Source organism: Diuraphis noxia, unplaced genomic scaffold (assembly GCF_037042655.1).
Source record: "Diuraphis noxia isolate RWA-SAM2 unplaced genomic scaffold, SU_Dnox_SAM2 contig0004, whole genome shotgun sequence".
Taxonomy (NCBI): Eukaryota; Metazoa; Arthropoda; class Insecta; order Hemiptera; family Aphididae; genus Diuraphis; species Diuraphis noxia.
The window spans coordinates 55714453-55786541 of NW_028301714.1; the positions used below are offsets into that span (position 1 = coordinate 55714453).

General features: G+C 28.2%; 7 protein-coding genes across 10 annotated transcripts; 3 read left to right on the forward strand and 4 right to left on the reverse strand.

The window, feature by feature from the left end:
• Positions 1 to 2272: 2272 nt before the first annotated feature.
• Spf30 (survival of motor neuron-related-splicing factor 30) lies at positions 2273 to 7111 on the reverse strand. Of its 2 annotated transcripts, XM_015514703.2 has the most exons (8): positions 6457 to 7109; positions 5050 to 5102; positions 4840 to 4981; positions 4713 to 4765; positions 4437 to 4563; positions 4090 to 4342; positions 3903 to 4029; positions 2273 to 2969 (listed from the first exon to the last, which is right to left on the reverse strand). In XM_015514703.2, the coding sequence occupies exons 5-8, from the start codon at positions 4519 to 4521 to the stop codon at positions 2832 to 2834; spliced, it is 603 nt and encodes a 200-aa protein (XP_015370189.1). In that variant the 5' UTR covers positions 4522 to 4563; positions 4713 to 4765; positions 4840 to 4981; positions 5050 to 5102; positions 6457 to 7109; the 3' UTR covers positions 2273 to 2831. The 2 variants fall into 2 exon arrangements, with proteins under 2 accessions (XP_015370189.1, XP_015370187.1); XM_015514701.2 differs by lacking the exons at positions 4713 to 4765; positions 4840 to 4981; positions 5050 to 5102 and having other exon boundaries at positions 6457 to 7111.
• A 3063-nt stretch (positions 7112 to 10174) lies between these two features.
• Positions 10175 to 11898, reverse strand: l(1)G0004 (RNA-binding protein pno1). Its single transcript, XM_015514679.2, has 2 exons — positions 11166 to 11898; positions 10175 to 10541 (listed from the first exon to the last, which is right to left on the reverse strand). Exons 1-2 carry the CDS (start codon positions 11511 to 11513, stop codon positions 10281 to 10283), a joined length of 609 nt encoding a protein of 202 aa, XP_015370165.1. The 5' UTR covers positions 11514 to 11898; the 3' UTR covers positions 10175 to 10280.
• A 3487-nt stretch (positions 11899 to 15385) lies between these two features.
• LOC107166151 (zinc finger-containing ubiquitin peptidase 1-like) lies at positions 15386 to 26385 on the forward strand. The gene is made up of 7 exons (XM_015514700.2): positions 15386 to 16269; positions 16360 to 16480; positions 18439 to 18729; positions 23338 to 23722; positions 23975 to 24105; positions 24186 to 24397; positions 26126 to 26385. The coding sequence occupies exons 1-7, from the start codon at positions 15898 to 15900 to the stop codon at positions 26159 to 26161; spliced, it is 1548 nt and encodes a 515-aa protein (XP_015370186.2). The 5' UTR covers positions 15386 to 15897; the 3' UTR covers positions 26162 to 26385.
• A 70-nt stretch (positions 26386 to 26455) lies between these two features.
• Positions 26456 to 28927, reverse strand: Cox17 (Cytochrome c oxidase copper chaperone COX17). Its single transcript, XM_015514686.2, has 3 exons — positions 28600 to 28927; positions 28309 to 28521; positions 26456 to 26654 (listed from the first exon to the last, which is right to left on the reverse strand). The coding sequence occupies exons 2-3, from the start codon at positions 28428 to 28430 to the stop codon at positions 26570 to 26572; spliced, it is 207 nt and encodes a 68-aa protein (XP_015370172.1). The 5' UTR covers positions 28431 to 28521; positions 28600 to 28927; the 3' UTR covers positions 26456 to 26569.
• A 1492-nt stretch (positions 28928 to 30419) lies between these two features.
• SF1 (splicing factor 1) lies at positions 30420 to 35643 on the reverse strand. 2 transcript variants are annotated; one of them, XM_015514706.2, is made up of 9 exons: positions 35374 to 35643; positions 35149 to 35292; positions 34945 to 35079; positions 33433 to 33508; positions 32595 to 32747; positions 32422 to 32528; positions 32188 to 32354; positions 31970 to 32128; positions 30420 to 31475 (listed from the first exon to the last, which is right to left on the reverse strand). In XM_015514706.2, the coding sequence occupies exons 2-9, from the start codon at positions 35237 to 35239 to the stop codon at positions 30735 to 30737; spliced, it is 1629 nt and encodes a 542-aa protein (XP_015370192.1). In that variant the 5' UTR covers positions 35240 to 35292; positions 35374 to 35643; the 3' UTR covers positions 30420 to 30734. The 2 variants fall into 2 exon arrangements, with proteins under 2 accessions (XP_015370192.1, XP_015370191.1); XM_015514705.2 differs by having other exon boundaries at positions 35149 to 35295.
• A 117-nt stretch (positions 35644 to 35760) lies between these two features.
• On the forward strand, positions 35761 to 37391 carry U3-55K (U3 small nuclear riboprotein factor 55K). The gene has a single exon (XM_015514685.2). It carries the CDS (start codon positions 35957 to 35959, stop codon positions 37328 to 37330), a length of 1374 nt encoding a protein of 457 aa, XP_015370171.1. The 5' UTR covers positions 35761 to 35956; the 3' UTR covers positions 37331 to 37391.
• A 441-nt stretch (positions 37392 to 37832) lies between these two features.
• BckdhB (Branched chain keto acid dehydrogenase E1 subunit beta) lies at positions 37833 to 48017 on the forward strand. Of its 2 annotated transcripts, none has more exons than XM_089225996.1 (10): positions 37833 to 39204; positions 39308 to 39475; positions 44708 to 44870; positions 45017 to 45217; positions 45294 to 45371; positions 46336 to 46538; positions 46615 to 46770; positions 47246 to 47563; positions 47629 to 47715; positions 47771 to 48017. In XM_089225996.1, exons 4-10 carry the CDS (start codon positions 45094 to 45096, stop codon positions 47909 to 47911), a joined length of 1107 nt encoding a protein of 368 aa, XP_089082122.1. In that variant the 5' UTR covers positions 37833 to 39204; positions 39308 to 39475; positions 44708 to 44870; positions 45017 to 45093; the 3' UTR covers positions 47912 to 48017. The 2 variants fall into 2 exon arrangements, with proteins under 2 accessions (XP_089082122.1, XP_089082121.1); XM_089225995.1 differs by having other exon boundaries at positions 37835 to 39204; positions 44708 to 44937.
• Positions 48018 to 72089: the final 24072 nt, after the last annotated feature.

A 72089-nucleotide genomic window follows, 5' to 3' on the forward strand; every position in this document is an offset into this window, starting at 1 on the left:
TCGTGTCTCCGAAGGGACAGTCAAACCAGGACGTAAGGTTCATGCGATTTCCGAGTTTCCGCGTCCTAATGATGCGCATGAAGTTCGCCGATTCTTAGGCTTGGCCGGTTACTTCAGAAGATTTATAGTGAAGTACGCGCAAATTGCGGCCCCGCTCACGCAGTTGACCGGCAAGGATGTACCATTCGATTGGTCACAGGAACAGGAGGATGCCTTCGTTATGTTGCGCGAAATCCTATGTAGTGAGCCGGTGGTTAGCATGTACAACCCCAACGCCGCCGTTACACAAATTCATATTGACGCCAGCTCCAGAGGTTTATCAGGCATACTGTTACAGGGGGACACGCAATCGAATTTAAAAATGGTATACGCCGTAAGTAAAAAGACGACCGGGCCGGAATCTAATTATCATTCTAGCCGCCTCGAGTTATATGCAATAATATGGACGCTCAACCGCCTACGACCGTTCCTACTGGGAATACGATTCACTGTCGTGACGGACTGTCAGGCGCTTACGTATTTGAACGTGAATAAAACCACCAAACCGCAGATCGCGCATTGGTTTGAGGTATTTCAGGAATTTGACTTAGACATAAAGTACCGACCCGGATCGCGCATGGCGCACGTTGATGCGCTTAGTAGAGCTCCCAACGATGTTGGAACCGCCAATACGTCTGTCGAAGCCGAACTCTCCGACCGCTTAGAAGTTTTCATCGCACTTACGATCGCGGATCGGGTACGATTTATGCAGCAAGCGGACGAACAAACTCGTAAGGTGATCAAACTGTTGGAGACGTCTGACGAGCGCTCTAAAGGCGAGGAAACTGAGGTGAGCCATTACGAGCTAAACGACGGATTGCTGTACCGCTTATATCGAGGCAGACCGCTGCTGGTCGTACCGAAGTCGATGCGGAAAGGCATCGTCATTGCGGCACACGATTATGGTGGACACTTCTCCGTCGACCGAACGATCGCCCGTATAACGAGGGACTACTGGTTCTCGTGTATGAAAAGGTATGTACGGCAACACGTCAGAATGTGTCTTGATTGCTTAACGCATCAGAGACCAGCTGGCAAGCAAGCGGGATTACTTCACCCTACGCCACCGGGGCGACGACCGTTCCAAATAATCCACATGGACCACTTGGGACCATGTGGATTATTTGGAACGGTCGTCGCCCCGGTGGCGTAGGGTGAAGTAATCCCACTTCTGAAATGAAAGCTACTAGGTTACAATTTAAAAAAAAGAAAACAAGATAGTTAAATAATTAGAACAAACAGCAAGCATTAACATTTACATCAGAATTTCGAGAATATATATTTCATACAAATAAATAATTAACGAACGGCAGTATACGCGCAAGGAGCATGACGTCGCGTCCGGCGTCGCGGTTAAACAGAATACAATACAGAACGAGCAACGGCCGCGAGGGCGACTCGGTCGGCCGCGGGCCAGTGTTACCACCCTTGCCGCTAACAAAAAATATTTATTTATTATAAGTGTATTACTAATTTATTGATGTTCATGAAAAAAAAATACTAAAAACTGATATTTAAATAAATTGTATTATTGAAAACTAAAATATGGCGCGTAACTGGTTGGCATTTGAGATATTATTGAACTGAAAAAATAATTAAATAAATATATTTTCAATATTTTTGAAATACTAAACAATTAATTCATTTTTTTAGAAAATATTAAGAATGCAAAAATCAATTAAGATCGACGAAATATGAATTTTAAATTTTTAAACTAAACATTTTAATGCTCGGAATTCTAGCTTGATCTGCTATGATTTGAGAGCATATAAAACAATATGCAACTCCAAACCCTAATGATAATAATCAATTTAATTGATTAAGATGTCAACACAAAATTTGTTTCTCTTAGACTAACAAGCATCATAGATACAACACTTACACCCAAAATTATTTTTTATGATTTTTGAGTAAATCAGTTACTTTTAGGAACTAATCAGTTATTATAAAAATCATAGATGATAATATTTTTGAGAGTATGAGATATTGATTCTATTGTTTATTATTATTTGACTTTCAAAATAATAAAAACAAAAAAATTTTAATTTAAATGATGTTGAATTTATCTTGTAAAAATATTTTGACAAATCGATGTGATATCTTAAAAATGTGTTCATTATCATCTTTGTATTGGGTGATTTTACCACAGAATATTCTGTGATTTTACTCTACTTAAAACATGATTCTGTGTGAATGTTTTGTCTATGTTGTACCAATGAGAAAAAACAAACAATAGTATTGTATTAATATATTAAATATAATTGTACACTTTTTTTTTTTATTTCAATTAATATTGTTAGAACCTCAATGACTGAATAATTGGCTCAATATAACTTGCAATAAAATTTAAAATAATACGTTCCATACATATTTATATGTAAATAAATTATGTAATAAAATATAAAATTAATATTAACTTGAATAATATTCAACAATGTTTACTCAATTTTTACATTGTGTGTCACTTTATTTTTGTGATTTAAATATCGGCTTCATTTTCTGAACAAATATTTTATGTTTTTCATCACTAGTTCGATTTAAAATAATGGTTTACAACTATGGAACTATATAATACATATTAAATATTTCTATTAAATGATATTTTTATAAAATTAAATAAGTACTAACTTTAATTTAATTACATATAAATATTTTATATTTATGAAAAAAATATACATTAAAACATTAATTGTGAGAAAAAAAAATTACAATTAATAAAGGTAAACAAGCATGTTGATATGATAGCTTTAATTTTTTTTACAAAATTTAAACACAACACATTGGGTGCAGTTTTATTTTTTTCTTTTCTCAGCTGTTGGAAATTCAGTCATACCTTTACCACCTAAGCCACAGGTGCCAATGCCAACTCGCCCATTAACATTATCAGGACTGGCAAATATGCTTTTTTTTGGTATACCTTTTTTCACACCCTAAACAAATTCAAATATAAAATGTATTAATGCAAAAGTATACTAAATAATATCACATTATTTTTCACTACAAAGTAAAAATATAAAAAGAATTAGATTTAGAAAAGAATTTAAAATATTGGATAACCCATCTTCTATTATACTTATAATAAGATCATCTATACATACTATACAATAATAATAATGATGATAAAATCAAATTAATAGTTTCTTTGATTGTTAAAAATTGTGATATAATTATATTATTAACTTTTATACGACAATTGAAAAGTAAAATATAGGCCTTTGAGACTAAGAAATAAAATTAGAAAATATAATTAATAATCATTATTTTATTAAAATTTGGGCAGTAATATATATTATTAAACAACATGATTATATGATATACATATCATAGTAGTTAATGAAATGTGGTATTTAGTAATCGAGTTGTTTAATTTTTAGAATTGTAAAAAAAATAATACGGTTAATCTATTTTACCTGTAATAGTACATAATTAATTTACTAGACTTACATCACTAATTGTAAATGTATAGATATTATATAAATGATTTGAGACTATAAATTTCACAATAATGTAAAACATTAAGCAACTGGATTAAAATTATTTCGATTAATTCGAAATAAAAGAAAATACAAATTTTTTCTAATAAAAACATATTATCGATAGACTTAACTATAAAAATATACTACCTATATCAATAAAATTGTTTGATTTTAAATGCAACCCCATGACAGGCGTTCACACTTAAGCAGTTCAGCCAAGTAAGCGGTTGTGGCTGAAAAATCAACCACTATGTATGGCCTACTGCTGAATATTTTCATAAAAAAAACTGCTTATTTTAAGGTTATATGAACAGAGTTTATAAACAATTTGATTAAGATTTGGGTAAATTTATTCTATCTATAAACCGAAATTATAGTTTATCTTACTTTAGTAGCAAATGCTAGCCATTTATTTTTTTCTACTTCACGTTCCTCTTCTAATTGTTTAAACCTCTGCTGTTTAGCAAGTTTTCTTTTTTTCTGATATTCTTTATATTTGGCTACTGGTTGTTTTCTATTAACATAAAAAAATAGTTTTAAAATTCAAAAAATAAAAAAATTTAAAAGATTTTACTTGTGCTTCATTTCATTAGGATGAGTCCTAGGTAAATCTTTAATATAATCTAATGTAGTTACTGCAGCAGCTTTTTGTCCGTCTATTAAAACTGCCACTGCTTCTCCATCAATAGTCTCAATAGTACCTTCGTAGAATTTACCATCATCTGCTAGTTGTGCTAAACATCTGTCTCCTGATTTCCATTCACCTTTCGTCTTTGCAACAGACGGCAGTATATCAGGTTGATATGTTGATTCTTTTTTTGTTTGCACTAAGATAAGTACAAAGTAGGTTAACAATTTAATTATTTCATCATTCAGTATTATTATCTCATTAATGTATAATGTATATTATACTGAACATACCAACTTCTTTTTTTGGCTGAGTTTGTGTTCTTACTAGTTCAGCTGTTAATTCAATAACTTCTTCTAAATCAGTTTTTAATTTCATAAGTTCAGGGTCATCAGGACTATTTGTCAATGCAGCTTCTACCTATAAGCAGAATAAAATATAAGCAAATATTAAATTCACGTAAGCATTTTCCCCAAATTTAACAAATTAGAGCCTATAATAAAAGTGTATTGATACAATATATTATATACTATGGTAAATTTACCATAGCTTTGCCAGACAAACCTTACCGGTGCGTATAAACGATTACATCCGGATGTAGAATGTTCAACATGACTGAATCCTAAAAATTCCGACAATTTTTTAAAATTTTTTTTCTAAAATCTCAACCAGGAGTACTTTTAATTAAATACAGACCATGGTTGTTTGTTTTTACAGAAACCAAACAGTTGGTGAATAAACATCAGCTACAACTGTTCCAACTGCAGCTGTTGCCAGGCGAATTGGGTATAATGCAGGTAAAGCAAATCTGAAGACTTTTATGAACAGCAAATTTTCTCTACAATTTTATAAACCGGGAGAAGTTATAAATTATATTTTAATTAGTTGTTTGCCTAATTGTAATACCTTAATACTTTGGATGATGCCGATGATGCTAATAATGTTTCCCATTGCTGCATCTATTTATTATTAAAAAAAAATACATTTATGGTGAAGGATTTTCACTATAAAATGTTTCTATTTATTTAAATTATAACTGAAAAATAGTGTTCTTTTTAAAAGTTGAACTCCAATGTGTAAGACTTTTTATTCTAAAATATAAGTAAATAATTACTTACATTTTTTTTAATTAGACACTAAGTAATATGGGATAGAATATGGTCAAGGATTAAAAAAAAAAGTAGAAAACAGAATGTTCAATTTAAATTTGTTGATTAAAACAATAATTTGAAGTAGGTAAATGGGCGACATTTAAAAAATTATAGTATTACCTTCATAATATGCTATAATCCCCTATATAATCTAAACAAATACCTAACCTAAAGGCATTTAACTAAAACATTTTATTCTTAATTTATATTTCCAAAGTTAAAAATTATTTTTTGGTTACATTAATACAAATTATTTTACTAGCTCAAAATCATCATATTATACTGAATTAAAGTTTGAAAAAAATTTAAAAATATAAACCTAAGTAACCTACTGATAATCATATATGTATGTTAAAATAATTATTTATTTTTAAAACCTATGGTTAATATTATAAAATATTCACAAAAATAAGACTTACAGAGTATAGTCTTATAGTCTTTCAAGCCTTATTAAGTCTTTTTCTTACCTAAGAAATATTAAATAACATACTTAAATTATGTTAACATTTAAGAGGACGTTATACTCGCATAAGTTGTCTCCATTGTGCGTAACATTACAAATTTTATGCTCAGCAGGACACTTTTAACTCCGTTAGATTAAAAACTAGAGTGAATTGACCTCTAATAAAATTTAAGGGTAAGGTTATTATTAAGACAATCTCATGAAATTTTTATTATATTCTAAATTTAAAGCGAGTTATAAGTATTTTAAAATTGTAAATTGTTTGTAGGTACATCTTATTTTTTATTTAGCCATGGGATAGATTAAGTCAGATTTATAGCTACTTTTTTGTCGTATTGTGTATAAAAGTTTAGTTCGGCTTAAATAGAAATTTCAACGATAATTAAGGTTAGTGGATTATACAACAATTATAACAGTTAAACAGAATACAATTAAAGGAGGCACTTGATACATAGATGTGAACCCAGCTCAAAATCAAATAGACTTTGATTCTAACATATTATGGATGTTTTGTTAATCAATATTCAATGCAATCTGTGAAATAAGTGCACATATCCAGATGGATTTTTATTTAATAAACGTATTATAACAAGACATTCATAATACGTACATCGAATAACAATATCATAGATTTTGGTTATTATTTTATACAATCTGTAATAAGATTGTAGCGACATGCTTATAGTTAGAAGTAATTACCTGCTGCAGTTGCAATTTGTAATTGATTAGCTCATCCGCCATTGATAGCAGTCGTGTAGCAAATTTGTTTGTGATTTATTATACAAACAATGACGTTGTAGCTGGCAAACCCGTACGTTTTGGCAGATGTCTTTTGGGATATATAAGTATATTATAAATGAATCTGTGCGTAATATGTTTAGCAATACAAACCGTGACTTAGGCGTTTGATTTTGATTTATTACCACTAGCGAGTGTTAAAATAAAAATATTGTTATTGGTTACTGTTGTAGAACGTTAATCGTGATTAAACGTTTTCTGATTACAAGTAGGTAGTCTGATGCGACGGCGGCGGAGTAGAAAATAAAATAATAAATAATAGTCTTCGCCCTTCGGTACTTGAGGAGACGGAATATACCGTCAACTGCTAAGTGTTAGTCACGAGTCACGACTTCCAATTCCAACCACTAACCAGACAAAATACACTGATACAGACGGTGTACGGACAACGGAACCATGTACGGAACTACGGAGGGCCGTATAAACTCAATAATTCTCATACAATAACAATAACTTACTGTTGATGACTATTTTAGTGATTACTGATTATACAATATGAACACGTCAAGTCCTATTCTTCTATATCATAGATAAATTGTATATTATTGTATTATTATTATTATTATTATTATTGTATTATATATTGAAGTAAAAAAAAGAATGCTCAATAGAAGATCAATATTCACTATCATTACGCATTAATCCAACATGACGTCACGTTCCCGCCAAATATCTTATATCAAATTTCAAATATTATGTTTGTCACGAATTAAAATTTATAATAGTAATTTATTTATAACATTTATGTTTAATGCTATAACATAGATCTTATAATAATGATTAAAATTGTATTCACCATAGATCATAGAGCTATAAAAGATGTTTTTAATTATGTCTATGGACTATGGTGTTTTATACTCATGATTTCAATTATTATTAATATTGTGTGTTTATAGTATTGTCCTCACGACGGTAATAGATAAAAAAGAACAATTTTAATGATTATTAAAAAAAAGAAATTATTGATATCAAATTATTATTATTAAACACTCAAATAATAGAATGAAAGTATGAAAAGGTCTATATAGGGAACTTACAGTAATAAGAAGTTATTTTACTTTCTATTATACCACCAGTATCTCAATATAGGCGGCAAACAATATATAAATTAAATAAAATGTCAAAAGGGTTATCGATAATTAGATATTTGGATAATAATAATCACGAAATAAGATATACAGGACTGGAAGTCTGGAAACAAACAGGTTGGGGGGGTGGGAGAGGTAAATCCACCTTAATGTATACAATGAGCAGGGTACGGGGGCTTCGAGTTCTTGTCAACACTAGCGCTATCTAGGTATCCAATACAAGAAATTAATAAATCCGTATGCTATCAACATTAACTGGAACTTAATTTCCCGCCTTTTTCATGCTTTGAAAATATATAATTATACAATATTACCTATAATATATTATTATACATTTTATACCTACTTAACATAGTATAATTATAATTCATAATAATTGTGTCTGTTTGAAACAGAAATAATGACTAATATTTTTTAATACTACATCACTATGAGAATGAAACAGTTTACTTTGTCACAAAACAAACAATTAAAAAAGAAAGTTACAAAAAAAAAAAATTATCAAAACTTATTACTACATAGGTAATAGATACTTTATAAATTATAGGTAATAGGTTCTACTTATTTATTATTTCTTAAATGCTACCTATATATTAGATATAAGCAGTCCTGTAAAGTATTTGAGTAAAAGTATTAAATACTTTTTTAAGTATTGATAATACATTTTTAAATACTTTCAGTAATAAATTACTGACAATAAATGCTTGATAAAAGTAATATGACTGTATGATTGATATTTTTCAATTGGTATACGCAAATGTCATGAGGAATCTTGTATTTCATTTTAGACGTTTTGACCAAGTGAATTGTTTTAAAATTTATAAAAAAAATTAAGTTTCAAGGCTACAGATCAGTCTTTGAAATTTTAAATTTAATTGAATATGATTATATAATTATTTTATGAAAATTTTAAACATCTACAGTAGTTTATCTTTGTTATTACATAAAAAAAATGTAAGTTTCTCCAAAATTGGTTTAGCTTAAAAATTTCCATTTTTTAAACCTACTGGGAATATTTTACTTTTGTTCACCCAAAGTACCAACTATATTTACTTTAGAACCACAAAATCAAATAATTTTGTTGATTTCTTTTTGTCCATAGAGATACAAATTGTATAAATAATAAATTAATATTAAATTGTTTTTATCAGATCAGTGTTGTAAAAAAAAATTTACTAACGCGACTATGAGTTAATTTTAGATTTATCTACGACCTACCTAATATTTTTAATATTTAATAATATTAAGTTCATAACATAAGATGTATAAAATAAATATTGTATCTATGTAGAAGTGTGTGTGTAAGTATTGTACAAAGTTCATTATACCCTTCTCTTTTATGAATAATTTTGTTTTAATATTAATTTTTTATGATCTGTTAGACTTGCAACAATCAAAAAAATATACAATTATAAGTTTAAGGAAGTGATAAATAAGTGACCATCATTATGTGGCATAGATATATTAATATGTCAGTCATATAGTCATCAGATAATCTGATAACTGATCATGAAAACTTAAACATTTTATGCTATCTTGGTTTTTATAAATATTACATTCACAAATATACTTGACACCAATACATTTTATTTAATAGTTGAATATTTACATTGTCACCGCACAACTTTAATGTTAATATTTTAGCTCTTGTAATTTCCAGACTTTCTATTAATTGTTATTGTTACACTATACTCTGTTCCCAATAAGATATGATTTGTGCGAAATTACTTAATTGCATTTTGTTTATAGTCTAGTAGTTTCCTACCAACCACATCTTAATAGATGTGCGGCTCGTTAATCACAACCTATCATGCACAAATGCAGTTCATCTTTTTTGGAACAGAATATAGCAGCTTACAAATGTCTCTTCTAATAGATATGTTGATAAGACACCAATATTATAAGAATTTAAATTGTTTGGAGGAAACTAAACATAAATTTGTAATCCCTTATCTGTATATATTATTTTAAATGAGAAATGACTTTTTTGTATTTTTAACACGTCGACTGCCATAAAGCCGCCTGCGGCCTCAAGAATATTTATTATGGGTACGCCAAAGACATTTTTCAGTGTCATTATAAATTTGTATTTGTATATATATACTATTGAATTTGAAAAAAAAAAATGTTAAAATTATGTTTATTGCATTAAAAAAATTGCAATTATTCCCACTACGCCACAGCATATTTCAAGATCATTATTGTAGCGCCACGGAAAAGTTAATAATATAAATCCAAATTAATTTAAAGCAGCCCGCGGCTGTATGGCCTCCTACGAATGATATGGCGCGGCAGCCGGCGGTCTAAAAATTAACAATACCTAATTATTATTATACGGACGCCGGAATACATATTCTCCCAAATGTAACAACAGTACAATCACAATATACAATAAATTCTAACAAGCAATTCAAAGTATGATGACTTAGGGAGTTATTTCAGTCTTGCAGCAAGACTAGCACTTGCCCAATTAACATGTCAGATAACACTTATGGGTGAACACCTCTCTTTCCCAATTTGCTAATGTAAAATATTTGTTACCAACATTTATTTATTATACACAAACTTACATAGATTGTAATTATCTATTAATATATAAAAAAAATGTTTTTAATTTTAATATTAACATATACAACTTTATAGAACTTTACTCTTAGAGAGTTGTTGTAACTGCCCATAAACTTTAGAAGGTGGTGATCCGAGAATAAGATTACAAATAGCTCTCATAGCTACTTGTATATTTTGAAATGATCCTAATATATGAATTTTTGTGTCTGCCAATACTATTCTGGTTTTTGTTACATTTTCAATGGTAAATTTTGTTCGTCCACCTTTTCCAGCCAATCGTCCAATTGCACGGGACAAATGGTCTCCTTTTAAAGTTTTTACATCCTTCACCTAAAAAATAATTAATCAATATTATAATTTTTATTTTACGTCATTATTTATTATAAAATATAGAAGTAGTTAAATTAATATCAAATTTTTTATTTAGTGGTGGCATGCTTCTATTTGTTTGTAACTACTCCTACTACTTTCCAAAAAAAAGTTGTTGCTACCAACAGTGTAACTTTATTTCATATTAAGCTTTAATTTTAATGCAATTTTATAAATATAGCGCATTATATCTTTACTATTTTCTTGTATTTTCAGTACCTACGTGTATTGACAATTATATTTTGTATGAAATTAAAAAAATATCTTATTGAAAATTGGCAGTTGTAATTAGACAGGATGTGAATAGTCAATTATAAATATATATTGTTTAACATTTAAAAAAAAACAACTGATTGCTATATCGCCCAGTGTAGCGTTGTTAAAAACATTGTATTTTGCTGTTTTGAATCTTTAAGCTGAAACAGATAAGACAGCCATGACAAAATAAAATACCTAACTTTAAAATACTTGTAGCTGGTTGTTAAAAAATTTTAACAAAAGTATTAGCATCCAAATTGGACTATGACTAATGTTATAGTAGTGTATAATGTATTAGTATAATGTATAAGTACAACTGGTACATACTTCAAAAGATTCAACAAACAAATTGTCCAGTCTTATTAATGCTAGTGCGTCTTCCACTTCGAAACCATAGACAAACGCCTTGACAAAGTCTGCGGCCTTCTGTAAGTGTTGCGAGCCGACCTCATCGTCAGGAACGGGATTTCTGATTTCAACATTTCTTGATTTTACGTTGAATCTTATATCTAAACGGAGATGATCGACGACGGGTGTGTAGATCTTTAACCAGTGTTCTTTGAGTGGCGTCAGCCTATGTGAAGGTACGGGCACTTTGCGCACCTCCCGATTGTCTGACGCCAACCTAGTAGACTGGATTTTTCTCAGAGGCCTGTTGTGAGTAGACATAGACATGATGTAGAGTTGCGATGGTCGCGACTGAATGAAACAAAATGAACGAATGTGTCGAGTGACCGAATAATGACAAAGGCAGGTACATAAAAATAAAAAAGTAAAAACAAAAATTATCTTGTAGACGATAAAGTGAATAGTGATAGACACACCACAGTACCACACACGTGCACGGTATATCTTTATCTCTCTATGATTTGCTGGTGCCCTGGTGGACAAGACACTAGTCTAAGCTAAGGCTATTGTTCTGTGCTAAGGCCAAAGATCATGACAAAACATTAAGGTAAGTCAGCAACAATGCGTATTTGAATCTTGTTTGCGCATCTCCAGTCCCCACTGTTTCCCGCGTGTTAGATTCTCGAATTTTCATGCTTTAATATATGCGACCAACGAGAGGCGGAGAACGTAACAGAAAAAAGTGGAGAATATTATGCGTATCACAATATTGCTGACATACCTATATACTTTGTCATCTGGCATGAGCCATGACTAAGTTTGAATAATAATATAATTTAAATTTAAAAACATATATATTAAATATTAAAAATCAACAATATACCGATTTCGAGATAAATTGCACATCCACCCACTACCCATCAAATTTATTGTGATCATAAATAATAGAAGATTAGATTCTTCATTCTTTTATTTCTATTATCTTTGACTGATTGACTGTGACAAAAGCATTTCGCTGTTTCAAGTTTTTCATTTGTCTGCTGCTCCGCCTGCTCCCCCAGATAACACCATTATTCAGCTATACGAGTAGCGCCGATCCCCTAATTTATGTATGAGTATATGACATACGATATAATAGATTTTTTTAGAGGAGGCCCCACCAGAAGATAGTGCCGTGTACCGTATCCAGAACGAATCGCGGAAAAAAGTCCTAGGAAAAAAAGTCCGGTATAATATTATATTATCAAAAAAAATCAATGATAATAATTATAAAATATAAATAAATATAAAAAAATCAAAATAATTAATCATACAAATAAAATATAATTATATATTAAAATTATTTCTTAATTAAATTAAGTATTAATTTTTTCCTTTTACCTAATTATATGACGTACCTATATCGGACTTTTAAACACGGACTTTTTTACTCGGACTTTTTTACCTCGGACTTTTTGGTAGTCTACCATCCAGAATATATACGTTTAAACGTTACATTACTTATTTGTAGATGCTTTGATTTACATCTGATGGTTGAATTATAAAAATAGGGAGGTGATGGGGGCGCCTTGAATTACGATGAGATAATATTTTAAACACTTCGGCACCAATTTATGACACTACGCCATAGTAATAAAGAAAAAACAATATTTATGACTATTGTGGAAAAAGAATATATAATATGATATTTCGGCACTGACCGGTGTTGACGCGGCAACGTTTTGGTTTATTCGAAATATTTTTATATGCTATGTTTTTACTGTAAGGTGTTAATTAACGTTTAAAAATATATGTTCATGAGGTTGTGAGTAATATTGCAGTATGGGGATTTTTTTTCCTCGGGGATATTTTTTCCGCAATTCAACGTTTTATACGAGATAAAATGTCACGGCGGCGGCATGTGATATTGGCGATTATCTACATATTATATAATTCACACGGGACATAAATAAAAACATACAAAATAAAACAGTAATTATGTGTGTGTGTGTGCGACCAGCTGATCTTACTATATTATTGTTGCGCAGTAACAGTACTGAATTATCAATTATTTACAATAACTAGTAACTACAATCTATGTATATATTATAAATTTCAAAATGAGACTACCTATAGTAAGAGTATTAGCCTTAGTCAATATTTAGTTGACTTCGCAGAAAATGTAAACATAATGATATAATTGTATTCAAGGCTGGAACTTAATTTCAGGAGGAGTTTATAACCAAATTATACATTTTTTTTTTATTATATAAAAACTAACAACAAAAATTGCATACTATAATAATACATTTAAATAAAATTTGTATGTATTATGTACGTCATGTGTGATGAATTTATACAATATAAAATAAAATATTTTTACAGTGTGAAGTCTAATAATATCTTTTATTTTGCAATATCAACCATAATCTTATCATCTGGATCAAATCATTATGATTTTGTCCACGACTATATAAAGATAGTTCTATCATTAATCGTGATTTTATCTATGTTCTATGTAATATGTGCAATAGAATAGAGGCATAGTAAGACAAGAGTACAAGACTACAAGATAATAGAGATATGATTAAAAAAATCTTACTCCATCTTACGAGAGATCTTACTTCAGTTGACTGATAGTTAAATCGTGCTTCGTTACTTGGTGCTGCTAGCCGTCTTGGCCACTATGGAGCGCTAGTGTGATCTGACTTTATTGTATGCATTCTACGTATTGTATCATTTGTATTTTGTATGTTAATCTGTGATTGGAATCAGAGAGTAATATCACCATATGATCAGGATCCTATTGCCTAGATGAAAAACAAAATCATATGTTTCGATATCAGGAACAGATGATTCAAGTAAGTGTTGCCATCGTCGGACTAGAGAGCTATAAAAGACTGTAGAGATGGGATTTTCAACTCAATAACATGAGTCAGTTCACTTGACTCAGTTCACTCAAATGAGTTGACTCGGGGAGTCAACTCAGTGAGTCAACTCCCAATTTCCATTGACTCCTATTAACTCCAAGTTATCAGTTCATTAAATTAAACAACTCTCGTATGACAATTCGTTTAAGAGTTACTTCAGAGTATATTAGATTATCTATCACTAAATATATGAACTATTGATTTATAAAAATGTATGAAGACCTTATTCAATATTAGTTTTAATTTACTAAATTGTTTCTGTCATTTAATGCAATACAATAATATGTCATATACTTGTGTATTTACTAATATTAAAATATTATACAATGAGGAATTAATTTGAACTTTTATTTTATATACAAATTTAATTTAAAATGTTATATGTGCCTCATGAGTTCTTAAGAGGACGCTACACACGCATGTGTTGTCTCCGTCTTACACGCGTACTACATCGCAAATTTTCGTTCTCTAGATTCAATAGTGTGCTGTTAGTTTTGATATTAGAGTGAATTGACCCATTATCAAACATTTAGGTAAGAACATTATCTGTGTTCTCATGTTGGTTTTTTACAATATTTTAATTTTTAAATGAGTTATGAGCATGTTAAGTGTGAATATTTGAAAATTAAAATAACTCATTTAAAAATTAAAATATCGTAAAAAACCAACATGAGAACACAGATAATGTTATTACCTAAAAGTTTTATAATGGGCCAATTCATCATACGCGTTACTAACATACCTTACGTAACGTATATGGTTACATATTAGAATAATATTATTGTGTAGTGTGTACTATCATCTTAATATATTTATTTATTATGTAGACATGTAGTATGTGTAGATTGTGGTGAAGGCGAATTGTCAGAGTTAGATGAATCAGTACTGAGTCAGTAAATCTAAATCCGTAGTATCACCCCATAATTCATGAATTGATAAGTGATAACACAAATTCACGAGTTGTAGTGAATCAGTGGTAACACTGAGTTATTGAGTCACTGAACTAAAGCAAACTGATTCAATTCGTTCAGTTCACTTAAAAGAGTCAACTCTTTGAATCAACTCACTCACGAACTACCCATCCCTATAAAAGAGCCACATATTATAGTTATAGAGCCATAGTCGGTCTAGTCGGACATTCCGAGATTCTGAAATGTGAAACCGTCTCCTCTGATCACGAAAATCACCGATCGTAATAAAAAGACTCACGAGAAAGATTTGTGGACAACAATCAGCCCTTGCCCCTTGGTCTATCTATGGTACATCGTTTTGTACAGTGTACACTGCCTATGTCAGTGACAGATCGAACACCCCACCAAGACGTTGACGACCTCGTTCAGCAGCTGCTGGCCTGTCTATAGCGGCGTAGCGTTGGCCAACCTTTGTCGCTCCATACCTTTGTTATCTGTTTCTGGGATATTGATAATCGAAACGTAACTCGTAAATCGTAATTCATATAATAATATTATTATATGCTCGGTGTGATATTATTATATGCACTATACACACATCATATTGTATTTGTATTATACATTATTATTATATACGCATTACGCGCACGAAGATTAAAAAAGAGGATTCTAAAATTAATTTTTCCGCCTTGTTTTTTTGAACACATTTTCTCTACATTCGTATTTCGTTGTTTTACTCTTTGACGACGAAGACGACAAGTCGACAACGACAACAACGATTAACGTTAACGACTTCAACGACGGATACTCCTTTTCCGTCCAGATCGTTTGCTGCCCCGTCATCTCTTTAACTGTGTTTTCGTTTTCCAAACGTATTGTGCCCGTAGAGAAATGTCGCTGAGATCTAAGACGGTATGCGAGATATGCGGCGAATCGTTTTTGACGGAAAACAAACTGTCCAACCATATAACAGAACGACACGTCCACTCTTCTACAAGCCCATCGCCCAGCGTTGGTTCGTCGTCCAAACGCCGGAAACTGGACGCTGACTCGGACGTCAGGTGTCCGCTCTGCGATTATGTAGACCTGGACACTGACCGTCTGCAGCAACACGTCAATCGCATGCACTTTGACCCCGGCAGTCCCCGGCGACCAGGAACTGTAGACTTCCCTTGCCCGATATGCCCACTGGCATTTGACCACTGTGATAATCTCGAAACTCACATAAACGAAGAACACCACGATATTGTTAGCCCTCAAACGGTAATGTAAAGATGCAACAGTGTTTGATGCTGCCTTACCCCATTAATCTTTTTACTATCATTATAATATCATGATTTTTCTGTTGCGCAGGACTGTGATAGTCAAAGGATACCATTGTTGGAAAACATCAACGAAGGTTGTGTGATATGTGGAATGAAAAATTTTGATAGCTTAAGAGATTTGGATGCACACATTGAGCAACATTACCGAGGTAATGCGGTGTTACTTACCTATAATATAATATATTCTTTTACTGAACTGTTTTAATTTGTATGCAAGTGTGCATTGGAAAATTATTTATCAATCTATAACTCAAATAATATTGAAAACAATGCATTTATTATGATTTGTTCTCTAAAAATTAAATTATCTACTGTATTTAATATTATGTATCTATTAAAAATCATGAAATATTCAATAAATAATTTTTATTAAATATTAATTTTTAAATTGTAATCAAATTAAAAATTAAAATACTGAACAAAAACTAATAAACGAACAAGAATAATTGACATTAGAGTAATAAACTGTATAAAAATTAATAAATATGGCAATATTTAAAATTGTTTACCTATTTTATGATATTTATTATTACATTCTCTATTAAGATTTATGAAAGATTGAATATATTTTCATCAGAATAATGAATATTGTCAATATGTCTGTGAATAGGTTTGGGCATATACAAATACTAAATATTCAAGAAAATTTATTAATTTCAAAATATGTAATATTTTGTATGTTTAATTGTATTTAAAGTATTGTGAAATGTGCACAATTTCAATCAAAATTCAGAAATCACTTTTCAACAAAATTATAATATACTAACATCAAAAATAAGCACTATATTAATTACTAATGATGATTTAAGTAGCTGAATTTATTTTATGGATTACAAACAATTTTTATAATTGATCGTAAATGAAAATTATTATTGAAATAGGTATTTATTCATACAATTTTCCCTTATTTCCATGTACACTGTACAATTAAAAAAAATAATTTCCTCATTGTTCACATTTACTTGAATTATATAATAAGTATTATATAAATATTATTGCCTAATTGTTTATAATCATAAATATATTTGATTTTTGATTTTAAATTTTAAATTTCTTTGAGAATAAACAAACTTTATAAAATATGTTCTACTATTTAATATAATAACTATTAAGTTTTGGGTTGAAAGCTAAATAAATAACTAAATAAGTGCTAAAATATGTATAATAATTGCTCATATTCCATCATATTAAAGTTTTTTCCTATCCCAGATTTCATATTAGATATAATTTTCAAATACATTTAAGGCTTTTCCATGAGAGAATAATCACTTTTTGCACATCACAGATTTTATTGATGTGTAGAGAACCATGTGATCACACTAACACAGAGAAGTTGGTGGGAGATGCACATCAGGGATGTGAACTAGTTGACAGGCTGATTATTATCTTGTGGAATAACTTATAATACTTATTTAGAAAAATATTTACAATCAAATCTAAAACATGGTGGATTCTAAGACAATTTTTTTGGTTATATAAACCTCTAGTACTTCATAATCATCAAAGAAAATGCACAATATTAATTGAATTAATTATTAATAACAATAGAAAGTTATAAAATTAGTGCTAAGTACTGCATGTGTCATTTAGTTATTACTTACACCTTTAAGTTCAACTACTTCCAATTGAAACATAAGTTTTACCATATTATTTGGTGAATTATATAAATAATTACTTTTATTTTATTGTATGCTGTATCTTCATTATTATAAATATTAACATTATAAGTAGGTTCATAAATAAAAAATATAAAAATTAAAAACAGAAGAACTGGTATAAATTGGTTCAAAAATTAATTAACTTAAAATACTTAGTCTTATTTTTTTGTTGAAAAATTAGAACATAATCCATAATTATTAGTGGGGTGTTTCAAGCTTCTATATTTAATATTTTTTGAATTACAACATTCTAAATTCATTATTGTCAACTAAAAACACTTAACATTAAAATTGCTGCGAAAGTAGTAAAACTGATAAATTGGTGATATTTCCAATTTCATTTTTAAAACCCATATATCAACACTTGCATTTTTTATTACAGGTGCAATGCATTGGTTATAATATATATTTATATTAAAAATGTTTCAATAAAAAAATTTTATCTTTAGGTTCAACACCGCCTACTCAAGATCATTTAACCAATCATGATCAGCTTTTGGCCAAACAATTAGAAAAACAAGAACGTGAACGTATGAAACAAAAAGAACAGGAAGATTTTCAAAAGTTACAAGCTGCTTATGGAATGGACAACAAAGGAAATTATAATCAACAAACTATGTCTAATCTACAAGAAGCTGTATCCAGTGGTGAATTAACAGTTTATGATTACTATGAAAAAATATATGAAATAAAAATTGCTGAAAGTAAAGGACTTGATACTGGAGAATCAGCTACTAGAGGTTAGTTTTATTGTTTAAATTATTATTTATTGAAATTTGTCAATTTATTTAGTTATTGCTAACTCAATCGAATTTTAATAGTAATAGTATTTCAGTAGTACTTTGGTAGCTTCAGTATCATATAAATAGGGTACAATGACAGGCAAATGAAGAATTTGTAAAACAAAATTTATTTAAAATATTATAAATTTACTTTTTAGGATAATGATTAGACACACAGTTATAATTATAAATTATTTTATCTGTTAGCGCTGCTAACTTGGCAGTGTTAGTTTGTTTACATTGGCTATATTGTAATAATTTTGGAACATTAACTTATAATTTTAATAACATTGATATAGATTATAGATCCTTTTTAGACCAACAAAGATATCTTAGTCCGTAATTATTTTATTGTTCAAATCTGGTTTAAAAATCTGATGTCCATGGCTGTGTTATGCTATTATAATTTAAAAAGTATATAGTAGGTTTTTCTGGTTATTTGGAGCATTTTTATGCAGAACCTTTTTTTTGCAGGATATGTTAGTATTATTAAATATACCTAGCTCAATACAAAAAATAACTCGTATTATTAAACAAATCTAAGTTTGAAGAAAAATTATTATGCACTAACTTATTTTTTTTTTAAATGGAGCATGAATGTATTGTATATACAATTATGTGTTTTTTTTTTTATCATTTACATTTGAGGTGTATAAAAAATGCTTTGATTTTTGAGCATCTTTTTTAATATAAATATAAATCTAGTTGGTACTTTTATTTGGTATTGAAAAATTTGATGTTGAGAATTTCCAATAGTTTTAGAAAGCGTTGAGTAAAACAAAAAAAAATAGTAAATAAAATGATAATTTTTACGCAAAACTAATTTTTGAAAAAATCAATTTTTTTTGTATTGTGTAATATATAAATGATAACTTTATACACTTAATTTCTATTTTAATTATTAAATTTGATTATTTATTCAGCTATGCTAGGATGACACAATGTTTCCATTCAGAATCATTTTTTTAAATATAATGACTAATTATTTAATTCAAATTTAACACATTCATTACAACGACATGTTTGATAACTTCTCTCTATACTCTGTTCTCCGAGAGACCAGGATTGTTTTGTGCATTCCAATGGCGGCAGGTGGCGCGTTGCCATTACGAGTTATATTGGTTGGGGATCAACAAGTTTTGTCCGCTGCGTAGTCCTGGTCTCTCCGCGAACAGACTGTAGCATAGTGGTACCCATTGTTTCACTTATTTTTGGTTCTAGATATTTTAATATGAAAATTTTTATGTTGTGATTTAATTTCAATAAAATAACAGTAAAACCCCTAAAAAATATGATCATATTGAAGATAATAAATAATGACAAAAAATGTAAAAATTCTTTTTTCATTTGTAATTTTACCCAATTTTTTCTTTCAGCTTCGAAAACTGAGGCCATTAGCTGTAGGTTGGTTGGCACTGTTGGGTTTTGAGACTGTATGATTTTGGAACACTTGTGTGTTTGCAGAATTTCTAGTGGGGTATTTGTAGGTTTCTGCCATGTCCGGGTGGGGGATGGTGGCCTCTCTCTAGATACCGTGACAGCCCAAAGAAAGGTACTGTTTATGACCGAGATTCAAACCGGTAACAGTGCGAGTCGCAGCTGACGCCTTAGAACGCTTGGCTATTCCGTCCCCCTTTTTTTCTACTTTTATATGTATATATATTTTTTACTAGAAATATTGAAAGGTTAGAGCTTAAAGTACAAACAACTTATACCTATCTAATGGACATAATTATTGCTTATGTAAATCAATACATTTTCTAGCAATACAATACTGCACACACTTAAGTTGTAATGATAAACCCAATGATCCAATCTTATAGTGTATATTACACTTTATTTGGAATGAGATTGTACCTCGGCAGCCGATTTCTGCGCATGGGCGTGGCTATGTTCCGCTGTGCTAGTCTGAAATAAATCTAATCTAGGAGAACCGTCTGTCGGTTATAGATGAAAACTGGTTGCCACGAAGGTATGATTTCATTCCGAATAGAGTATAGGTATATAATTTAGTTACAATTTAGTCATCTACAATCTAAAATCTTCTATAAAAAAATATGTTGTTTTAAATTGAATGACAAGTTGAATAATACATTTTTGATATTTATCTCGGTGAAAATACAACTGTCAGCAATGTTTGCTCAAAATTAATAACTTTTATTTTTTATAACTATTTTATAACTATCAAAATATTTTAGCTTTTTTTAGACAAGTTTTAGGCTTTAGCATATAATATATACATATGATTGAATTTTTTTTCAATATTCCGTGATAATAATAGTTGTCTCATAACAGGAAAGCACCTTTTGGTTTTATGGTAAAAAGTTAAAAAAAATGAATTACAATGTTTCACAATCGTAGTTACTTCTAAATAATCAGAATCTCAAAAATATATTTTTGTCTCAAACACAATTTTTTTTATAGACATTTTAAGTTTAAACGTTGACATTAATTTTGTTGCTAATCAAAAATATTATTTGCGAGAACTTGAAACTCTTATGTATATTATAATATTATACTATGCACTGTGACAACATATTTAGATTAATTTTAATCAATTGCTTATATTATTTACTTATTCATTACATTTTATTGTAAGTTGGTATTAACTCAAATGATATTAGCAATTATATGATAAAAATATAATGTATTTATGTACACTATTATTATATTAATAATTATCCATCCAAGCTTAAAAAATACCTTAACATTAATCTAACCATTATGATTTCATTTGTATGATATTTATTATTTGTCTTAATTTTTAGTTTTAGTTTAATTTAATAGTCCTATATTATTACTATTTTAGTTCTATAATTTATAAACATTGCATAGACCAATATTGGTTTTATAATGATTTTGTGTGTGTGTAACAATTTTAGTTTTATAATATTAATTCTACCTTACACGCTACTGTAACAATTATAAGAAAATAAATATGATATAAAATATCCTAGGTCAACAAACTATCTTTCCTCAGAATCCTTTTTTCATATACAATAATATTACTGTATCATTGAATTCAAATTAAACACCATCCATTGCAGTGATTAAACTTGTAAACTACTAGCAGATTGTGACACACTTACCTGCCTGTTTTTTTTATAACAGTATTTGTGGTTTATTAAATGTATTCAATGTACTATTATTAGTATTATTAGGTATGTAATTCTTACATAGTTATATAGCTAAATCACTAAATCACATAATATGATTATTGAAAGCTGTAAGTTTTTAATATACAACTAAAGAAAAACATTTGTATTCAGTATTTAATATTTAAGTTCTTATTGTTGATAATTTCCTTAACTATAAAGTTTTATTGTTTTATTTTGTCTTCTATTTCTTTAAGTATTCATTACTATAAAAAGAAATAAAACAAAGATAATTGGTTATAATATATATGTATAAAAAAAAAACATAATATCACAATAACAACTAATTATTTTTTAATCTTATCAGTCGTCAACCATGTTTTTTTTATTGTTACAATAACATCAATGTAATTATAATTGATATCAAACAGTTTATTTTATACATTAGTCATTAATTCTTATATTTTCCAAAGTAATGAACACAGTTAAAGATCTTTTATTGTGGCAATAATTAATAAGTACTTGATAGCATAACAATTATACCATTTATATGACTTTATTCTTATTTTAAATAATGTTATAAACATAAAAATATATTCATTTTTTAATTTTGTAGTTTTTTTATACATTTTCTTTTTTTTTTTTTTTGTTAAATGTGAAAATTAAAGAATTTTTAATCTGACATTTTTACAATATGACTTCTGAGACGGTATTTTTGCCTTGTGAGTTTTGTAATAAAGTGATTGATTTGATAAGTGTAAACTCTCACCAGGCTAAATGTCAAACAAAAAATGATCTTTTAAATAAATGCCATGATAAAAACAATGATGTTACACTTCCGTGCGAGTTTTGTAAGATTCCTATTGATTTAAATAATCTGATGTGTCATCAAGTTATGTGTAGAAAAAAATTGAATAAAATAAAATACAGAGTTTCAAATATTACTGAAAAAACTGAATCAAGTCAATGTTCCAAAAATATGTTACTATTAAGTGTTAATGAAACAGCAATCTTATCAAGATAAATTTAGTCAAAACCTAAGTGAACCAAAAATAAAAAATTCTGTCCAAAATAGTAGCCGTAATCTAGATTTGAACTTGCTCAGTACCAGTAAAAACTGTACAGTTCCTACTTTGATATTAAGAAAACCAAAATCAACTGATGATTGCTCATTTAGTTCATTATCATTAAAAGAAAGTATGGTCGTACCAGTGAAATATAATTCTTACATGAATTCAACGGGTGTTACCAATGTAGAAAATAAAATGCACAATGATAGGTCACCATTTTTAAGTTCTTATAGAAGAGATTTTCAGAATGATTCTACTAGCAATAATGTATCTTACAGTGAGCATAACTTGTTATGTCTAATATTTATTTAATATTATATAATATTGACAGATTTTAAATATTAACTTTATACATTTGCTTAATATGTATGTTTTTATTCATTTTATATTAATTGTTTTAGACTTGATTGAATATATTCGTCACTTCAGTGCATCGTCACCAAATGTAATAGAATTACATTTGGCTTCTCCGACTGACCATTATAGATCAACTTATGGTGACAAAGGTTGGGGATGTGGATATAGGAATATGCAAATGTTGATGTCCAGTATGCTTTTACAAATGGATTACAATGAACACATATCAAGAGTATGGGAAGTTGAGAAAGGACCTCTACCACGTGCTTGGATGCCATCTATTTCAAGATTACAGCAACATTTAGAGAAATCATGGAGCATGGGTATTGATGAACCTGGTAGAGAACAACTTGGTGGTACTGTGTATAATACAAAAAAATGGATTGGAGCCACTGAAGTTGTTACTATGCTAACAGCTTTAAAAATTAAGTAAGTTTTATTTTGAACTAGGTGGAAATAATAAATATTAATTTTACTTGATCTATACAATTTATGCAAATTTAACTTTGTACTTAATTTTAAATAATATACACACTAAAATAGTGATTGATAAGTTGTATTATAAAATAGTAGATTTGATTCTTTGAAAATCCCTGACAAAAACATTACCTTATTAACATTTTTCATTATATATTGATAATATATAATTTTCCTAATAACTCAATGTATTTGATTGTTCAGAACATTATTAATAGACTTTCGAAAACCAACTGGTTCGAAAAATACTCATCCAGAAATGTTTCACTGGTTGTATGAACATTTTAGCAATAGAAAAAAACAATTTATTCCTCCAGTTTATATACAACATGAAGGTAATATACCGTTTTTTGCACACTTCGTAAAAACTAATAATTTACACCATTAAATAATTATATTATTTGTTGTTATTTAGGTCATAGTCGAACTGTAGTCGGTGTTGAAAAACTATCTGATGGAACAATTTTGCTTTTAGTATTAGACCCAAGTGGTCATTACGATAAATTAAGAACTGAAGCTGGGATGTCCACTATGACACATATAAGAAAATCTATGTACACGTTTAAGGCAAAAGAGTATCAACTAGTCACAGTCAGTGGCATAATCACAAGTGATTCAGAATTTGAAGTAAGTAGACATTTTTCTATTATTTAACCCTGGTTTTATTAGTCTACTATTAATTGTCCAACACACATTATAGATTGGTAAGTCTTAATTAGTTTTTATACTTGACCTGGCTAATAGAAATAATTATTATTCTTTTTTTTTAGTAATAATGTTAGTGCATATGTAAGATGTAACTGAAACATTAATTAGGTTTAGTTTTTATAACTGCCGTAAAATATTTTACTCTTTCAAAACAATTATTCTTTAACAATTTGCTTCAGTCTGTAAATGATCTATAATTAGGTAAATCAATGATTCTCAAACTGGGAGTCACTAGATGATTACTTAAGGTCATAAATTATGTATGTACATAGAAATAGGTTAGGTCCTGTTAAAAAATTCATTTTTTATATTGTTACTGCTTTAAAAACGTTGAAAATCACACTGACTTATCAGAAAATGAACACCTGAATCTCTAAATTGCCTTCTGATGATAAATAATTGACAGTAATATAATAAATTCATATTTGAAGAGAATTTTTTTTCTGGGAGTTGTATTTGAAGAATCAGAAGATCAGACAGTTAGATGTAGGGAGGTTGAATAATATTAAAGTAGGATATAATTATTACCACTGTGTTCATACATGTTTTCACATAATATTTACTTTTTTCCCCTTTAACATTTTATCACATAACAATGATTATACCGCTCTTTCGTAGTACGATGTGAGGAAGAGTATTCTAATATTCATCTTATAAGAGCAGGCGTCCCTCAAGGAAGCATTCTCGCACCTACTTTGTTCAATATATATACAGCTGATCTACCTCAATCAAATAACACCAACTTAGCTACTTTTGCAGACGATAACTTAGTCTCTGCCATAAATAACCTCCAAGACCACCTAACTAACTTACAAAACTGGTTTAACTTATGGAGAATAAAAATAAATGAAAGCAAATCCACTCATATTACCTTTACCCTCAGCCCAAAAAATATTCCCCCCGTTTACCTCAATGACAAAATAATCCCTATGGGCACTTCAGTCAAGTACCTCGGTCTCCATCTAGGTAAAAGACTGACCTGGGCAACGCATATAAAATTAAAACGAAAATCCTTAAATCTCCGTCTGCACAAGCTAAGGCAACTACTCCGCTCTAAAATCTCACTTGAAAACAAAATGTTAATTTATAAACAATTGATACGCCCGGCAATGACGTATGGCATACAATTATGGGGCTCTACAAAAATGTCTAACCTGAAAATATTCCAAGCTTTCCAATCTATAAACCTTCGTCTCCTCACAAACGCCCCATGGTATGTAAGTAACAGATCCCTACACCATGATCTCAACGTTCCAACGATATCTGCACTAGCTTTGTACAACTACAATAACTTCACAAAAATGTCCTAAATCATCCTAATCCTCTAGTCGCCAAGCTAGCATCTAAAACCCTACCTGACAACCCTCCCCGTCGTCTAAATGAAAATGGCCACGTGATCTTCTAACTAAATAAATCAATATTATATTATAAATACACTTATTATGTACAATAAAAATTTAATTTAACCAAAGTTCATATTGGAAGTAGTGTCAATGGACTCTCCCTTCCCTCAAGCCGTCCAGACTGGTAAAAATGTTATCTAAATTACTAATTGTATTATGTTATACAGATTGTATATTTTTTTCTACTTTAATAAAAAAAAAAAAAAAACAATGATTATACCTAATAATGTTTTAATTGTTGCAGAGCGGCAAAACAATTAAATCTACCCGTGGTTCATAACAACTATCAAGAAACCACAGTTAGTTTTGCAGAACTTAAAGATTTTGTTTATATTTTAATTTTCCTTTTTATACATTCTAAATTCTGTCAAATAAAATTATAAAATTATAGCCTAAACGCAAATTATATTGTTTAAAAAATATTATTACACTTAGAATATTTAATCATACTTCAAATCCATAATTTAAGGAAGTGATTTTAATAAAATATTGTAGTTTATAGAATATATATTTTTTTTTCATAATTTAATTTATTTATCATCTAAACAAGCACTTGTAAAATAAATAAATAGTGTTTGGTTTTTAAATTAATACATTTAATAGACTAGACAAAATTAATGTATCTACAATGTAAATTTGTACAAAAAAAAAAAAAAACATTTACATCAGACTTAGGAATGCTTACTATTTAAATATTAAAACCCATTTTTCTCATGCATTCCTTATGTGCTTCAATTAGATGCCTACATTTTTCTTCTCCGTTTTCCATAATACTGTAAAACATCAAATAAGTAATTAACAAATAATGGTCTATGAACCAATTTTTTTTTGTAGTTATTATATTATTAGAGATAACATCAATAACTTGGGTTTCCATAAAGTATAGATAAATACATGTATATATATATATATATATATATATAAATATATGCGTATATGTGTGTGTTTAGTTTTAGTAATAACAGATTTAAGGTATATTTTTTACTTGTATGATAATGATACTTGAATACTGTCAAAATAAAAATATTAGATTTTTGTTGATTTAGTTTTGTCTTTTTTTATATACATTATATTATATTATTATAAATAGTATGAGCTATAATAAATGTTATTATATGGTTAAATATGATTATGTATATGATTACAAATTGAATAATAAATATTATATTAGAATAGAACTTCAACATGAAATTGTACAAAATATTTAACATCCAAATTACTAATATACATTAACACAATATGATATTAAACTGTATATTTTATTATACCAAATCAAATTTTAAAAATATAGTTGGATATATTGTGTTTGTTAAGGAATTTTCCATGTTGATCAACTCACAATAAATTTTAAAAAAAAAAATGAAACTTGCAACACAGATAAATAAATATTTTATTTGATAAAACTAAACAGAAAATGTTTTTAATTGACAATTTATAATGAACAAATATAGTAAAACCTACTAATTTAAGAATCCTGTGTGACAAACTGATTTGTTATATGGTATTGGTTTCATTATAAACTTGAACAAGGTTTCAAGATTAAAAAAAGTTAGTAAAGTACTATCATTATTTATTACCTTTGTTAAAAATGTATACAAATATGTACACATTTAAATGCTTTTTTATAATTTATATATTGCATCAAAACTTGTATACTGCTATTTTTGAGTTTTTTCACAAATCAAAGAGAACTACCTGTTTGTCAATTTATACAATTGTTTTAGGCAATATAAGTTCTTTCATGGGAGTGGAAAACCAATGACTTCCGTATTATTTATTTTAAAAGCACTCAACATTATTATTATTTCATTGTAAATCTTGAATTTTAATGATTAAATTAAATTTTAAAAAAACTAACCTCAAATTAACTTTATAAACTTAAACCAAAGTTAAGATTAGTGGCCACCCCTGAACCCTGATCTAGTATGTCTGCTGGTTCTTCGGTAATGTCAATAAATTCTTTTAAATAGAGACACAATGGTTTTCGTAATGGTTTCTGCGCGTTAGTCATGTCATGCGAAAAGTAGTTTATTGCACGCGTAATATAATCATGAGTATAGATAAGTAATGGTTTTTTCACAATTACTCATAGGTAATTATTATATAAATTAAAAAAAATATATTATAAAAATAAAAAAAATATATTATAAAAATAAAAATACTAAAAATACATTTATACCTGATATATCTATATATCATTGAGACTTTATCTTTTAAGAATATTGGGCCTTGATGAGAAAAACTTGTATGGGAGTAATCAACTACCAATTACATGAATAAAAGTTTCAATAAAAGTAACAATTAAAATTAAGCTACAATTATGTTTTCTGTATGATTAATAGGGACCTTTTTTCCATTTACCGCCCACATATAACATGAAATCAAAAATACCAAGTAGTTGCATAATTAATAAAACAATAATATTACCAAGCATCTCGAACTCTTTTAGTGTCCGGACAAGCACAACAAGCTTTTAATTTCTTTGGTTCTTCGGCGGGCTTATTCTCCGACGACGGTGTTATGGATTTATCGCTAATCAAAGGCATCATTTTTTACTGTCGAAAAATACCGGAACGGATTCAAAACTTAATAAAATGTTGCGTAATCTGACGCAAACTAGACTTAACGTCGCTATGCACTCTGCACAAAGAACAATTTATGAGGTTATCTGTTAATAGTCAAGTTTGAAGTAACTGAAAAGTGATAACTATTACTTACTTAATTTATTATTCAAGAACAAGAACAAACTCTGAACTCAGAAATTGGAAAGTAAATATGAAATTTAAATGCTGAAGCCTGAAGTTAAACAATCAGTTTTAAGTTTTTAACATTTTAAATACTGTTTTGACGATATTAGTTTTGAAGGTTATACCTATTTGTTAAGAAATTGGAGCTTGATAACGTGATAATATTAAATCTCGCAACGAGTAAAAAAATATTATAAAAAAATAGTGTCAGTCATAGATATTATAAGAGATTATAAGATTCTTATAATATCAGCTATGGTGTCAGTAGCACGGTCTTAGAAGATCTTCTAAGACCGTGGTCTGTAGTATCATAGAATAGATTAAATCATAGACATATTAAATATTAATAATTAATACATTGACCTATTAATTATAAATAGGTCAATGAATTAATATGTCTATGCCTCTTTGGATTAAATCACCACAGAACAATATTGAATAATTATTCCGTGATAGTATTTATATCCGTGTCACTAAGATAATAGATAAAAGATCACAGATAATATAAAATAAATGACACGGACACACGGTCAATAATATATAATTAATTTATAATAATAATTATAAGTTTTATATAAGTTTTTCACTAAAAGCCTATTATTTAGTCATGACCAAAACACCAAAAGTATTTCGAACTAAATTTATCATATGTGCCAGGTCTGGTAAAATTACAACAGGTTCATTTAAGTTAAAAACATTAAAATCAGTTTTTAAATTCTTAAAATTTAAATCACAACCTAATAATTTAGATATTTTTAATTGGTTGGGCGTTCATCAAAAGTCAACAATATTCACTTAATTTTTTTGTAGGAGATTTAATACTTGTTTAACCTACTTAAATTTTCATACATTGTACACTACTTACAAAATTTCATAAAAAGTAACCTATAGAAGGCTTTCACAATTCATTGCTCAAACACTATTTGTATCTATGCCTATAATATTGAATTAAGTTGAAAAATGTATAGGTACTTATAATTAAATATATATAATAAATAAACCTTACTTTTTTCGCAGGATTTTTTTAACCTGGCTTTTACTGTCTACTATTATATTACTACTTATCTACCAACTCTTTATTATATGGAAATATTCTTATATATAATATTTAAAATATTCCAAAAATTAGAATTAGAATAAATTCATCATTAAAAGAAAAAGTGAGGGTAAACATGCTTGATGAATCATCCTGTATAAAATTAACTATATTATTATAATTTATAATATGTAGAATACTAACCACCACGGATAGTCTATAATTACAGTATATCAAATCCATAAAGAATATAAATAATTTGCACATTAAAAATGATAAGTTTCCCCTCTCAACAATAAACACCTGTTGTCAATGGTCACCAGACAAGTACATTTTATAGTACCTACCCTTGTATATCTCTACTCTTGTATATGTGTAGATGGATGAATATAAATTATATTTCCAATAAGGCTTTATTTAGTAAACAGCTTTATTGCTTTATTCATTTTTTGTTATTGTTATCTAATTTATAGGTGTATTAAAAATATGAATACCTATTACAAAATTGAATATTTCTAAGGACAATTCTGATCTTTTTAATTTTTAATATTTAAATTTTCACTATTTCTATACAATATATCGGGAACCATGGAAAATACGCAGTCTTGAGTATTAATATACATATCCATTCTTATACTGCCAATCCCAGTGGACAGTGACCCAGCCTAAACATCAATAAACTGCGCATGCAATTTAGTTTTTACCAATATATATTAACTCGCGCCAAATGACTAATTAAATAACAACTTTAAACATATCTATAAAAAATAATAATAATATAATAGCCAAAAAAATTATTAACTAATTACACTCTTCTTATTTTTTTTATTTAGTTTCAAATATATATTACACATAAGAGAAAAACCGTTAACTTAAAATTCCCAAAGTCCTAAAATTGGTCATGCAAATATTTATTCATAAATAAATGTAAAAATAAAATATAAAAATTATTTTACAAAAGTGTTTTTGAGAAATACTTGTATTAAAATGTCGTTAAAACAATATTTTGACTACAAGCAAAAGAGAAATCTATTTAATTCATTAAATTTTATCATAACTCTTGCCATCATTTAATTCGATGGAGGAGGCGGCGGCGGTGGAGGTGGCACTGCTAATAGTGTTTGCAAATCAGGGGGAGGCATCATCATAGTAGGAGGATTCATTGATGGTGGAGCTTTTGCCTGTTGTTGTTGTTGACTTGGCCATGGTTGAGTAGGTGGAGGCCACATACCAGATACAGTTGTAGGAGAAGGTGCAGGTGGTGGACCTTGTTGCCATGGAGGTGGCATAGATGTTGGTTGATTGGGAGGTGGCGGAGGTGGTGGCATGGCCCATGGCATCTGTTGTTGAAAATTTTGATTTGATACCGGGGGTGGTGGTGGAATGTTAGAAAACTGCTGACTTGATGGTGGCGGCATTTGCCAGGGAGGTGGAACATTTATTCCAGGAGGAGGCATAGGTGCTCCATTCATTGGTTGATTTGACCAGGGTGGCGGAGGCAATGAATTTGGTACCGAATGAGGTGGCGGTATTGACATAAGTGGTTTTAATGGTTGAGGCTTATTAAATAAACTACCATTACTGTTCCCAACAGCAGGACGCATGGAATTATCATCATGTTTAGGTGGTGGTGGACCTTCACCAAGTTCAGCCATTAGAGACATATATTCTTCATCAATTTTATTCTTATCCTGACTAATTGGAAAACTAGCACCGCCAGTGTTTTTCATTCTACAATCTTTTGCAATATGCCCAGCTCCACCACACTGAGTACATAATATACTGTTTGTAACATTAGGTTTATCTTGACACTGAAAAAAATAAATAAAGTAGAAACTTTAGAATTTTAAGTTTCTAAAACAGTTTTTGTAAAATTATTTATAAAATAATGACAGAAGTCTACTAACCATTTAATAATAATACAATTTATAGAATTTATTATAATTTATATAAATAATTGAGTTATAAAATTAGGCTCAAGTATGGTTAGTAGATAGTGTGAATATATATATTTTTTTTTAAATTTAACTGATACATGACTCATTTTGTAGAGGTATTGATATACATATATGTAATAATATTAAGCATATAATTATTTGGCCAATATTTTGTTTAATTTAAGCCAACTTAGCTAAAAAATAAAATAAGTTCTAAAAAAATAAGGTAATACCAATAAATGGGTTAAATGGGTTAAATGTTATAATTTTTATAGAAAATTTATTTTTGGCTGTATTATGCCTAAACAGTAATCCATAATTTAAAAGTAATTATAGTGCACAAAATTATATTAAATTATTATACTTACCATCCAAGATTTATGATCAGCAGCACCACAATTAGAACACCTTGGTCCATCATTTTCTCTCAGAGTACCATTCAATAGAGCAAGTTCCCTAAGTTGCATGCGCCGCAAATCATTTTGACCTTCTGGAACTTCTACACCTTGTTTTATAATTTCTTTTATCTATAAATCATAAGACATATAAATATTTAGTTAAATAATAACATGTTCGTGAAATATACTTTGTTCACAGCTTTTTGAACATATTCAGGATTGTTTCCAGTTACATAAGCATGTAATGGTTCATCTTCTCCTGGTAATGGTTGTCCATCTTTACGGGCGACTTTTCCTTCTTTGACTGAACCCTTACCACGGATAATAATTTTTGCACCAGTTTCCTTTTCCATAGCTATAAAATAATGCAAAGTAAAAATATGACATTTTAATACCAAAATAATTAGTTAATTTTTACTGACATTTTAATGTATTTCCACGTGGTCCTATTAAAAGACCTACAAAATTAATGTCTGGATGTTCATCTTGAGGTATCATCACTTTATCACTAACACGAATAACTGGAGGCCTGTAATTAAAAATGTATATTTATTAGTTTTGACAGTAATTATTTGTATTTAGTATTAATAATTACTTATAGTCAGCAGGAGGCTTAAATGTAGGATTTATTATTGCCATACGTTGAATAAGCCTATGGCGTTCTTCTTCCAACTTTTTACGAGTTCGATATTCTCTAGTATTCATTCGCTTACCATCACTGCTATAAATGGGTTCTGGTGAAGGCGATCTGAAACAATATTGGTAATTCTTTCTTGGTATCTAATAATTTAGCCATAAATTTAGACTTATTGAAAAATAAAAATGTTTAAGGTCACGTGGACATTACATAATATATTAAATTATAAATTGAATGTTCATCATATTAAGATATGAAAATTTTTAGATTAGCATCCACTGGAAGAACATGGTTTAACTTTAAAAATTTAAATATAGGTAAATGCTAAATAAAAATATTAATGAAAATTGTGATTAAACTTAAAATTAAACATATTATGCCTGTTTAGAAAAAGTTCATTAATAACCTAACAAAATGAATGAAATCTTAATATTCATTTAATTAATTCAAGATTGAAGGAAAGTTCCACAAAACATTTAAATTATTTTTTCATTATTGGAAATAATAAATTGATGTATTAAACTGTAAAATACCATATTTAATTAAATGCCAAATATATAAAAATGCACAATAATAATGATTTTGTCTTAAACGAAAAACAAAGTAGTGGAACTTTCCATGGTTAATTATTAACCCTAATCTTAAAATACTGCCTTTGGGAATTCTTTGTGTATTCTCTACTGAAAACAAAACAAATAATATTATAAATGTCAATATTATGATTAGACCAAACCGTATAATGTATCGAAAGTAGTAGTGCTAAATAATAGTTGATGGATTTCTAAATCAGTCAAACCTTTCTTCAGGATTAGATGGAATGCCCAGCTCTCCCGTTCTCAGCTTGCGTCCAATTTCTTCTATTTGTAGTTGTACTAAAATGTAAATGGGTTAGAATAGGGCAAAAACGCCCGGAAATTAGTACATAAAGATTAACATAGCTCACACAAAATATTTTATAATAATTATTTAAATTACTATTAAATAATATACTTTAAATCATCAATTTATTTCATTGCCATATTTTAATATATATGTATATATATATTTTGTTTTATTGTTAAATTATATAGAAATATTTAGAAAAATTATTTTAATTAATTGTTAAGATTTATATATATGTTAAATTTTATTTATACATCCAGTTTTTCTAAGTTCTCATGCATGATTGCAAATAGTTTTAATTTATAAAGTGACAAAAATATTTATAAATTGACCTTATCGGACAAGTTTGAAAAAAAAAACAAATAGTATTTTAGATAGAATAGATGTAAGCATATTATAATAAAAATGAATACATCAAATATTATGAAAAACTCAGAAGCTACACAGTAGTATACTATGGTACCTAAATGCAAAAAGTTTAAAAGAGCATAAAAAAAAGATAAAATATTATTAGATATTTCTTAATACTACACATAATGACAATTCATATTTAAAATTGTAAATATATAATAATTTTTACAGAATAGATTTGAGTATAGAGTTTAAATTATGATTAAAATATTTGGTTTTGGAACATGCAAGTTTTTATAAACTACCATGCCCAAATAAAAACTAAGTAATAAAAAATTAAAAACTTTGAATATGTTCTAGTTATATTATTACCTAAACCCAAAAATATACAAATCCTTTCATATTCTTGTACATCGGGTTAGGCAGTTAGTAGTCAGCGCTGTAAAGAAAAAAATGAAGTCTATTCCATAGTGTTTAAGTACATAATTATTGTATGTACATAGATTGAGAAAGCTACTCATAGTATTTTATTCCTAAAAATCTTCAAAAAGAATAAATAACTGAACATATTAACTTTATTTAAATATATATTTATACTTAATATAGTTGTAAATTAATATCAAACTTTAAATTTAAGTTTAATACATGTGAACCAATTGGTTTATATCCAATAAGTATATAACCTTACTACAGCTTATTAAATATTAATGTATCATATAAGACAAGGCAAATAACAACAATAATGCCATATATTTAAATCATTGTAACAGTTTGGTAGATATTTCTCAGCTAAATATTTCACTAAAAACAAAAATAATCCTCTTATTACAAAAATACAATATAAAAATGAACTTTCCAATAAGTTACATAATATTGATTGTTTGCCCATACATACTTGGACAATACTGGTTTATTTAAATTCATTCACCGCGACTTAATGTTTTTAAATAAAAAACATAATCAACTAGGTAGAAACATTATCTTTCCATTTTTTTTTTTTTAGATATTAATAATTTATTTCATGCACATATTAAGACATTTAAAATTAATATAATTAATAAAGATATTGACTTACAAATGTAAGCTTCCTCTTGTTCTTTAGTCAGGTTATGAGGCAGTACTGTGGGCATGCCTGGTATAAATGTCTTCTCCAAGTCACTTCCGCCCCATCTTGACTTTTTCTTCCGCTTGCGGTCATTAGCATCAGAACCTGGAAATCACATAAATCATTTACAAAGTGTAACTGTCTTCTTAAAAGATATTTCACTTGTGAACGTACCAGATGATTCACGTTTATTCAATGAGCTATCACCGTTTTGAGGTTGTACGAACATATTCATGTAGTTATTGACACCCATATTGGAGCTCATATTTTCAACAGAAACTAATTCTTGGACCGTTTGTCCAGTTATAGATACAACAACTGCTGCAAGTAGATTATTATTAGTTGAAATTTACACTTACAACAATCAATAATTGAACGTAAACATGATTAGTGACTTACCTACACGAAAACTGTATAAAGCAAAAAGATTAGGTGGGTATGATCAACAATTAAGTACTTAACTACCGAAAAACGATTTAGGAGGTAACGAATTGTCGAAAATAAATTAAAAACTATACATAATATAATATTGCGCGTGCGACCACCGAATAAGACTTGACTTAGCTTCTAAGTTGAGGTTCGGGATTCGGGATATCGGGATCGGAATTCGGAGGACAAAACACAGAAGTCGGAAATCTAGGCTTGAGAGTTGAGGTTGAGAGTCTGATAAATTTATTCGTGTTTGTTGACGCCTACCAGCACTCGATAGTCATTTTTCGTTAGTTTTCTATTCCATGACATAACCCTAATTTTTAATCACTATACAGTATACTTATCACTTGAAGGATGGTTTGAAGTTGAGCCGCATGCGTTTTTGTATGTACATATTATTATGACAAATTAATAAAGTATTATACACGTGAATACACATTTTACTTTATTCGTGTACTTATTTATTTGTTGAAAACTTTATTTTTCTTTTAATTATAATAATCTCGTTCATTTTGATCCGTTCGTTCGCGTACGATACATTTCTATTATAATGTCGTTTTTCATACGTAAAAATGTTTCGAAACGAAAAAAACCACCGGTGCGTGTCATTAACAATAACATCAAGAAGAAAAAGACTCAAAATCAAGCCGACGACGAGATCTCTTCCGATTCCAGTGAGTCCGACCACGATGACCAACAACAGTTTTCATCTGAATCGGAAAGCGAAAAGTTTATTACAGCAGGTGAGAAAAAAGTTCAACTCGCCAAGAAGTATTTGAGTGAGATTGAAGAAGAAGAGCGTCGGCGGCTAGAGGATGAGTACGACGATGAGCAAGTTAACAAAAATGTTTTGAAACGTTTAAAAGACGATGTCCTTGATCAGAAGGGGCAGTTGAAAACAAAATTGGCTGATGGTTTATCGTTTCCAACCGACATTGTTGAGTTGCGTAACAGAAACCACGCCAAGGCTATTACTTGCACCGTTATATCACCTGATGATAAGTATGTGTATTCCTGTTCAAAAGATTCTTCTATAATACAATGGGACTTAGAAACTTGTAAAGTACACAAGTTTTTGAGCTATAACCGCAAAAGACCACAGCACAATCCAACCCACCACAACTATCCAGTCTTATCTCTCGCTGTCTCACACAATTTTTTAGTGTCTGGAGACAATTCTGGTCTTATTGTGGTTCGAAATCCAATCACTTTAGACTATATTGGATCGTTGACCGGGCATAAAGATGGCGTTACTGGCTTAACTATTTGCAATGAATCAAATCAACTATTCAGTTGCTCTAAAGACAAAAGCGTCAAGGTTTGGAATCTTGTTGACATGTGCTATGTGGAAACTCTTTTTGGCCATCAGACCGAAGTTACCTGCATAGACATGTTACAAAAAGATCGTATAGTAACTGCCGGAGGCATGGAGAATATAGTTAGAGTGTGGAAGATACAGGATGAAACACAGTTGATATTCAATGGAACAGGCGGTTCAATAGATACTGTTCAAAAAATTGACAGTGCACATTTTGTCACAGGTAGTGATAATGGTGTTGTCAGTATTTGGGGAACACTGAAGAAAAAACCATTGTGTAATGTTGAAAATGCACATGGAATTAACATTACTAACAATCAACCCAACTGGGTATCTGCAGTTGGAGCTTTAGCAAATTCAGACCTGATAGTGTCAGGAAGCAACAATGGAACTATTAAGTTTTGGAGGTGCACTAACAACTTTAAGTCATTATTACCTCTATTCAATGTTCCTGTTAAAGGTTTTATAAATGGACTTGTATTCACAAACGATGGTAGTCGTTTGATTGTAGCCATTGGTAATGAACATAGATTTGGCAGATGGCACGGTGTAACAGGTGTCAAAAACAGCTTACATGTAATTAAATTGAACTTTATTAAAAAATAAATTATACAGGACATAACTTTTGTTATTTTAATTTTATAATATACATTTTTATAAAAATTTATTTTTAAAGAGTTTTTGTAGTTGTCCATAACTTTAAAAAATAAGTAGCTCTCATAAATACTTATATATTTTCAAAAGATCCTAGTACATGAACTTGTGTATTTACCAACGTTTTTACAGTTTTTGTACCATTTACAAGGATAAACTTTGTTCTTTTTCCTTTTCTAGCTAATTATTCAATTGCATATTATTGATTGTTTCCTTTTAATTTTAAGAGACATTTTGTCTAAATCAAAAAATAACCAATATTAAGGTTTTCAAAAATAACAAACTATTATAAAATATAGTTTTTTATAACATTTTAGTACACCTATAGAAATAATATAGAAATACCGCTCTTTTTTTCATTATTAACGTTAAAAATTATTTCCAAGATAATAAAGAAACGTGATTCTAACGATCTATAAATTTTTTTTTCATTTAAATAAAATTTTCATTTTCATTAGGTAATTTTTTTAAGTTGAAGATATTTGCGCTTTTCCAATATAATATATAGGGACAGATGACTCGCCCATTTTAACCCATTATACCACAGGTCTACAGATATGAACTGAAAAGTGTTATATGCATAGGTTGTGTTACAAAGATTTAAATGCGTTGTTGTACTGTATCCAAATATAAATGATGTAACTTTCAAACCATGATACTCATTTTTAAGATTATGAAATAAAACATTAGGTCTTTGATAACCCTTACTCAACAACTATAGATAATTGAAGTGGCGAACATAGGAACAAATTGACTAAATGTTTTAGAGGGATTCAAGCCTTCGTCCCCATAGGCTATAATATAAGTATAAATATTAGTACTAATTACTAGATTTTGAACTGGGGGGACTTGATCAAAATTTTGGGGACTAAGTTGCCCCAAACTCCCCCTCTATTTGCACTAATGGTGGCAAGTATGAAAATCAGTACAAAAATATAATATACGAAGAAACATTATATTGTAGTTAATACTTTACCTATATAAAACAGTCATTGTATCACAAAATTATAGGTACCTTTTAGCTGGACACTTAAGCAATTTTTTTCATAAAAAAACAGACCAGGTAAAATAATTTTAAACTCAAGAAAAATTACATATACACAAGAAATAAACACATATAATTATCAAACACATACATTCAGTGAAATATTGATTACAATTAGAGACAGTTAAAATTTAAAAAAAATTTATGAAATGTGAAAGTGTCACATTTAATCATTCCTTTAATGACTACCAACTAAACCACTGTCAGTTACTGAAAAATTATAGGTAGGTGATATACTGATATTTAAAATCAAGTATAGAATACATTTGTCTTAAAATAATATATTATTCATTCTTTATGAAAATGTAGCAACTGATGGTCAGTAAACATTATTTACATAGAACATAAAAGATAATTAAATGATAATCAATAATCTTCTATTGATGACTAATATGAAAATGGTTACCTATGTGTAACTTATTGTATTATTTTTAATAGTATTACAAGATTGTTCATATTATGTCTTTGTCATTTGCAAAATAATTGTACAATCGAGAACATACAGCCCGATACAGGTATCATGTGTCATAAAAATTATTTCGATTTTTCTAAAGTGTGAAATAATTTGTATAATATTATTATGTATTACAAACTGATATCCTTAAATATTGTTATTCTAGACTTTGGTAGAATGTAAAAAATTTCTATGGCACGGAGAAGAAAATTATTCGATCAGACAAAACTTGTTATGTGATCAATATAACGTCTTATTGAGGTTAAAAGATAAAAATATTGATTGTACATTGATTTAACTATTTAAATATTTACGTGAATAATTAAGGTAAATTTTATTTTTTAAATAGTTATCCCCCAAAAATAAAATGCCTATGCCCTAATATTTTTTTAAAATAGTCGATATTGTTAAATTGTATTGGATCTTTTAGGCGTAAAAGGTGATTAAGGCTGGAAAAACGCTAAAAGAAATTTGGTTCCAGTTTTATGGCCACAATTATAACTTAACTAAACTAAGAATACCCAAGACACTCTGATTACCATTCCAAACCAAGGAGATCAGACTCCTCGTCCAAGCAAAACAACATTGAAATATATAAGTAAGTATATAAATGGATATTATTATCTGAATTCTGCCCCCTTCCAACATTAAAATTATAGTTATCATTCAGCCCCAGTAAAGTCATGTGGCATCATGATAATTTTATTTTATTTTTATATGAAATATGATACCTAGAAAAATTACACTCGACACCAGAAGTTGAATTATTACAATTTTGAATAGTTCTTAAATGAATTGTATTATTATTTATTATATCGACATAACATTTTACTGTGTAATAGATAATCTATTCGTCGCAGTGTCTGTATTATTTTATGAGATATTGATGTAGCATGAGATAAAGATAAAGTGTTCTGAAGAAAATTTAATCATCTAAAATATCTCAAATTACATAGGTACTTATTGTAAATTATTATTCATGCAGAGTTGTACTGTGAATTATAATATTGTATAGACTTAAACAATGTACAATTATTGAATTCGTGTTATTTTTACTATTGCATAATACATTTTTCAACATTAGCATTGGAAACTATGGTTATTAAAATTTTGTAGGGCGGTTTAGAAATACTTATTGTATACATAGGGAATGGATTTGTTATTAAGAACCCAGGTGGTCACCCATCCGGGAGCTAATGACGCTAGGCAATGGTTTTTTTTGGCCCTATCAAAATACTTGAAAATTTAATTCAAAGTTTCTCATAAGTTATTTTTATAGTGATTAAAAAATTATAAGAATACATTGACACAATTTTTTTTTATTAGCATTTGAATTTCAAATATTGACAAAAATTCGTCAAAACCATGAATATTTGCAAATTATTTTGTAGTTCAAAATTCATAAATTTGTTTGTATTAATATATCTAAGGTTATAAAATTCAACACTAAGTTTTCCATAAGTTTTGCTTCAAATAGCTATAGAGAAAATTTGAAGCGTCATTATAGGAAAAATGTTTTGAGCGTTCGAGTAAAATAAGCCTTCTATTACTACGTTTATATATGATGGCGTTAAAACGGTTGGAAATTAAATCGGTTTTAAATTCTTAAGCTATTACATAGTGCGAATGTTTAAACTTTTAAAACGGTTTACATTTTTAAACCATTTAACGCCGTCATATAAACGTAGTATTATGATAATTTTTTATGAAGATTTAATAAGTTAAAACTCAAATTTTACAAAAAGTTATTACATTTTTCAAATATTTTTATAGAGGCAGGGGCATAATAGTAAGATATGAGACACACTATGATGTGGTATAATCGGTGTATGATTCATAGTTTTGATTCAATTTTATTGATAATATAAGTTAGGTATATAAATTTTAATGAATTAATTAAGTTCACTTTAATAATTAATGAACTGTTTTACGTATTCTTTTTTGAAAACAGCTTCAATTTTTTTTGTGACACTTCCAGTATTTAGGTACAATATAGCTTTAAAAAAATATTTTATTAAGCACACTGTATATTGTAATTAGTTGAAAACATAATAATATTATTTATTACTTATTATTTTTTAAGGCCATCGCTTATTAAATAAGTATAAGTATAAGCTGGCGGATAGGCCCATCGGGAAATCGGGATTTTCTCGGTATGCCCCCATCGATATTATACTCGGAAGCAGTGGCGGATTTGAGGGAGGGTGACTTGGTGATTACCCCTCCCTAGGGAATTTTTTTTTCTTAAAATATAGCGCCGTATAATAAAAAGAATATGAAATTCATAGCTATAACATTAAACTTAAGAATAAATTATACAAAAAAGGTATTTTTAGATTCTGAACGAAGTGATGAATGTATTGATTTTACAATGATGTGTGTTTTTTTTTTTTTTTTTTTATGTTTGTTTTTGTGTCTTTTCAATTTCAAACTTTGGGGGTGGTTCACTTGTAAAAGTGAATATCCTTGGTGCATTATAAAGGTCAAAAGTAAACATTTTCCAACAGCTTTCAAAAAAATCGAGAAAAACAAAAAAAAAATGACAGAAAAACGGGAATTTTTACGCAAAACCAGTTTTCGACCAAATCGATATTTTTATATGGTTGTAATTCAAAAACTAATCACTGTAAATACTTGAAATTTTCACCAAATGTTAATGTTAGTGTTATCTATATACAGTTTAATTTTCAAAAATTTTCGACTTTTTTGAGTTATATCTTATATATAGACCACTGAAATTTTCAATTTTTTTTCTAGTAATAATAATTAATAGAATGCCAGAGATATCCAAATTATTATTTAATTTTATCTATTCGTTGACATTATGGCTAATTTCTGATGTATCAATCTCTTCTTGCATTTTAAGAATTTTATTTTCAACAATTTAAATTTGTTTGTTGTTATCATTTACTTTAGTCATATCATTATCCAATTTAGTTGAAAATTCATGAATTTTATTAGAACGAATGACATTCATACCTACACGAACTTCATTAAACGATTCGATCGACAAATCCAATTTTTTAATTTAATCAAGATCGAGTGAACAGGTGATTGAATATTATTCAAATCCACTGCATCAGATTTAACAACAAATTACCAACATCAATTGTAGACTGTAGTTATGTTTTTCTTACGCATAGAAAAATTTTGCGTATTAGCTAGCACATGTGTACCTAGCAATGATTTTTTTTTAATGATCTTATTGAAATATTATAATTTTATATTTTTGGTTTGTATGAAATTTTGTATTGTGTATTTTCACCATAGATATCGTGAATATGATAATGCGACGAAAACAGTATGAATTGCTATCATTCGACGAAATAACATTGCAGAATATCACAATATTTTGCTGTCTTATTGTCTTAAGCATTTCCAAACCTAACAATGGTAACACGGCGTCTAGGATAGACAATTTAGTTACACCTTTCCGTTGGACTTGTAATCATTGGGGTTTGTGCATTTGACTATTTACTCGCCGTATACACAAAACAAACTACATCCAAACCTGTTTGTATCGGACCAGTAATAAAAAGCAAAGTAAATAATATTTTTGTAAATTGTTATATTCGGTGGATAGTGCATCTGGTAATTTTGTATTATTATAATTTACTGCGGGGTTTAGCGCCGTGAAAGCAATACGCAAGCAGTCCCCGCAGCGTCTCGGGTTGAAACCTGAAAAAAAAAAGTTACCGGAGATGCAATTTTTACGCTCAGGTTCGAAATCGCTTCGTTGATGATGTTATTCGGAATAACTGGTTAGACGTTAGAAAATATAACACGTTTGGATGGATTGATGATAAATTTGCGTATCTGCATCATACTTTAATATTATCTATGTATATGACCGAATGACTATTAATTATGTCATTTGTTGACTTTTAAGGAATATTCAAAACCTGTTATATATATTCATGACGCGGAGATTATGTTGTTTGCATCAATAATTTTATTAAGAGCAATGATATAGATTACATTTGCTTAATTCCTTCTATAGATTTCATTACTAATACGCTTGATTCATTTTTGGCGTGGTAATGTTTGCTGTTGTTTCTACGAAGCTTTTAACTTGGAAGTTGTTTATAGGAGGTATTGAGATGATTTAGGCATTGTTATTATGATGAGTATCGTGGATTTCCTGAGAAGCAAGGGTATTAGGATTTAAGGATTGTATTAGTTTGTGTAGATAGTTTTCACTTAATTGGAATCTAATAATTTAGCATTAAGCAGAGTTTTGCGAATTTAATCACGATGTGTTTGACAGTGAGTTATTCATTACAAATATACACCGTTACTATCATAATTTATTTTGATTAAATAGGCAGTTAATCATTTGTATTATTATACATAAAGACATATTACCAATGGGTATCGTATGAGGTATCAATCGATCAGAAATATTGTGGAGATGGGAACAGAAGAACTTGCAAGTATATTGGCTAGAAGGTTTATAATTTAAGATTGGATTTATATGGATTTTAAATTGTAAAACATGCCCTAAAATAAGTCAAAATATGCAAAAAAAAAATGTGAAACGTGGAAAAATAAATTTCAATTTTGATTACATTTTATATTTAATTTTAATTTTGCAGTAATAATTATTTATTCATTTTATTAAAATGTTCATAAACAAAAAGTGAGATGTAGGTGTATAATATATAATATATATATAACATATTTTCAATTTAAAAATGTTATTTGTTAAATAATAATTTAGTTTTTATTCATTAATACATTGTACGATAAATTTTATCATGATTAAATAGTAGATATATTGGTGACATAAATAGTAAAAAAGTACAATTTAATGCAGTTTACTAATTGGAAAAACATTAAGTAATTAAAGTATATTCCATGTTTATTTCTGTGAAATTATGATGAAGATTTTAAAGAATGTACTTCGTAGGATGAAAAACTGCGTTCAACATCTGCGTTCAACACTGGTGATTGGAGCATGTTTAAAATTGGCTATTATGTCCAGTGAATAATTTGGAACACATAAATCGTTGAAATTAGCATCTAGAAGTATTTTCGAAATTTCTTTTAAAACCATTAATCCGTTATTTTTACTCATAATGTTTTTACGTATTGTTTTAATTAATGTACTATTTGCACTAGTAGGAAGTTCATTGAAAGAGTTTTCTACTTGTTATAACATTTTTAACGAGTTAACAAGGGACAAATTAGAAGTTTCAAGCTTTTTGATACTTTCAACGGTAGATAAAAAATTTTCTCTAATGTAAGCAAGAGCATTTGCTTAACCTTTTTGGATCGTTAGGTATATTTGTACTGTTTTTTGTTAAAATATGTAGAAATATGCAGAAAATGCACTAACGTCAAAAAATGCAAAAATATGCAGCTTAAAATTTTGATAATTAATCATGTAATGATTTGTGGACACCTATTTACTGCATGTATATGATGTTGTAAATAGCAAGATGCATTTTATTCAAAATCCGGTCTTTATTTATAACTTATAACCAAAAATATTTAAGTACTTTAAAGACCAATTTCGCGAAAGCAACGAAAATATCATAAAATGTATGTCCTCCGATCTATTGCTTATCAATCCCCACTACTCTCGAAGTGGCAGCGACGACGACGTATATTGTATATTATAGGTATAGTTATTTAATATTTATAGTATATTATTATTTATTATTATTATTATATAGGTAATAATTTATTTATAATTACATTGTTGTTGTAATAGAATGGCAAATCATTTACCAAAAATAAAAATAATCAATACACTCCAATATTTGTATTATATAAAAATTTAAATGTATAATATTGATACTTATTAATATATTTCTTGTTTACATAGGTATGCTCGACGCCATCAACACTTAGGTACGTCACGCCTCACGGGAACACGTGTGTGATCATGTGACTCGGTGATTCGAGTATTTGACGTTCATTTTATAACGTTGATTATGATTTATAACATCAAACTACTAAAGCAGTCATATCTGCCACACTAACCACAGGTAAGCCGTAGCCAGTAGCCAGTAGGTGCATCTGGCATGAGTACCCAGCGGTCGGTTCGTTAATAGTGTTAGTACCTATGTATTATATAAATTAAATTTAACGATTTTTTTTTTCTTATACTTATATCAGTGATTTGTGTTTCTAGATTATCGATTTTCATCGAAAATACGTATTACATTATATTCAGTTACTTTTACAAATTGCATAATAAATTAATAAGTTATGCACACTGCTATAAATAAATATTCTTTGGTTTGCAATGTGACCAAAAACATATTATGTGGCTATATCAAACGTCGTTCGTCTCATTTTGTTTATCACCCTGAACGGATTTCCAATGAACTTGGTGAGATTACAATATATTCATGAAATTATTATTTCTATTTGTTTTTTATCAACAAATATTGTTTTACACATTTTAGGTAAAACTAGTAAGAAGAATATGTATCAGGCAATCAATAGTGCTATGGATTTGGTTTTGAGCAAAGATCCGAACAGTGGTATTTTATTATAGTGTTAATTATTGACCTATATTATATTTTAAGCTTAGATTTACTGAGTACAATTTTTGATTTTAATTTCTGTTATGTTGTTATTTCATACAAATTATTACATTTTTTTTTTATCCAACCAATTATCAGACAAATCAAAAATTTAATTATTATTGTTTACTTTGAGTCCCTTGGCGAATGAGCATAACAATTTTTATATATAAATTAATTAAGAATAAATAATTCACTTGGATAAAAAATATTATCTACTAATATATTCTAGTACAAAATATTTATATTCTATTCATTTTCCCATAAGTAAAATCAACTAATATTTTCATTAGATTCCATTTTATTGAAATTATCTATTAACTTTGGGTATTATCTTAACATTCTATTGTTCTTAATTAATATTTTTTTTACAAATGATTGGTCCTTAATAAATGTTAAATTCTAACTAACGAGCATAATAAATGGGATATAATGTTAGGTATATATTAATTAAAGAAAAGTCAATGGGTTAAAAGATAAAAATTCAAATTTATACATAATTTACTCTAATTAATTATTTGTTACCATTTATCTATGGTACATAATAATAATCGTTGAAAATAAATAAATTAATTTTTTGTCGCGTTTACTTAAATTAAACAAAAGTTTAATTTTTGATGCCATTTGAAATATTTTAAAATTACCTTCGAATATCCAACAGACAATGAAGTTACTGTTCAAACTCCAAATTAGAATATTAATATACATGAAAGATAAACACATTATATTGATACGTTTTTACGTTTTGGTTATCGATAATAATAATATGGTTCATTTTATTATTATTTATTACATTTAAATTATGATAACAATTTTCCATAAGCAAAATAAATAATTATGCAAATTAATTAATTTAGTGTTTTTATATTATAATATATTTATTCTCACATAATATATAATTGTACATGTATTGATATTCTAGTTGTGTTTGGTGAAGACGTTGGGTTTGGTGGTGTATTTAGATGTACTAGTGGGTTACGTGAACGTTATGGTGAAGATCGTGTCTTTAACACACCACTCTGTGAACAAGGAATTGTTGGTTTTGGAATTGGTCTTGCTGTAGCTGGTACTACAGCAATTGCAGAAATTCAATTTGCAGATTACATGTATCCTGCATTAGATCAAGTACTTCAATGATATTGTTTTTGTATCACATATGAAAAATAATACTTATAAATTATCATACATAATTTATTTTTAGTTGGTTAACGAAGCAGCAAAATATCGGTACCGTTCTGGTAATTTATTTGACTGTGGTAAATTAACTGTACGAACTCCATGTTCTGCTGTTGGCCATGGTGCACTTTATCATTCACAGAGTCCGGAAAGTTTCTATGCTCATTCGCCAGGACTCAAAGTAAATAATAATAATTAAATTTTTGATTTGTCTGATAATTGGTTGGTAAATATCTCAACATTTTATTATAATTTATGATCAATTTCTAAATATTATATTCCTACTATAATATTAAACATTATTGTCCCTTTTTTACTCTTTACGTACCTAACGTACCTTCCTTATAAACATTAATTATTATTTAAAATACATTAATTAAGCATTATGAATAAGTATACAAACAATATTAATTAAAAATAATATTTATGAAACTGTTATTTACATGTATTTGGTTTAGTATAAAGGTTTTAATACATAATAATAGTTTCATATGTAATTAGTTCTTCTACAGAGTGTTAAGAAGATTTAGAGGCATCTATATCTAAGTATATTTTCTATACACTAAATTTAGTTACAATTTATGCTCAATGCTCATAATTTATTTTTAAAAGTCTTTAAAATAATTTAGAAATTCTTTAAATAAATATTATTACAGATTGTTATGCCTCGCAGTGCACAAACAGCAAAAGGGTTACTTCTATCTTGTGTTCGAGATCCAAATCCATGCATATTTTTTGAGCCCAAAATTATGTATAGGTTAGCAGTTGATGATGTTCCTGATGATGATTATGAACTACCTTTAGGAAAAGCCGATGTGTTGATCGAAGGTAGAGATATCACTTTAATTGGATGGGGTACTCAAGTACATGTGTTGCTTGAAGTTGCGGAAATAGCTCACAAGGATTTTGGAATTTCTTGTGAAGTAATTGATCTGGTGACCATACTACCTTGGGATAAACAAACAGTAACAAACGTTAGTAGTCAAAAAATTTTACATAATCATTTTTATATTTATTCAATCTATTGTATTTTATTTAGTCCGTGAAAAAAACAGGCCGTGCTATAGTGTCCCATGAAGCTCCCTTAACTGGTGGTTTTGGCGCTGAAATAGCTGCTTCAATACAAGTAATTAATTATTTCTTACATTAACTTTATTATTTTTAAGCAATTGTGTTTTCAGGAGGATTGTTTTCTCCATTTAGAATCTCCAATTCGACGCGTAACAGGTTATGATACTCCATTTCCTCATGTTTTTGAAAAGTTTTACTTACCTAACAAATGGAAATGCTTACAAGCTGTTAAAGAATTAGTTAATTATTGATAACTTCATAATTTTTGATTTAATTGTTATTAAAATTGTATTTATATTGCTAATTACATTGTTATATTTTATTTTTAAATAAAATTATTTTTTAATTTGCTTTTAATGATTGTAATTTGTAACTACCGACTACCGTAGCAGTTAAAGCTGTACCAAGAATAAAAAAAAACAAAGAAAGTATTTACTTTCACAAAATTAATACATTGGAAATTGAAAATAGCATTTAACAATAAACTATAGCATTATGAATGGGGCACAGTTTGTTATCTATATTTTAAAGTGTTGGAACTTCATGTTTGATGATGTTTGTTGTTAGAAGACCACAAAAAATATTAATATTATATAAATATATATGTATACATGTATAGGGGGATAGCCTCCTCAATATAATAACAATAATATTATATACATTTAATCTTGCTAAATATTATTTTTGCTTGGTTTCCCTCATTTAAAATAAAATTAATTTCATGTATAAAAGTAAGAAATTGATAATGTGAACCATTTTTACATGAATTTTCAACAATTTTTATGGCAAACATAATGTTTTAGGACCTTCTCAATGGGTTAACAGTGTGTTTGAGAACTGAGAAGTTTTTTAAAAATTAATGTTAAATTAGGAAAAAAAATAACTTACATGAGTAATTCATAACGACTTATTATATTAGGTACATATTAAAATTAAATATTACAATATTAAAATTGTTTGACACTTATTGCAACTATTCCACAAACATTTATATACAATTATACATTTTTTTTTTATTCAGTATTCAATTTTAAACTTGAAACTCAATTCTAAATAGGTACGCCACTGATAATTTCTATCAGATGAATTATTTAATTACATCTATACTGAGATAAATATTACAAGCACTATAGCATTTAAACCATTGATTTGAATACCTGCAGAGTAAGATTTTTCTAAATTAATAGTTTTGGGGGCCAATACAAGTTATAGAGCCTATACCTACACTTATAATAATATTTGGTATATTATAATAATTACTAATTAGGGCTGGACAAGAAGTCCCCCTCCCCCCTACAAAAAAAAAACAAATATTTTTAATTTTATTTTAAAAAAAGGCGGGTAAGTCGTGGATGTCGCTCTGCTGTACAGTAGGTTACAAAAGTGGGTTACTGTAATGGATGGAATTAAATTTGAATCCAATGATATTATATCATTGTATACGAAAAACGATTTTGAGCGAAGACAGTTTATCTGTCTAGAATATATTATAGATTAATAAAAATTTTCAAATCTTAGATTTAAAAAGAAAATTTTTTATGAATTTCTAGTTTAAAATAATTTGCGCATTTTCGTGATTTTTACACATGTTGTCAAAATTCAAACTTTGAATGCTTGTAAAAAAAAAAATTGTGCTAATATATTTCTTTTATTTTTCACCTGCTATTGTACAAATATGTTGGAGCCTTATATAAAATTTTAAATTCTAAGATATAAAAGGAAAACTTTTATGAATTTCTATCTAAGATAATTTGAACATTGCCATAAATTTTACGTATTTAGTCAAAATTTGAACTTTAAATGCTTATGAAAAAAAAATCGTGCCTATGAATTTTTAATATTTTTTAACTGCTATTGTTACAATGTGTTAGAAGCCTAGTATGAAATTTTCAAGCTTTTCTACCGAACACATACATTTTTATCGATATTTATAGAAAAAAAAACTAAAAAAGTTGAAAAATTAAAATGTCAGTAAACAGCTCAAAACATTCAGTGAAAATTTCAAGTATCTGCGGTCATTTCTTTTAGAGTTACACCAAAGTAAATAAATCGCTAAAAGTGAAAATCCAATGTTGTAAAAATTAAAATTTCAAATGCTCATAAAAATTTAATTTGAATTTCCGGTGGACTTTTTATTTGTGATTAAGATTGAAAATTTTTTAAGGAATCTTGTATTAAATTTTCAAATCTTAGATTTTAAAAGAAAATTTTTTATGATTTTCTAACTTAAAATATTTTGTGAATTTTCGTGATTTTTACGTATTTTTTCAAAATTCAAACTTTGAACGCTTAAAAAAAAAATTGTGACTATGAATTTGTTTTCTTTTTCTACTGCTAATGTAACAATATGTTAAGAGCCTTGTAATAAATTTTCAAGCTTTTATGCCAAACAAATAAATTTTTATCGATATTAATTCAAAAAAAACTAATAATGATCGAAAATTTCAAATGCCTATGAATAGTTCAACTTAAGTCGAAAATTTTTGAATATTGCATGGTGGATAGAATATACTTTTATAAACATTCGGTGAAAATTTCATGTATCTATAGTCATTTGTTTTAATATTACATCAAAAACCAAAATTGATTTTGTCGAAAAATGAGTGTGCTTAAAATTTCCCGTTTTTCCCTTAATTCTTAGTTTGTTTTTCTCGATTATTTAGAAAAGTATTAAGAATTTTTTACCTCTGATCCCCCAAAGTACCAACTAGATTCACTTTCTGATCGAACGAGGTACTGAAGTCAAAAATCGAAGCATTTTTACTCCCCCCCCCCAAAAAAAAAACACACACATCATGGTAAAATCAATACATTCATCACTCCGCTCGGAATCTAAAAAAGTTTTGTAAGACTGCACAATTTCGTCTTCTACGCGAACTTATAACTTGAAAAAATATTATCCTCTTAATTTCTAGCTGCTGCTTGTTGCTTATTGTAATATTGTGTTCCCGATTTAAGTAAAAACCTTGTTATCGCATTAAAGTTAGTTTTTGAAAAAAATTTTAAAATAAAATTTCGAAACCCTAAAATGATATCTAAAAATTATTAGTAAAATTTTCAAAAAATTAAATTATTAACTTCTTTCGCTGTTTAAAAAATACTTACGTATTCGTACTTATTATGCCTATATTATCCTACAACGAGCATCATGTAGTAGAAAACAATTCAATGTGCATTGCCCTAATTATAATATTATGTAAGATAGTTGAATTTTTTCAAAAAGAGCTAATCATTTCGTACTAAAAGTAATAACTAGAGATTTTATAACTATAAGTAGGTACATAATAATATATTATATACACCATGAATTATAATATATGCGTTTGAATAATCCCTGCAAATTATGTAGGCGCTTTAAACGCAATTAGGAAGTCTGTAATCTTCAAATCTATTGTTTTTTCCCTGACGAGTATTTATTTTGTTAATTGCTATACTATTTTCAATTTGTTTCATAATATTATTTTTGCATGTATTGGCGAAGGCTATATATGACGATAATATTATTATATTAAAACTTTATTTGTGTTCCATTGAAATTTGTTTGTGTAATTTATTATTATGTATGTTGTACAATATTCCTATATAATATATAGTTATAAATCTTCGTAGGTTATACTATATAATATATAAAAGGACCATGGTTGTATGTGACGTTCATAGGTGGGCATGTACCAATGTACCGTATAAGTCTATAATATTAGGTACCTATATCGAAATTAAATTAAAAATTAATCGCTTTTCATTCGTCATGTTTGAATGCATCATAATATTCATAATACATTTATTATATAGGTATATTATGCATCCATTATATGCACTTATATTTTAAACTTCAGTTTATATATTATTATAAATGGGATAGGCACGCGTTAGATCGTTTGTACCTACACGTATATATGTGTATATCGTATATACCTATACCTCTATAGTCTATACACATATAGGTATCTGGTATATTATATATTTATATACAATAAACTTATATCTACAGCACAAAAATGTCAACCTTGCCTCAGGACATAAGCGGTGAGTGTGGCAAGGCCGCCGATGAGCGCAGACTGCCCTGCCCCCCCTAATCACCACAGCCGACAAGCCACAGTGCATAATATTATGTATACCTATATTACCTATATTATGTATATATGCACTAGTATTATGTTCTTCGGCGCATACGTTTATAAACACATAATATACAGGGTGATTGCCCAATCATGCTCACCCCCATTCTTTCCTTTAATAACCTAATAGATAATATTCTAATTCTAATTTTTGGAAGGTATATATTTATGTTTTATATGTACTTTATGTCGTACATAGGCTACATATTTTCAAATACTTAGATTTTTCCTATACCATTCAAGGAGAATCCTGCGACGATACAAACTTCGCAAAACGAAGCCAATTTCTTTTTATGTATTTAAGTCGAAATACTAACGGGTGGGTTTTGAGTTACTTAACTTTGTATACATTACCAACTAATACATATAAAGCCCTATGAACATGATATAATTTATTGGTTTGAAAAGTTGGCTGCTATGGCGGTTTGAAAACTTGTGTACCTACTACCTAATTAATCTATAAGCATTTCATTATTTTTAAAAATTTCCGATTACTATAAGCTGTAATAAATATTAGGTAAACACTTCATCTGCTTTATATTTTGTAAAACCATATTTCAGGATTATTATCTATAGTATCTATATAACATGTAATAATAGCTTATAAACAACTACCTAATTGGAATTTTGAATCGGATCTATTAAAATTTTCAATACATTTGATCTGCTAATAATTTACAGTAAAAACTATTTTTAGTTTGTATTGCCACAGGACACTCTTCAAACAGTTTAAAAAATCCTAACAATTATAAATATGATGCTTATACATTTTAAATATATATAGCTACATAAAAATTCAAAAATTCAGAATTTTTTTTTCATTATTAATAAAAAAAAATTTGATAAGCATATTTGATGAATCACCCTGTATGTACGATAAATCTATTATATATATATATATATATATACACGTCATATCTACATCCATTATCATGATCAGAATTAGGTCACTTGAGCGGGACAGCACTTTCAGTTTCCAACCGGTTTTTCGTATGTAATTCGATAAGCTCGCTTATTATATTTTTATACAGCAGTACCTATCTATATAGGCACTAGGCAGTACCTACATACATTATACATCATACTTCTATATATTGTATCGTGTCGAAAACACACGAAAAAAAAATTCCTCCCAACCACAATGACATTACATATAATTATGGTAGGTACTTGTACCTGGGTATTATATTATTGAATTGTATAATATTATATTGTTGTTCTAGTCTAGAGTGTAGACTCTACACTCTAAACACGAGATTTGCACGCGATTGTCACTGCTTGTTGCTGCAGCTATATAGTGGTCACAATTCAGAGCAGTACCAGTAACACATTATAGTATTAATAGTATTATACTGCACATTTTTTCCATTTAAATATGAGTAGGTACAATGTATGTAATAGTTTCGTTTAATAGTTAAGTCGTAACTCGTAAGTACGTACAGCCGAATAGGTACTGTAATGCGATATATTATTTTACTTCACGTACAACTGTACAAGGGATTAGCATCACACGTACGTCAACATCTATAGATATACTGCAACTAAATCACGCAACCTGAACGTATCGCGAATGATGCCAAAAACAATATAATTTATTAAAAACAAAAATATTTTGAAAATATTAAATAAAAACTAGCACTGAAAAGTGCTCAATGCATTGTTGAAGTCTTGATTAACCGTCTAAATCAGTAGCTAGCTATATTTATATATCAATATATCATATGTTATAATAAGCAGTGTTAGGAACAGATAGCAAAAAAATCATCTGGATAAAGATAAAGATAACAACACTAAATTTCATCTAAGATACAGATAAAAGATAAACAAATAAAATTCATCTAACAAAAAGATAAAAGATAAAAATATTTTATCTAGATAAATAACAGATAATTATTAAAATTAAAATTATATCAACTAATTTTTACGTTTGACTTAATTTATTATATCATGTGTATCACCAAACATGAACTTCGACATATATTACATAAAGAACCAATAAGAGCCAAGGGACTAAGGGAATAACAAAGGTATAAATACGAATTGAGGAAGTCGTCCTGCTGTAAAGTAGATGCCGAGTACACCAAAAACAAAATACACCTAGTTAATAATATTTATTAAAGGTATAATATAAAATTTGTTAAATATGTCAGGTGATCAGGCAAACTGAAATTAGTACAATCAGAACTATTTGATTCATAAAGCAACTGACCAACATCATCATCATTTTTACCAAAAAATTTATCTTGTAAATTTATCTTGATAAGTTAAATTTTTATTTAAAATAAATACTTAGATAACTTATACGAATTTATCTAGATAAGATAAAAGATTAAAAAATAATTATCTGGATAATTTATCTAGATAAGTCCTAACACTGATAATAAGCTATGGTGGCTATGGAGAAAATAAATAAAAAATGTCGCAGAGGAATATGACATCCTCATTCGCGCCCATATGGCCCATATTGAATACGCTCCTGATAGGGGTAGTCGCTAGTCCATAGACAGTTAATTGGTCAAATCTATGAGTTTGGCGTGGAGGGAGCTGAGGGAAGCTTGAACAATTTATTTTTAAAAGTCGTAAAAAAACATTTGTTAAAAATAAGAATTTTAAAAGGAAATCGCGTACAAATCTTTTCGTAAATGTTAGGCATCTCTTTATGACTACAAAAAAAAAATGAAACGTGTTTATATTTTTGGTGCGATAACGTAGAAAAAAAATCCTATTCTCGTAGATATGGTACATCCCAGCACTGGTTGAAAATAGAGAACGAAGATACTTGTTTTCTCTTACTGTTCATCGAAAAAAAAATAAAACGTACGTTCCATTTATGATTGTAACATTAAATTTGATATCTTACTTTTCAACGAGTTGTAATGGTTAACGTTTGATAAGAGTCAAATAAAATAAAAATAAATAGATATAATAATACAAGTTACCTAGCTAGTTCTAAATTAATATAAAAAAGTATATTTTTTACTTATAGCCTATAGGCTATATTTGATCATAATGGTTTTAGATTCTGAGCGGTGCGATGAATGAATTGATTTTACAATGTTGCATGTGTGTGTACATGATAAGTTGTCGAAATAATGCTTCAATTTTCAACTTTAGTAGCTTTTTCGGCTAGAAGTGAATTTAATTAGAGCATTGGGGAGGTAAGTTAGACCTAGGTCCTTAGTAATTTTCAAAAGCACTTAGGAAAAAAAAATTAAAGAAAACCGGTAATTTTGACGTAAAATCAATTTTTTAGAAAATCTGATATGATTCTGATATGAATTTGGAATTTATTTTATATAGCTATATACATTTTTTTTAAAAAATAAATCAATATAATTAATATGGTATAAAACTATACAATTTCCTAGAGTCTAAGACCTAGACTGACAAACCGTCTCTGCTCAGAATCGTTTTTCGTATACAATGATATTATATCATTGAATTCAAATTTGATACCATCCATTGACCATTACAGTAACCTACTTGTAAACTACTGTATAGCAGACTGGCATTCTCTTACCCGCTTTTTGATTTTTACTATTTCATGTTTGAAGAGCATATAACAGAACAATATCCTTGTAGCCAAAATAATAAAATGATAGGTTTTCAAATTAAAAAGGGGGTGACTATTTTTTATTTAGATAATCATAGATAAAGGAAAGTGGTAGATAATGATTTATTTTTTAATTTATTTTTAGAGAAAATGAACAATGGAAGAATATGCGTTATATTCTCATATTTTGAAAAATTTGGCTACGGGTCCTCACATCCTGCACCACTATACGACATACGTATTACCACATCACTGATGACTGATGAGTAGAATAGGTTAGAAACATACGCCGAATTAACAATTGCAGGTACCTAATATTTCATGCATTCATGCATAGGTAATATAGGTTCTAACTAATGTATATTTTTACAGCAGAGTATTAAAAACGATTTGATAATATAACCAGGTCAAATTCGGTGTCATTAGCAGAAAAAAAAAATTCGAATTACTAAGTTATGAAAAAATTTTTTTTAGTATTGTAAATAGGTAATTATTAATTATATCTGCAGAAAATAAGGTGGTACATATTAGAGTTATATATCGTTTTTAAATTATATTTTTTATAATTTTATAATATAATTTTAAATTTTTGAACTATATAATAATTATATTACATTATTACATAAATTAAATTATAATTTCAAAGGATTTTTATTTTTTGAAGAAATCTGTAATGTTTTTGCTTCATCGAATTTAGTTTCAATTTTTTAAAAACTTTTTACATTTGATGAATATACTTTGAACTACCGAGCGTTGAGCGGATGATATTTCGAATAATTATCACGTGTGGCAGTGGTCAGTTTTCTCAAAATTTAATTTCGAATTGCCAGTGTACTTAAATGCATTGTTTTTATTCGGATTACCACGTGATTTTCAACGGACCGAGCTTTTACTTCAAATTACTGAAGGTTTCGAATTATTGAACGTTCGAATCATCGGGAGTCGAATGCATAATGAATATTTTTTCAACAAAGTATTAAAAACAATTTGATAATAACCGGGTCAAATTCAGTGTCATTGCACTTATAAATGTACAAACATCATAATATGGCTATGTGTAATATTATGCTGTATGTACGCCGGGTATATTATTATAGGTAGGTGTTGAACTGTTGACTAGCTGCTGTCGTTGTCTAGTGTATTTGAGTGTGTACCTACTGTGCGTTATTGTGTTTAGCCACTACTATTATATTTGCGATGATATTATTGCTATAATGAGAATCTCGTTAATTAAACTGAATGTTTATGCTACAAATGTTTTTCGTTAGCATTTTTATCGTTTTATGATTGAAGTTTAAAACTTCACAGTTAACGTCATCGATTGGTGATTATAATAGAACAACATATACACATTATACATGCACGAGCACATAATATTATAACAAACTACTGTCTACTATATAAATTTGTTTACTCGAGTATCTTTGTACTATCACTTGAAAATATATGATTACGGGCGTCTAAACAAATTTAATTTCAGGGATGAATAAGAGTACAAATATTTTAAGGTACTTACCTATAACAATGTTATTAAATGTAGATATGTATAATATATTCCTGAATCCCCGATGGATTAAGTAATTAATATAGGTACACATACACGCATATGGTTGATTTTTAACATGAACTATTTGATCATTAAAAATATAATTTATAGTTATAAGATCATTAATAAATAATAGGTATTGAAAAAAAGGAAAGGTCGCGAGGGATCTATCACGTATGCCCTTGTTTGATCACACATATACAGTTGTCCATTAATCATCATATATACTCGGCCAATTTTTTTATAAAAAATAGGAAATTATTGAAATTTTGACTTATTAAAATAATGGAATAAAAATTCTATAATTATTAAAATGTAAATTTGAAAATTGTCTTGGATCCAAAACTTATTTCATATTCAATTTAAATACTTACCTAAGGTTTGAAAATGTAATACAATGTTCCTTTATAGTTGTTCTTACAGCATTTAAAAAATATCGAAAAGACATGTACCCGAATTGATTTGATAATTGCTTTCTGTACAAATTGTCCGTTGCCTCAGAATTATTTTTTCATATACGATATATGACATACTGTCATGTGACTCATGCGCCTTCGAACTTCAACCGACTACATAGCAGATGCAATCAATCCGATTTCATAATTTATTTTTAAAATAAAGACATCCCGGTGCAAGCACAAAGCACTCGCAACTCAAAATAAAGAATTTCGTTCAGTTCAAATATTGAACTTAACTAATAATTTTACTAAGAAAATATATTATAATATTAATATAATAATATTAGTATATTACTATAATATAGTATATTTTCTATTAACATATTAGACTATATTTATTAAGTAAAACAATATTACTATTTGAAAAGAATTTTTTGTCAAATAAATATTATCTATAAATTGATAACAATGTTTTGATGGCGCCTATTTACCGCCAATAGCGTTGCATAGTCATCCACCACAACAGTCTAACGACTAACGAGTGTATACTACCTATATAACATATTATGTTGTAACAATTTAGCTTATTATAGTTCTATGGTTGAATCACTTGTATCTCATTATTCTCATACGTCGTAATAGTCATGGTTAGCAATAAACTATGCTGTGCAAGTTTAGATAACTAGTTTTATTTGTGTTTAAGAATCCTCTCAGTAATTTAGTAAGTTAGTTTAATCCTTTAAAAATTGTTTTTATTGATTTCTAAGGGAGCTTAACGATTTTGTTCGTCTTAGCACCCCTCCCACTCTGCGTTTAGACATGGCAAAAATCGCTAGAGAATTTTGATTTTTTTTTACAATATATTATATTGACATTTCATGTCTTATGAGGCCACATCAAGGCATTTATTAGAATATCAGGGGTTGGGAAATTGCGGCTCCTTAACATGAAATATGTTCCTCTTTGGAAAATGCATCAATAGATCAATATGTAACCCGCAAAATATTAATTAAAATTCAATTATAATTTATTTTTATGTTACGGTAGAATCAGGGCTGTATTTAAGGGGTGGATCGGAGAGGTAATAGCCCCCCTGGAATATGTTAAGAGGCACCAATATTTTTACGGAGACTATAAAAAAGTTTTCTAAAAAACTATAAGTTTTATTAGAAATTTTAATATATTATTACTATTATTAGAAAGAAAAAACTGAAATTAAGATTATATATAGATAATATATTTAATAGTAGGTAGGCACGTTATATATTTTAGGTATTTAGGTATTTGTATATTACCTATACTCGTGTCTCGTATTCTGTTATTTGTTACCTATTACACTATACGTATATTAATATTATTTACCAATTAATGCATTTGATTGTTTTTCCAAAATTGTATATATCTAAACGCTAAAATGGAGACCTGCACAAATCCCTATAATTAGTATTACTTACTAAGTAGTTATACAATTAATAATAAGCAAAGTCGGGGGCGCCAAAATTTTAAATACGGTTCTGGGTAAAATTTACTATATAAATATTTTTTTTTTCGTGTATGAACTTTATTAAAAATAAATAAGGGAGCCAATTGAACAATATCAGCCATTATACTTGTTTAAAGTGAAAACTACAGATTACTCTTTATATTTTCTTTTAAATTGTTCTTAAAAATTCAGTGTCGAAAATCACACTAATTAAACAAATGAGTTTTTTTAATTTTTTGTATTATTGTGTCTAATTAATATAAAATCTATATCATAATTGTATAAACAACAACAATAATAAGAATGTAATAATTCTGTAGTAATTACATGTTTGAAGTGGCGATGAAATGCACGTCATCACAAGTAAACAAAAATACATTGTATTCTACGAATTATGTATATAAAAATAATATATGAGTCAAAACTTTTTTGTATATTTAGTTTTAACCAAAATATTGTGCCTCGTGAGTGGGTTGGAACGATACTTCTGTAATGAATTCGAATAAAAATTGATTTTAATCGGAATATCATAATAATACGTTATATCACAATATTTAAGGGTGACGAGAATTGGCACAAAATCTTGCCTTACTAGAAAAACTCCTACGCCTTTTAAAATAGACAGATTTCGATAATTGTTTGTTTTATTTTAAATATTCTGTAGACTTTAAGCAGGATTTTTTTTAATTTGAATATTAGATTCTTATTTTAAGAATTCGTTATAAATGTCTATTTCTATATTATGTGGATATTATGCATGCATATTTCGTACATTTTTAATGTTTAAAAATAATGGAATTTTGACGCATCTCTTACTGTAACTGTAGATTTCTATAATTTGTAACTAATTTAAAACAAAACCAATTTTTGAATATTTCATAAAACCATAATAACAGTAAATTATTCACATATTTTTTTAATACACGGTCGTTATTAACTTAATGTATAGTCATTATTATACCTATAATAGTAAAAAAAAAATTAAAATATTATAAGCTTATAAAATTATTATTAAAAAAATTCTTTAAATTTACGTAAAATAGAAAATAAGTAGGTACATACTTTTATAATATAATTTTTAGTATACACGATTGTATACTGTATACTCAATGAACTTATTTACTCAAAGTCTTTAGATTATATTAAATTATTGCAGGTAACTACTTCATCCACTTTTTGCTATTATAATAAAATATAGGTAATAGAATAATTCAATAATGTAAATACGGTATTATATTACTGTCCAAAATACAAGAGTATAGAACGTTAGTGAAATTTGGGGAGGGGGCTAGGATAAAGTGCCTAATATTACGTCACTGTGGTTGACGCAGAAATAAAACAAATTTATGTTTTATAATGATTTATCTATTATTTTCGGAAAAATAATAATATGATATATTCTGTCGACTATCTGTGGCATATTAGTAAATATATCTGTTGGTAAAGGTACGCACAAATAAAAAAGGTTTCGCTCACTACAAAATAATTACCAATCCATTTTCAAAATGTAAGTAAATTAAGTAAAGTTCAACAGATGAGTAGTTCATTAAAACATCATTATAATTTTTTCCTATGAAATTTTAATAAGTTTTATTTGATTAGGTTGTAATGGACCGGATACATACATCATATACCATATACGTACCTACCATATGGCATTAGCAGTGATCGATGTGGCTCAAGTTTCTACAGTTATTCGTTTTTAAATGACAATAAAACAAGAATAAAGAGAAATTGAGTGATTATACAATGTAAAAATTTAAAATTCAAACGCTCATAAAAATTTAATTAAACTATCTGGTAGACATTTTAGATGATTCTGAGCGGAACGACGAATGTTTTGATTTTACAATGACGTGTGTTTTTATATTAACTTATTTATTTTATTCTTTTGTGTTTGTATTATACACGATAAGTTGTCGAAATAATGCTTCGATATTAAACTTCAGTAGCTTTTCCGATTGGAAAGTGAATCTGTCGGTGAGGTCAAATTTTGAAATTCCCAGTAGTTTTTAAAATCACTGAGAAAAATAAAAATAAAATTAAGGAAAAACGGGAATTTTACGCTAAATCAATTTTTGAGAAAATCGATTTTAGCTATTGGTCTAACTCGGAAAAAATTTATTGTAGACTCAGTAGACTCATGACATTTTTATTGAATGTTTATTGTTTACTAGACATTGGCATTTTCTATACTTAATACAATTTCAAAAAATTTCAAATCTTTTAAAACTATTTATAGACATTTGAAATTTTCAATATTTTTTTTTTTTTTATAAATGACAATAAAATTGTATTAATTTGGTAAAAAAGCTTCAAAATGTAAAACAAGGCTCCTAATAATATAAGAAACTTTTTTGGTGAATTGCAATCATTGATAAGTTTTATGAGAGCAAGAAAATGTACTGCTGTATTTAAAGAACAACAAAAAAAAAGTTTATCCTGATCAAAGAGTTTGAAGCATTAAAAATGTTTCTACTACTTGATAGACTTCCCAAAATTAAGAAATTTCTATTATTCATAATAAGTTTGAAGCACTATTGATGACTTTAAAAGAATTAACCAATTCACCAGATCGATATTGCTCTTCAACAGCTAAAAACTTATATATCATTATATCTTAATTCACTTTTGTCCTAAATCTTATAAGTAAATGAAAAAAATATTTTATTACATCACTCCATTATCAGTCTTCCCACAATCACCAGCAATTGATTTTATCCAGGCTTTAACTATGGTAGATAATGTAAGAAAACAACTTAAAAATCTAAGGACAAATTAAGAGGCAGAAAATGTATTGAATGAAGCCAAAACATTTATAAGAGACCTTGTCTTACTGAAAACTGTCTACCAGACGTGAAAAAAATAACGTCTGGTGAAGAACCAACAGAACATGTCATTTTAAATCCATTAGAAAAATTAAGAACAGAAGTTTATTTTGTTATTCTAGATCAAATTACAAATGCCATCTTAATGAGATTTGACGGGGCTCGAAATATATTAAAAAACTTTTAAATTCTTTCATATGACTGTATTATGGCTACAAGTAATTGCGCTCTTATTCCCAATGATTTATTTAAAACACTTGTCCAATGGATTCTAATTTTACAACTTTAAGAATAGAAAAATTAATATTTAATATTTGCTTCAAGTTTTAAAAATGTGCAATCCATTTGAATCTTACTCATTATCTAATTCTGAAAAGGAAATTAGTGGTGGGGTTTTTTAATAATGTTTTTGTGAGGCAGTGTGCAAAATTGATATTTAATTGTACATCGAAAAATTTAATACGAATACCTCCTATTGTGGTTTTTGTTTCTTATATATTATTAATTTTTGTATCAAGGCAATTCTATAAAAGCCGGCTTTTACCTCGACATCATCTTTTTTGAATTCTTCCATTATTTTCATATGGATGTATTTTCCAAATACTGGCAAAAATGTTGACGCTGTGATAATCAAAAACCTGTACATTTTTATTATAATAATTATGATAAATATTTGGGTTATAAACATTGTTTTTAAATATATTGGTTATCTGAAAGAAATGTAAATCATTATCAGCCAAATTTCATATAATTTTAAGACATAAAAATATCTAAATCACCTTTGGACCTTTATTGTAATTCCTTAAAAACATAACTTTACATTTGGAACACAAATTTTTGAATCTTGCAAGCATCGTATGTATAATATTATAAATTGGTGCAAATGCACACCCTGCAACTCCCAAATGACGTCCCTGTAGTGTTTATGTATATTATGATATATCACACATTTTTTGCATTTTAAATTAATAAAAATCGGAGTCTAATACCGCCTAAATAACGTTTTAATCTTTTAATTAATAAAAAAGGGATCAAAATACAACTGCTCTACAAGGCGTGATTGTTTCCCTATAAAGCAATCTTTATCGTTGATTTTATTTTCCTGTAAGTATGGACTATCATGTAATATGGCACTGTGCCATATAACTATAGAATACTAGCTGATCATCGTGTACTTCTTCGCCGTTAAAAATATACGATATATATATATCAATATGATTCAAAATTTGAGTTAAATTCGTCGTTAAATATCCGGCATAGCTGTAGTGATCCTAATACTTTATCTCATTTATTGCTTTGTAAGGTGAAAAAAATTTTAAAATTGATATCTAATAACGAATTGATAATTTTTTATTCATCCATACTGAATTGTAAAACCAATAGGTAATAGCAACCCTATAATAAACAAAATTATATTTAAATTTATTATTATTACTATATATCTCTTATTTCTATAAAAATCTCAAGTTCACAATAAAAAAAAGGCGGGTAAGTCGTGTATGTCGCTCTGCTGTACAGTAGGTTACAAGTAGGTTACTGTAATGGATGGAATTAAATTTGAATCCAATGATATTATAATATCATTGTATACGAAAAACGATTCTGAGCAAAGACGGTTTATCTGTCTAGGATATATTATAGATTATTAAAAATTTTCAAATCTTAGATTTAAAAAGAAAATTTTTTATGAATTTCTAGCTTAAAATAATTTGTGAATTTTCGTGATTTTTACGTATTTTGTCAAAATTCAAACTTGAAAGCTTATAAAAAAAACATGTGACTATGAATTTATTTTATTTTTCAACTGCTATTGTAACAATATGTTAAGAGCCTTGTATTAAATTTTCAAGCTTTTCTGCCTAACAAATAAATTTTTATCGATATTAATTTAAAAAAAACTAATAATGATCGAAAATTTCAAATGCCTATGAATAGTTCAACTTAAGTCGAAGTTTTTTGAAAATTGCATGGTGGATAGAATATACTTATATAAACATTCGGTGAAAATTTCATGTGTCTATGGTTATTTGTTTTAAAGTTACATCAAAAACCAAAATCGATTTTGTCGAAAAATGAATGTGCATAAAATTTTCCGTTTTCCCTTAATTCTTAGTTTGTTTTTCTCGATTATTTAGAAAAGTATTAAGAACTTTTTACCTCTGATCCCCCAAAGTACCAACTAGATTCACTTTCTGATCGAACGAGGTACCGAAGTCAAAAATCGAAGCATTTTTACTGCCCCAAAACATGATGACAGACACAAAAAAAAACACACACATCATGGTTAGGTTAGGCTTCCTGATGGTAAACACAAATGTAAATAGTTCCAGAGATTAAACCGAAAAAACGGCAACAATTAATTATAATATGTAAAATAACATTTTAACATTTATAAATAATCTATAGGTACATATGAAATCCATAATTGTCATTTCTGTGTTCCGACGTGCACCGAACGTTGTCAGCCAACTAATATTATTATTTAATGGCTTGTTAATAAATATACAATATGTATATATAAATATTCAATTTACACGTACAAATTTAATTTGCCGATTTCAACCACTATTAAGATCAAAATTTTGAAAAATCCTTTCTTATTTCACGGTGAAAATATTAGAGGACAACTGTCCCTGTTATTCCAAATTTCAAGTTCTTACGTCGAGTAATTTTTGAGAATTTGAGATACAGTGATCAGTGAGTCAGTGGTATTTGGATTTTATATATATAGATTACTCCTTATTTAATAGCTGAAAACCAACAGCCAATCATAATGTTAGTATATTATAGTCATATATACATATTATAGTGGTGGGAACTTAAATTTGTTTGATAAATTATCAATTTTTCCTAAGCTATTCATCATAATGTTTAAAAAAAAATTAAGTATGATAAAATCCGATACACTTATTGCACCTAATAAGGCAGTTGAGCACCATATTTGTGTGTGTATGTGAATCATCAGGCCGCTAAATTTCAGAATAAATAAATAAATATATATAATATATATATGTAATATGGATGTATAATGTATGTAGTCAATTTAAGTTGTAAGAACACGATGTGTCCAATAAATTATGATTATACAATATAACCATGAGGTAAGTGATTAAGTTACTATTCATAATATATAGCTATATAAATCATAATTTATCTTTTTCATAAAATATATAATAATATATGGTTATGCAAGTTGTATAATGATATGTTAACCTCGCCAAGTGTGAAACATTTAACTGACGATCATTTAAAATATGTAGACAACTTATATTGTTTCTATTAACAAATATACAGGGTGTCCCGTGAGGATATACTTATTAGCCATAGGGGGACTCGACGTCCGGACAAAAACCAGTTTTTCGTCGTTTTATCTATAAACTAAAAAAATTATAAAAAATTATAAGATTAATGCAAATAAAATGTTGAATGGTCAAAATTTTCAGCAAATACACTCTATTAAATAGCTATCTTTATTTTTTTCAAAAATAAAAAATAATACTTTTAACTTTTTATCAAAAAATAAAATACATGTAGCCCTTGTCTATGATAAATTGCATTTGTTTAACTATGAGTAGGCACTATACATATACATTTTGTCTATAGTGCTGTCGATTCACTTACACTAGCTTTTTATATCCATACTTAAAATTAAAATGCAGATGAATACTGAATAGTATACGAACACACTAATCTTACTTCTTAGAAGCAACTGGATCGATTTCATAACAGTTATATCATTATAGGTATATATTTGAGACTAGAATTTCTTCTTTTTTTACCCCTATTGCCTATTAATCGCTATACATACGGTGACTAACATATGCATTTCGTTTAGGCTCACGAAAATCATATTTTTTTTTGCCTATATTATAATATATTATGTTCGTCATTGGTTACAGAAATAAAATTAATATAGAGCACGACATGTTGCTATAAGGGATTTTTTTTTTAGTTTAATGAAAATAATGTTTACTCAATCGTTTGTTAGGTTTCCAAAAGTACAACAAAAGGCAATGTCATTAGTCATTATTATATGTGTGTAAATTGTAACTCTTATAGAATCAAAAACTACTCGACCAATTTAGACGAAAGTTTTAGAGCTAATAGAGATATCGTGGAAGTTTAGAGAGTAGTTTGAACCACGCCTTCAAAAATATATACCGTGTACTATATCCAATCTGCTACAGATGGTTTGTACATCTCGGTAGGTTATCTCTAAACTGCATAGTACATTAAGAACAGTATACGTGTGTGTGTGTGTATTTTAGTGCATAGGTAATCCTAGACGATAATCCTAGATGTGTCCTCGACGCAAATTTTTTAAATCTTGTGTTTTAAACTTAAAGCGGGGTTTAATTAAGGACTTTATTGGTTAACAAAAAACGAGAATTTTTTTCTGTTTTAGGGTTATAGCCATTGGTTACACAAAATGAAATTGTTGTCTTAATAATTTTAGATCTGTATTTTATATTTGATCAACCCCTCCTCCCAATTGACTCTGTTATAAGTATATATTGCTTACGTTTAACGGAGCTTATTATGACAGAATAAATCCACTGGAGTTATTTAATTTGTCACGAACAACGCCATGCAGGATCAGCTAAACGCTAGTATTATAATACTCATTTTATATAACTTTTTGTTGGTCATATATTTTAATGTATTTTTATTCTTATTATTCAAATATTATTCAAAAGCATTTAAGTTAAATAATAGCAGGTGGTCGCAATTTTTATTTGAATTTGAATTATATTATTATAGGTACCTAAGTAGTAAGTACCTACTTTATTAATTTATTATAATAACCGATCGTAAATTTGTATTTAATTTAGGCATAATACATTGATACACCTATCTTTGAATTTGTCTATAGAAGATAAAGTATAAAACATATAATAATAATATGTAATCATCTCAATGCAGTCGTGTTGCTATTGACCTTGCGTCGCAGAATTAAAATAAGTGCTTCATATTTCGAATACAAATACACACACAAACATGTATATACGCGGATACTCCGGTGATCAGCATAACGACGTCATAATTGCCAGTTGGCATATACATACACAGACGTATTAAAATACATACATAATAATATAGGTATTATAAAAGCGTAGTGTTGCGCCCATAGATAAATATATACATTATAATATACCTACTTACAGGGCCCCCACATGCAATTTCGGATCCCTGTATTAAATGTTTGTCCGAGCCCTTTATAAAACTTCCAAAAATACAATTTACCATCTATATAAATTTAACAATTTTTGGAATAATATTTGTTTCTTAATTATATCAATTCGAATTCAATATGCATTGTTAAGACAGGATAACATCTGTAGCATCAATATTATTTAATATAGGTACAATAAGTATTTCTACTAAAATTTCAAAAATAACAAATAAATTTCAACGGACCCAACAGCCCTTAAAATAGCCTCTATACTCAAGGTCCATCAGCCTCCCCCTTTGTGGGGGCCCTGTCTACTTGTATACATATATATAACATATTATATATTATGATTTATGTCTTAATATTAAAAACAAATATACAGGGTTTAACAGAAAGACCTGACCAAATAAAAAAAAAAATTATTCTAGTTCATCACATGACAAACATTTTTAATATTATATGATAGATAAATAATTCAAGAAATATACTTGTGTCAGCAAATTCTCAAAAATCATATTTTATTAAAAGTTATTGCGTTCCAAATTAATTTAACCAAAAAAAAATTCTAAAAAATATACTACTTCATTTAGATAAATCTTTTTACCATCAAAATTAATTTTATAACCAGATTCAAAAATAGGCTATTTTGAATTTGTCCAACATTTTTTTTATTAAATTAATTATTTTTTTATTTTTAGTACTAAAAAATTAAAAACATAAAAAATTTATTATACATGTAGTTCACTTAATGAACAAAAATAAAAATATTTGTGTGAAAAAAAGTTAGTCCAAAAATCAGTTCTATTTGTTATACACCTTGTACATATTATATAATTATATGCATCAATATAAAAGTACGGGCAGTACGGGTTTTTTTCTCCGTTTTACGTCAAAATGAATATTATATAATAGACATGACTGTCTGAAAAATATCTGTATACGTGTCATATTCATTCATATTTAAAAACATTATTATGTATAGCACTATATTATTTACTTAATTATTTTACCAAAGCGTTACTAGAATACCTCATGGACACTTGAAATAATTTGTTATAACTTTTAATATTTGAATGTGAAAGACGCAATAGTAATTTACAGGTCATCGCATAAGTCTTACTTCAATCGGTTCAAATTATAACAATATCATAAGTCATATAATTATATAGCCATATAGGCACAATATACATACTCATAAACGAAAGCAAATGTTATTCATGTGGCATGTCACTGTAAGTTCTACAAATCTGTTTAGTTCACAATACACATAATTTAAATGCATTGTACATTTGTAATTTAAACATTCGTAATAATCACGAGTCTTTGACCTATGAAAATAATAAAATGCTCAAAAAAAAAAGATTGTTTATCTAAACATTTCGGCTTTTACGTGTATATTATGTACAATATTGAAGTATAAAAATTATTTTACTAGGTTTGATAAATTGTTATTTCTTAATAAATAAACAATTGAAATAAATTAAATATTGAGTGGAAGGATAAATTTAATGAACATTTTTCCAAAATTCAAAAAATTAATATTTTCAATTTTGATCGAATAATATTAATTTATAAGAATCGTAAAATGTGTTTTTATAATGTATGATATGTAGAGTAAAGTATTTAGGTATAATTATTGATTGGATCGTAGGGTTAAATATACACATTAGTGATACGAAAATGGTTTCACATAAAATCATTAGATATTGTTTAAAAAATAAGTGAGCTAATATATTTTACAAGAACATTTTAGATTCTGAGCGGAGCGATGAATGTATTTATTTAACCATGGTGTGTGTGTGTGTTTTTTTTTGTACCTGTTATCACGTTTTGGAGCAGTAAACGTGCTTCAATTTTCGACTTTAGTACCTCGTTCGATCAGAAAGTGAATCTAGTTGGTACTTTGGGGGGTTAATAGTAAAAAATTCTCAATATTTTTCTAAATAATCGAGATAAATAAATTAAACATTAAGGGAAAAACTGGAAATTTTACGCACAATCAGTTTTCGACAAAATCGATTTTGGTTTTTGATGTAATTTAGAATTAATTAACTACTATAATAACTAATAGAAAACTATTTATAGGCATATGTCATTTTCGATCATTAATGGTTTTTTTAAAATTAATATCGATAAAATGTATTTGTTAGGTAGAAAAGCTTGAAAATTTAGTACAAGGCTCCTAACACATTGTTACAATAGAAGTTGAAAAATAAAATAAATTCATAGTCACAATTTTTTTTTTATAAGCATTCAAAGTTTGAATTTTGACAAAATACGTAAAATCACAAAAATTCACGAATTATTTTAAACTAAAAATTCATAAAAATTTTTATTTTCAAATCTTAGATATGATACAAGATTCCTTACAAGTTTTTCAATTTTTATCACAAAAAAAAAATGTCCAGCAGAAATTCAAATTTTTAAGAGCGTTTGAAATTTAAATTTTTACTACATTGGATTTTCACTAAATTTCTCATTTAGTGATTTTCTTATTTTTGTGTAACTCTAAAAAAAAATGACCGCAGATACTTGAAATTTTTACTGAATGTTTATTAAAGTATTTTATATATTTGATAGAATTTTCAAAATATTTTGATTTGTTTTGAGCTGTTTACTGACATTTTAATTTTTCAACGTTTTTAGTTTTTTAAATATCGATAAAAATTTATTTGTTGGGTAGAACAGCTTGAAAATTTAATTCAAGACACCTAACACATTGTTACAATAGCAGTTGAATAATATTAAAAATACATAAGCGCAAAAACGAAAATTCGCAAATTATTTTAATCTAGAAATTCGTGAAAATTTTTAATAATTTATAATATATCATAGACAAATAAATCGTCTCCGCTCAGAATCGTTTTTCCAGTTTTTCGTATACAATGATATACCTAACACCATTGGATTCAAATTTAATTCCATCCATTACAGTAACCCACTTGTAACCTACTGCACAGCAGAGTGACATCCACGACTACCCGCTTTTTTTTTAAATATACAAACAAAAAAAAAAATCTTATTTATAGAAATTATTATGTGCACTGTACTATTTATTTTTTTAATTTGGTTTAATCAGTTGCCGATTGCACACTGTTCGATGCACACGTTTAATTACGCTCCGCATGATTGTTGTGATTTCGCTTGGACTCTGTATCCGATTTTATTAAATTTTATACGTAAAAAATAAGACGTTTCCGACGTTACTTAATAGTAAATCGTGAATCCGCGAATGCACCCAAAAGTGCTCCTTTTCAAAAATGTAAATAAATCAGTACGCGAAACCATTATTGTCGTTATTAAATATACATCGCGTTATCGCTGTCACGAACGGCGAAACACGAACTTCGCCCTAGATAATTATGCCACGATCTCAAGCTAATAATAACAATACAAAAAAAAAGTCGACTAAACAAACAACTTAACATAAATAATATTACGCTCAATGCCACCAGTTTGAGCTCACTTTGTGATAACAATACTAACGAATCTTCAAATGGCGTATGGACACATGTGCCTAGTAAAAGAAATTTATCAGATTCATCCGATCCATGTTCACCTGATCCTACTATAAATAAAAATAAAAGATTATTTATAACAAAAAATCGTTATGAAGAATTACAAACTGAACCTCTCATCACACAAAACTCTATGGCGTGAAACCAAAAAATTGCTTCAATACAAATGCCCCTCAGTCCCTTTAAAGAAACCAGATAATTCGTTTGCCTTCTCTGACAATGATAAGGCTGAAGTTTTTAAAGTCAATCTCCACGAAACGTTTCAACCGCATCATGATATATTTACATCTGAAAATTTAGATGAGGTACACCCTTACTTAAACCTACCATCTCCAACCAGTCAACCTGAAAAATATTTCACCCCTAATGGAGTTAAACATACTATACAAAAATACTCACTAAAAAAGTCACCAGGCTTTGATCTGATTACGGCTGAAGTAGCTAGATGCCTTCCAAAAAAAGCCATAGTACTAATAACATATATATTTAACGCTATTCTCAGACTGTCTTATTTTCCGATGTTATGGAAATTCTCTAAAATAGTTCTTTTTCCTAAGCCTGACAAACCACTTGATATTCCAACCTCATTCAGACCAATAAGCCTCTTGCCATTTCTCTCAAAAATCTTGGAAAGACTTATTTTAAAACGCTTAATACCGCATATTATAACAATGTACTTCCAAATACTCAGTTCGGGTTCCGAAACTCCCATACCACAATACATCAAGTGCATCGAGTTGTTGATGTTATTTCTACATCCCTGGAAAAAAAGCTATATTGCTCTTGTGTTTTTCTAGATGTAGCACAAGCGTTCGACCGAGTGTGGCATAAAGGTTTGCAATTTAAACTTAAAAAATGTCTTCCCTCTTCATTTACTTATTAATTAAATCTTATTTAACTGATCGATACTTTCAAGTCCAATACAACTCATCGATTTTAGGAATCGCACCAATTAAAGCGAGTGTACCACAAGGTGGTATACTTTCCCCTTTTCTCTTCAACGTAGCTGACCAACCCACCACGCAAAAAACTATTGTAGCCGATTATGCCGACGACAAAGTAATTTTATCCATTAATATGAATCTTCTAACTGCCTCATCCAACTTACAAGTACATCTAAATCACTTATCCGATTGGTACCAAAAATGGCGAGTCAAAATAAATCGAAATAAATCCATACACACAACGTTCACACTCAAACAAGGGATATGTCCAAACGTAACCCTTAACAATGTATATAAATTCCCACTTCCGATACTGTAAAATATCTAGGATTGATCCTTGATAAAAGACTGACATGGAATAAACACCTACAAACGAAACGACTAACTTTAAATAATCGCATGCGCATGCTCAGACCTCTCTTAATTAGAAATAAGTGCTCCACCCTTAACACCAAACTATTAATCTACAAAGCTCTACTTAAACCAATCTGGACGTATGGACTCAAACTGTGGGGTGCTACCAAAAAATCCAACACTAATCGAATCCAAACATTCCAAAATATATCAATCCGACGGCTATCTAATGCCCCGCCTTATATCTCTAACCAAACTCTTCATAACGATCTTCATATGAGAACTATTGTAGAGGAAGCACATATTTTTTATACACGTTTTCACAAACGACTTCAAACCCATCCAAACCCTCTCATAAAAGATCTTTCCATCCTTACACTCCCAGGAAATCCTAACCACAGATTAAAAAGGAAATGGTGCCGTGACCTTTTACAAAACTTAAATGACTAACGTCTCTATGTAGTTATAATAATTAATCAATAGTCAAGAGTCATTAATTGGTGGCTGCTTAATC

Coding starts and splice junctions, on each gene's coding strand:
- LOC107166151 (XM_015514700.2), top strand. CDS start 15,898: ATGTCGCTGAGATCTAAGACGGTATGCGAGATATGCGGCGAATCGTTT. Junction 16,270..16,359: donor ATATTGTTAGCCCTCAAACG/GTAATGTAAAGA, acceptor TCTGTTGCGCAG/GACTGTGATAGTCAAAGGAT. Junction 24,106..24,185: donor AGTTTATATACAACATGAAG/GTAATATACCGT, acceptor GTTGTTATTTAG/GTCATAGTCGAACTGTAGTC.
- SF1 (XM_015514706.2), bottom strand. CDS start 35,239: ATGAGCTCCAATATGGGTGTCAATAACTACATGAATATGTTCGTACAA. Junction 32,748..33,432: donor CCATCTAATCCTGAAGAAAG/GTTTGACTGATT, acceptor ATATTGTTTCAG/ATCGCCTTCACCAGAACCCA. Junction 32,129..32,187: donor TTCAAAAAGCTGTGAACAAA/GTATATTTCACG, acceptor TATGATTTATAG/ATAAAAGAAATTATAAAACA.
- U3-55K (XM_015514685.2), top strand. CDS start 35,957: ATGTCGTTTTTCATACGTAAAAATGTTTCGAAACGAAAAAAACCACCG.
- Spf30 (XM_015514701.2), bottom strand. CDS start 6,498: ATGGCGGATGAGCTAATCAATTACAAATTGCAACTGCAGCAG. Junction 4,564..6,456: donor ACAAATTGCAACTGCAGCAG/GTAATTACTTCT, acceptor TTCTGCTTATAG/GTAGAAGCTGCATTGACAAA. Junction 4,030..4,089: donor CCTAATGAAATGAAGCACAA/GTAAAATCTTTT, acceptor TTATGTTAATAG/AAAACAACCAGTAGCCAAAT.
- BckdhB (XM_089225996.1), top strand. CDS start 45,094: ATGCACACTGCTATAAATAAATATTCTTTGGTTTGCAATGTGACCAAA. Junction 46,539..46,614: donor TGTATCCTGCATTAGATCAA/GTACTTCAATGA, acceptor ATTTATTTTTAG/TTGGTTAACGAAGCAGCAAA. Junction 47,716..47,770: donor AAATAGCTGCTTCAATACAA/GTAATTAATTAT, acceptor TTGTGTTTTCAG/GAGGATTGTTTTCTCCATTT.
- Cox17 (XM_015514686.2), bottom strand. CDS start 28,430: ATGATGCCTTTGATTAGCGATAAATCCATAACACCGTCGTCGGAGAAT. Junction 26,655..28,308: donor AAAAGAGTTCGAGATGCTTG/GTAATATTATTG, acceptor GATGTTTTACAG/TATTATGGAAAACGGAGAAG.